Source organism: Chrysochloris asiatica, unplaced genomic scaffold (assembly GCF_000296735.1).
Source record: "Chrysochloris asiatica unplaced genomic scaffold, ChrAsi1.0 scaffold00004, whole genome shotgun sequence".
NCBI classification, from domain to species: Eukaryota; Metazoa; Chordata; class Mammalia; order Afrosoricida; family Chrysochloridae; genus Chrysochloris; species Chrysochloris asiatica.
Window position 1 is genome coordinate 6,457,161 of NW_006408522.1, and position 72,089 is coordinate 6,529,249.

At 43.8% G+C, this 72,089-nt stretch overlaps 1 protein-coding gene across 11 annotated transcripts; it reads right to left on the reverse strand.

Annotated features, from left to right (window-relative positions):
• Window positions 1-20,068: 20,068 nt before the first annotated feature.
• On the reverse strand, window positions 20,069-53,414 carry TPM1 (tropomyosin 1 (alpha)). 11 transcript variants are annotated; one of them, XM_006831564.1, is made up of 10 exons: window positions 53,091-53,301; window positions 52,171-52,296; window positions 51,855-51,980; window positions 35,845-35,978; window positions 33,267-33,384; window positions 31,515-31,585; window positions 30,660-30,735; window positions 30,175-30,237; window positions 29,548-29,617; window positions 20,072-20,954 (listed from the first exon to the last, which is right to left on the reverse strand). In XM_006831564.1, the coding sequence occupies exons 1-10, from the start codon at window positions 53,202-53,204 to the stop codon at window positions 20,872-20,874; spliced, it is 981 nt and encodes a 326-aa protein (XP_006831627.1). In that variant the 5' UTR covers window positions 53,205-53,301; the 3' UTR covers window positions 20,072-20,871. The 11 variants fall into 11 exon arrangements, with proteins under 11 accessions (XP_006831629.1, XP_006831628.1, XP_006831630.1 ...); XM_006831569.1 differs by lacking the exons at window positions 20,072-20,954; window positions 52,171-52,296 and adding exons at window positions 26,517-26,715; window positions 28,078-28,156 and having other exon boundaries at window positions 53,091-53,414; XM_006831568.1 differs by lacking the exons at window positions 20,072-20,954; window positions 30,660-30,735; window positions 52,171-52,296 and adding exons at window positions 26,517-26,715; window positions 28,029-28,156; window positions 31,181-31,256 and having other exon boundaries at window positions 53,091-53,414.
• Between the last annotated feature and the right edge of the window lie 18,675 nt (window positions 53,415-72,089).

A 72,089-nucleotide genomic window follows, 5' to 3' on the forward strand; every position in this document is an offset into this window, starting at 1 on the left:
AACTTCTGCCATCTGGTTGCCACCATCCTTGCCCTCCCTGCTCACTCCACACCCCCTGAGCACCCTGTCACGGGCAGCTCTCCAAGAGATGACATCATGTGTCCACGTCCCCTTTCCGACTGCTCCTTTCTCAAACAGAAGACTGCCAGGAATGCCTGCGTTTCCCAACCCCCTTGGATTCTGCAGAAGAACATTCTCTCCATCTCCTTACACAGGCATTTGCTGATGCATCCATCCCCTTGAGAGCTTCCTGGGCTGGAGCTGCTATTGGACACTTTCCAGAGTGGGGATCTCTCCATCTCTCTGGTCAAAGCATTTGCCTGCTTTGGGGCCTGTTTTCACTGCTGGAGAGTAATCAGATTAATCTGAATTCTGGCTTCACTTAACATTTAACCTGTTACTGGTCCTGCCTCAGGGCTCCTCTGGCCTTCAACCACACCAAGAGACAGAGTAGATCTCCATGGGGCAACTCCAGTGGGTCAAGTGGGATCCAGGTCTCCCAACTCCTAGCCTTGACTTTTCTATTACTGGGCTTTCTTCAGGGAAGAAATGTACTCCGTTGTGAATTTCCTTCAGCAATTAATTTGATTATTTAATCAGACACAGAGGGCAGGGCACAGATGGGGCAGCAGGACCAACTGCTGGCTCAGTACCCAAAGCCCTCATGCATGACTTTCGGAGGTCCAGGGAAAAAAAAAAAGTTTTTATTTCTTTTAAAATTAGAACTTAAACATAAACTTTCAGGCTGAAGAAAATGTTTTAGCATATAATATTAATATCTTCATTCTTCATACCAATACAGACATAAATATAATTGACAAAAACTTGTTTTAAATGGAGGAAGGGAGCCACAAAGACAAAAGTGCCTGAAGCCCACCCAAGTCCTAATGCAGCCCTGGTGGGCAGGGACCTCCCATTGAAGTTTACATAAGAGGATTCATTTAACAGGGTACTTATGCTGCTGCAGGGACAGAGCTGCCACTTCCTGGCCTTCAAGGGACCTCACCACCATGTGGACCATATGCACTAATTGAAAGTTTGGTTCTGTCATCATCGTCAGCAGGCATTGGGTCTAACTACCCAATTCTCTTAGGAAAATTCCCATAAGAGGAACTAGATATACAGAGTATATAGAAGCCAATAACCAGTTGCTGTTGAGTTGATCCTGACTCACATGGCGCCCCCATGTCCAGAGTAGAACTGAGCTCACTGGGGTTTTCAATGACTGTTTTTGTCAGGCCTTTCTTCCAAGGTAACTCTGGGTGGACTCGAACCTTCAACTTTTCTATTACCAACCAATGGCTTAACTATTTGTACCACCTGGGGACTGTAGCTGTTGCTTTTCTTTAAAAGGAAAATAGTGTAAAATGTAAGAGTCCTGCTTTAAGAAGGGCTCTTGATCTCAATCAACTCAGTGGGCATGGGTAGACTGCCCTACACTAAGCATTATGGGGGACAGGGAGAAATGAAGCCCAGTCCTCACTTTGAGGAAGGAGACAGTGCTTTCTGGTTGGGACACTTTATTTTCTCCTCAGTTACAGCTTAGCTACCCCACAACTCCCTGAAGGACAAGTCCCTGGTCTATCAGAAAGCCCTAAAGCCTAGCCTGGTTCCTCTCTAACACTGGCCTTCCCCTCTCTGCAGCCTATTAACATTCTCAGCAGATAGTAGCAAAACATAATGAGAAGAATATTGTCCCTGGGTTCCAATCCCAGCTCTACCACTTCTAGGCTCGGCTCCTTTTCTGAACCTCAGTGTTGCTGTCCTGGTGTGACGCTGCGGGTTAATGCACTAGACTGCAAAGTCAGTTTGATCCCCAAGGTCGGTGGTTCAAGCTCACCATCCACTTCTTGGAAACCCTTTATAGGGTTGCTATGGGTTGGAACTGATTCGACCACACTTAACAACTATAATGTTGTTGTCAATTAAATGGGGGTTATATTACCTATTCATGTAGTTGTTGTATTAAATAAGATATTCAAAGCCCATGGAATGCTACCCATGACAGTTTAGGGGTGGCAGTCTGAAAGTGGGGTCTAGGATACATGTCTTGAAGCTGTGTTTTCATAGCTTTCACATAATACAAAGAAAATATTAATAGCTTGTATCAAAGATAGGCATGTTCTTCAATTTCTCTTTCCCTTTTTTTCCTTGTGGTAAATATCTATGAAGGACAATTCAAAAAGTTTGTGGAAAATTCCATTATCTTTGGTTTCATTTTTCCAGAAACTTTTTTGAAGCACCCTTATATATAACAAAATATTTGCCAACTCAGCCATTTTGACAAGTCTAAGTCAGTGACATTGATTCTATTCACCACATGCTGCATAACCATCACAGTTCTTTTCTAAACCTTTCCTCCACCATTAACAGAAATTCTGTGCCTCCTTAAGAAACAACTTCCCTCTTGTCCTTCTCTTTGTCTGGCAAATGCTAATAAACTTTAGTCTCTATACGTTTGTCTATTTCATATAAGTGGAATCATATATTGTTTGTCCTTTTGTCACTGACTTATTTCAGTCAGCATAATGTTTTCAAAGTTCAGCTGGACTTCATTTATCATTATGGGCGAGTAGTATTCCATTGTATGTATGACCACATTTTGTGTATCCGTTCATCTGCTGATGGGCATTTCACTCTTACTTGTTACAAAAAAACTTGGTCCCTTCTACCCACAACCCCAGGAAGACAGTGCTGCACAGTAGGAAGTGCTCAGTGTCAGGGACCTTAGATTATAATGTGAACTCTGCTGCCTACTAACTTAACTGCAGGGTATTAGACAACTTACTTCAACAATTCGGTCTTCATAAAATTAGGCCTCCCTTCCACTTCTACTGTCTTTGATTTCACAATTCTGAGAAAATAAAAAATGCCTTCACATCAGGAAAAGACTAGGGATTCATTGCTTAGAATGTATCTCATGCCACATGAGGAGGTCTCCAAAAAGTCTGAAGAAAAATGGAATTAAAAGATATTATTTCCACAAACTTTTTGAGCCCTTTTCTTCCTGCCCTCCCCCCATTATCCTATGATTGTTGCTGTTGTTGTAGTTAAGTGCCATCGAGTCAGATCTGACCCATAGCGACCCTATACAGGGTTTCCGAGGAGCAACTGGTGAGCTTGAACCGCCAACTTTGCAGTTCAAACAGCTTTGCAGTCTGGCGCATTAACCCACAGCGCCACACCAGGACTCCATACTATGATTAAGGGAATGGAAAACTCCTCTGAAGATGACAGGGAGAGCAGGGCAGACAGAGTGAAAGCCTCCTGTCATCCACAAACTTCTCTCAGTTTGAATTCTGAAGGTGGACTCCAAGCTGCATCACTCACTAGCAGGCCCGAGGGGACCTAGAAGGAAGGTTCACATGCTGTTACTGGCTCCAAGAGAATTCTTCTACATTATTCCTGCTATAAGGGCCCTGGTGTGGCACTAAAGGATAATGCACAGGACCACAAGGTTGGTTTGAACTACAAGGTTGGTGGTTCAAATCTACCAGCTGCTTCTCAGAAACTCTATAGTGTAGTCATGTGTTGGAACCGACTCAATGGCACTTAACAACAACACTCCTGCTATGGTAGTCCAGGTGTGGCGCTCTAGGATAAGCACTGGACTGCCAACCCAAAGGTTGGTGCTTCAAACGCTCTAGCTACTCCCCAGAAACGTTATACACAGTCACTAGGAGTTGGAACCAATTCAACAGCACTAAACAACGACAACCTTGCTGTGACGTGGACTAATGTGAGATGCAGAGTAAGTTTCAAGGGTCATATAACTAGAGCAGCACAATCCCACTGGCAACTCTAGGGTATCCAGGATTTCAGTGATCCCAGGGAAATCACACTGTATCAGGCTTCATCAGAGTTCTCATCTGGGAGGTAACATCCTGACTTGGAAATCCCTGTGCTGACATCCCAGCCCAAGTATACGTCCCTTGAGATTGTCCAGCTGCGAAACCAGAAGTTTGGGAAGAGCGTTCAGATGAGGTTGCAGGGGGCCAAAATGAACAATCCATCACTGCTGACAAACTTGGGGGTGGTGTATATGGGGGTGATGGGAGAAAAGCCAGTTCTGGAATTCCTATCCTGGCCCCTTTCTCCCCCATCCTTCCAGTATGGAAACCATTTAGCTGCATCTGATGACTTCCCAGACATATTGCTGAGTGCCCAGAGTAAATCACTTCCTTCTCGACCCCTGGGAAAAGGTCTCTCTCTTGCTTGGATCATAATTCAAACAGTCGGCTTCTAATGAGCTGAGACTTTGAGATTAAGTATGAAGCCCCCCAGTGCCAACAGGCTTGAGTGTGGAGAATTATGAGCTGAGAAAGACAAGATAAAGAGGAGGGGGCCTCAGGGGCAATGAAGGCTCTGTTTCAGACAAACTTAATCCCCAAAGCTCAGAGAGAGAACATTTCTACTTCTCTAAACCTAAATAATTATTTTAAGTATAAATTTTAAATTATTTAAAATACAATTGTATTCACAAGATTTCTATTAACACCTAGGTAGCGTGGTTACGAATCGGGCTGCGAACCTTAAGGTCAGCGGTTCGAAACTACCAGCCGCTCCGCGGGAGAAAGATGAGGCTTTCTACTCCCGTAAAGATTTACACCCTCGGAAACCCTGTGCGGGGTCGCTATGGGTCGGAACCGACTCGACGGCACTTAACAACAACAACAACAAGTCTCCTAAAGTGACTTCCCCTTCCCCACTAAGATAATTTTATATCTAGTGATTAAAAAGTACTGGAGCAAACTAATGGGACAAGTATAAGAGTACAAACAGCTTCCCTTTAGAGTAGGGTCAACAAACTTGTTCTGTAAAGGGTCAGGATTTGTATGACCTTATGACCTCTGCTACAGTGATACATCTCTACTGTTTGTAGTCCCTTGGTGCTATCACAGGATCACATGATTGGTTGTGAAGTGAAAGCTTAGAGGTTTGAGTCCCCCCAAGGCATCTCAGAAGAAAAACATAGTGAACTTCCAAAAAAAACCCAACAGTCAGTCATTTCAGCATTTCAGTCATTGAAAACCCTATGGGACAGTTCTCCTCTGATACAGGGACTCCGTGAGTCAGAACAGAGTCAATGGTAACTGGTACTGTTAGTGGCCATTAGTTGTGCACAACACCAGTCATATACAATACATAAACAAATGGATGTGGCTGTGTTCCAATAAAACCTTATTTATCAACACTGAAATTTGAATCCCTTACAATTTTCACCTACAGCTATTCCTCACTTGTCAACTATCTCATTATATATTTAGGACAATAGTAAAAAACTTATCTGGCTATTTTGTACATTAACAACATTGTAAGGAGTCCTGGAGTGGCGCTGTAGGGTTAATGAGCCAGACTGCAAAGCTGTTTGAACTGTAAGGTTGGTGGTTCAAGCTCACCGGCTGCTCCTTGGAAACCCTATATATATAGGGTCACTATGGGTTGGAACTGACTCAACAGCACTTAGCAACAACCACAATCTGGCAATAACAAATGCTGGTGTGAGATGAGAGTAACAATGGTTGTGATGGTTAAGGTTATATGTTAACTCAGCTGGGCCAGGATTCTCAGCGATTTGACACTATATAATGCTATAATTTGGCAATTATATAATCGCTAGTCATCTTCCATTTTGTGATCTGATGTGGTCATCCTCCATTTTTTCCCCATAAAGGTGGTTTTTGTATAACAACCTGGTCTTTGGAAGCTAACCATGTCGATAAGTGAGGAGTAAAATAATAAGTTTTTTTTTTCTAACCATTAAAAAACAAATACTTTTCTTAGCTCTTAGGTTGTACAAAAAAAAAAACAGCGGGCTGAATTTGGCCCACAGGGTGTTTGCCCACCTGACCCTCCATAGCTACCCCACCCCTCACCCTGGCTTACAGGCAAATTTGCAAAGAAGGTAAAATTTTGCTTTTGTCTAATGCTGTCCTTTCCCTAGGGCACTGGTATTTTAAAATAAGTGGCTGAGGATAATGAGCATCAAATGAATAAATTCCCAAAATGGCATTTTAAGAAGAGCAAGGAATGTATTTTGAAGAAAGTCCCTCTTTCAACACCTTGTATACAACTACTGGGCTCCTGGTATGGTGCTGTAGGATAAGCACTGGACTGTGAGCCCCAAGGTCAGCAGTTTGACCCTACCAGCTGCTTCTTGGAAACCCTATACATGGTCACTATGACTGGAAGGTACTTAACAACAACAATAAACAACTACTAATTGTACCTTCAAGCAGAATGTATTTCACTTCTATCAAATTCAACAGACTCTTAACGGACCTCTATTAGGAGTCCTGGTGTGGTGCTGTGGGCTAATGCGTCAGACAGTAAATTTGCTTAAACTGCAAGGTCGGTGGTTCAAGCTCACCAGCTGCTCCCCGGAAACCCTATACAGGGTTGCTATGGGTCGGAACCGACTCAATGGCACTTAACAACAACAACATTAGTAGTTACGAATCAGGCTGCTAACACCAAGGTCAGCAGTTCGAAACTACCAGCTGTTTTGCAGGAGAAAGATGAGGCTTTCTGCTCCAGTAAAGATTTGCAGCCTCAGAACCCCTGTACAAGGTTACTTAACAACAATTATATTCCAGATGGAGTTCAGGTGTGGTGCTGTAGAATAAGCAAGTTCGTCGGTTCAAACTCACCAGCCACTCCACAGAAATCCTATCCTGTGTATTTCATCAAGTGATGTTCAACCTTTAGTGTTGTTGCGAGAAGTATTTGCAATGCATAAGTCATTGGTCTTGCAAAATTCTATCATGCAATCTTCAGCATCATTTCTATCACTAAAGTCATATTTTCCAGCTATGGATCCTTCCTGTTTATTTCCAACTTTCTCATTGCAAGCAACAGTAATTAACAATGCATCTGGATAGCATTCATCCATTCCCAGAAGACAGGGCCTATGTTTTTTCATCATCTTTGCACTTAATGCATTCCTGGAATATGATTGTTGTTATTTGCTATCAAGTGGGTTCCGACTCATAGGGAACTTGTATAGGGTTTCTGAGGCTGTACTTCTGTGCAGGAGCAGAATGCCTCATTTTTCTCCAGTAGAGCAGCTGGTGGGCTGGAACTACTGACCTTCTCATTGGTAGTCCAGTGCTTGTCATATATGGAACCACCTTGCTCCCTCCAGAATATAATGTTGTTATTGTTGTTAAGTGCTGTGAAGTTGGTTTAGACCCATAGTTACCTTGTATAGGGTTTGCAAAGAACAGCTGGTGAGCTTGAACCTCCAACCTTGCAGTTCAAACGACTTTGCAGTCTGACGCATTAACTCACAGCGCCACACCAGGACTCCTACATTGACAGGTGGTGGTGGCTGTGTGCCATGGAGTTGGTTCCGACTCATAGCGACCCTGTACAGGGTTTCTGAGGCTGTAAATCTTTACGGGAACAGAACACCTCATCTTTCTCCTGCAGAGCTGCTGGTAGTTTTGAACTGCTGACCTTGTGGTTTGCAGCCTGATTCATAACCACTATGCTACATTGACAAGTGTTGTTGTTGTTATGTGCCGTGGAGTCGGTTCCGATTCATAGTGACCCTGTACAAGGTTTATGAGGCTGTAAATCTTTACAGGAGCAGAAAGCCTCATTTTTCTCCTGTAGAACAGCTGGTAGTTTCAAACTGCTGACCTTGCGATTCACAGCCCGATTTGTAACTACCACACTACATTGACAGGTAGCTGTCAGTAATTCAAGTGGGGTTCAGAAGAGGATGTGGAACTAGGATATCATTACTGATGTCAGATGGATCTTGACTGGAAGCAGAGAACACCAGAAAGATGTTTACGTATGTTTTATTGATTATGAAAAGGCATTCGACTTTGTGGAATATAACACTATGTGAAGAATGGGCATTCCAGAACACTTGATTGTGCTCATTAAGACCTGTACATAAACCAAGAGACAGTTGTTCAGACTAAACAAGGGGATACTGAATGGCTTAAAATCAGGAAAGGTGTGTACCAGAGTTGTATCCTTTCACCATATTCATCAATCTGTATGCTGAGCAAATAATTTGAGAATCTGGGTTCTATGAAGAAGAACATGGCATCAGGACTGTAGGAAGGCTCATTAAAAACCTGTGATATGCAGGTGACACACCTTGCCTGTTGGAAACAAAAAGGCCCTGAAATACTTAGTGATGAAGATGAAAGACCACAGCCTTCGCTATGGATTGCACCTCAATGTAAAGAAAGCAACAATCCTCACAACTGGACCAATAGACAACATTAGGATCAATGGAGAAAAGATGGACATTGTATAAGACTACATTTTGCTTGGATCCACAATCAACACTCGTGGAAGTGGCAGTCAAGAAATCAAAAGATGTAATAATGCATCAGGCAAATCTGCTATAAAAGATCTCTTTAAAGTGTTAAAAAGCAAAGTTGTCAGTTTGAGGACTGACCATAGCCCCTGTATTTTCAATCACCTCATATGCATGTGAAAGTTGGACAATGAATAAGGAAAACCATAAAAGAATCAATGCACTTAAATTATGGTATTGAAGAATATTGAAAGTTATCCTGGGCTGCCAGAAGAACAAACAAATCTGTTTTGGAAGACGTACAGCCATTCTCCTTAGAAGTGAGACTTGGTCTCTAGTTCTTTGGACATGTCAGAACCAGGCCCTGGAGAGGAACGTTTTGAGTCGACTTAACTGGGCCAGGATTCTCAGCGTTTAGCAGTTTGAGATGTAATTATCCCCATGACCGTTTGATTGTTGTTATGTGCTGTGGAGTTGGTTCCGACTCTTAGTGACCCTGTATAGGGCTTCCAAGGTTACAAATCTTTACGGCAGCAGAAAGCCTCATCTTTCTCCCGCAGACCATCTGGTAGTTTCAAACTGCTGACTTTAAGATTAGCAGCCCGATTTGTAACTGCTACACTACCAGAGCTCCTTATCTCCATGATTAGATCTAATCTAATGTAATCAAAGCCATGATGAGGTCTGCTACCAGCAGCCAATCAATTGAAAGAAAGCTTCCTAGGGTGTGGCCTGCTTCCAATGTAGTAGATATTCAGGGAAAGCTTGCTTGCTTTCTGCTAGGTCTGGATCTTGTATTTGACTCTGGTTCTTAGCATGTGAGTCTCTGACCTGCCCTATTACCTGCTGTTGCTGGGATTCATCAGAAGTTTGCCTTCTTACTTGCTAGACATGCCCATCTGTCTACTTGTCTGCTGGCTGGACCTGCCTTGCCTGCTGTCTGACCTACCAATCTTGGTTCATCTGACCCAGAATTGGGACCCTCCTATCTCTATAACTGTGTGATCCATTTCCTTGACATCACCTTCTCATTGTGAGGATGGCACAGGACCAGGCAGTGTTTCGTTTTATGTGTATAGGGTCACTGAGTCAGAACTGAATTGAATATGGTCTTGGCCATATTTTACTTTATTATCTTTAACCACAATGCTAAGTAAGAGGCAGGCTGCTTTGCTGACCTATCCCAGTAGGATACATCAGCCTCCCACCCATATTTCAAGCCATTCTTGAGACTGAGGGCGACTCCAACCAGCTAGTTGGAGAAATTGGCAATGGCATCATCCATCTAGAAGATCAGCTGTGTGTGCTAATGCCATGGAGGTATGTGGGCTGAAAGCGTGTGTGAGTCACTGCACCAAGGATTGTGGAGTGCCTGCTATTCCCCTTCCTGGGCTCTGAGTCAAGAATGTAATTGAAGCTCTAGAACAATAGAGTGTGAAAGGAAAGATATTCCCTGGTGTCAGATACCCTGGCCAACCAGACCCAAAGCGCAGAGCAGATGCTTGACTTCTGTTCCTAGTGCTGGCTGGGTCCCTGAGCCCTGTCCCATATTCCAAAGTCTCTCCAGGCAAAAGCCAGAGCTAATTTAGAAGCTGAAGCTCATGCAGACCTGGCCTGATTGAAGCAGCCTGCTTCACCCTGCCGACCATCTAAAGATACAGAAGCCCAATAGAGGAAACCCTGAAGCGGCACCTAAAAGGCTAAGGCTTTCACCAGAGGAGGACAACGATACTGGTATTGTTGGAAGTCAACTTGCAAGTGTCCTAGGTAACCTTCCAGTGTCTGAGAATAAGATCAACAACCAGATGAGCTAGGTTTTCATAGTGTCATTGAGAAGCCCCAGGAAAACAGAGCAGCAGAGGCAAACCCTGTCATGCCCTGGGGGAGATGGGAGTTGGCCACTGTCTTCTAAAAGCCCCTGGGGAAGGCTCCATGGAAAGTTGGTGGTGGTTGGTCATGTAGGGACTCCATCACCCTTCCTCTTACCACCAGAGAGGGGCTGTTCTTAGTATTCACCAACGTTGGGTTTAGTTCTGACAGGTCATGAAACTTTGCCTGCCTATGATTTCAGCGGTAAGATCCACCTGGGCTATTAGGTTAACTGGCCTTCAACAATCCCAATGAGTCATCCTGAGAAAATTAGGCTAACTGGCCCTCAACCATCCCAATGAGTCATCCTGAAAAAATGAACATCCGAGACAGCCTGAAGGGAGAAAAGACCGCACAATACGGCAGCGTCATGGGTGAGTATGGAAGAGCAGAGGGGCAGCTTGTTCTTGGAAGTCTGGGAAGGTGGCTTCAAGGGCTGGTGGCATGGATTTAAGTAATTACACTTGTGTGTTTAGATAATGACGTAGTTGTCCATCATTGAGGACATTTGTCAGGACATTGTCAGGCACTATCATAATTAATCATGCTCTGAACTTTAGGATGCAGGTACTGCTATTGCGACCCTCATTTTGCAGGCAGGGAGATAATCACTGAGAAGTTAATAGCTTATTCAAAGTCACACAGTACAGTACGGTATGTGGCAGAGGTGGGTTTCAAATTCTGACCTTACTTAAGAGCTTGGAATTTGAAGCACTATCCTACAGTACCTCTTCAGCAGGGCCATTTCCGGTTCCTTTATCTTGGCTTCCTCCCCCCCATCACTGTTCAGTACTGGTTAATGAAGTCTCCCCAAAGCAGAGACAGTTAATAGCCTTGGGCAGGGGGCCTCTGAGCTCACAGACCCGTTATTCACTTTTATCAACTCTGTGTTTAGACAAGGGGTACAGGAAAGGATGGAGGGGCTGTGTCCAGATGCATCTCTTTAAGTTTGTGCACTTTGTGGTGGGGGTGTTGAGTAGAGATAATGTGTGGAGTTAGATTTCTTAACGTTGTCTTCCCTAACCACAGTTTGCTTTTATGTTAAGATTTTCAAGCCTGGGAGTTAGAAAAGGTTGTCCAGTTCTGGTTGAAGCAGGAATCATGACATAGTTTAAACACAGTTTAACAAGAAGTTTCGAGTTTGTCTGCACTTAAATACCTTCTAAAAACTGTATGCTTTCATTTTTCCTATGAGTCAGTCAGAAGATAGCCAAACTGCAAAGATTCTCCTATCCAGCCCCAGTTAAGAGAGCAAGTTAAAAACTACCCAAATGATTAAAAAAAAATAATAATAAAATATATAGAATAACAAGTTACGCAACATGAACCAGATAGACGATCATATACAGGCATACCACAATAACATGATAGCCCTACCTGGGACAATTCTCGTGACACTATTTCTCCAACAGTAGGTGCTTACGTTGTGTCTCTGTGTCAGTTTTTCAAACATTTTCATAATGCTATTTGATATTTAACAGGTGACAGTATAGTATCAACATAATCTTTATATACACTGAGAAACAGAAATAATTCGCTGGGTGACTCACTTTCTTGTGGAGGTCTGGACTAGAACCCCCTTAATGGTATCATGAGTAACATACAAAGGTGCTTATGCAAACAAGTTTGAATAAATTTTTGAATAAAATACCTTATACATACTCATAGGTAAAATCCGTGGAAAATATTTTTGGTTTATTTAGTTTAGTGGTGGTGGGATTATAGTTACGGGTGACCTTTTTCTTTTCTAGATTTTTTTCATGTTTTTTATGATAATTTGTGACAATTCATATGTGTACAACTACACAGTAGCTTTTACCTTTTCTATGTTGTTTCTAAGTACTGTTGAGTCGGTTCTGACCCATAGCGACCCTGTATAGGGTTTCCGAGGATTGGCTGGTGAGTTTCAACTGCCAACCTTGTAGTTCAAACTGACCTTGCAGTCCAGAGCATTAACCCGCAGCGCCACACTATTTATCTTGTAAACCTGTATCAAATTATGGCAAACAGCTTTTCATTTGAACTTGTAAATTGCTTCAAAAATTTACAAGTTCCTTTTAGTATATAATATACATCTCTTGCTGCTGTTATACAAATTAGAATGACTTCTCCAGGTTCCAGTCTTTTTCATCCACATGTAATGATTCCATGGTTAGCAGTGACACTTTATCTGTCTTGGGCGGGGACCCAAACTTGGAAAGCAAAAGAGGATCCCAAGCTTGGAGACCTCATATGAATGAATATAGGTGTGAAACCTGATTCTCTCCCATACACTGCTCTCTTTTACATCTCTTCTGGAAGGCTGGAAAAGGATGATCTGGAGACCCCAATAGCGCCTAACCACTAGGGAGGCTTGGACTTGGCTGAAGTTTCTGAAGTCAGGCAACCCCAGCAGAACAAGTCATTACCTTTTCTAAGAACTATAAGAAACAACACTTGGGGACTGTTTCCAGGGGCAAAGTATTTTACCAGAAATCAAGCCGTTCCCTTAGACCTCCCTATGGAGGAGAAAGCTAATTTGATAGTTTCTAAGAGTTTAGGTAATTATTTATATGTACTCTTTGCTCGAAAGACTAAGAGATAGTACAGGATAAAAGCAATGGAAGACCCCAAATTAAAAACAAACAAACAAAACATTAAAGGGCATAAAACACGAAATGGGAGGGGATAGGAATTTCTTCTGGAAGTCTGGCTACAATAAAAAAAACTTGGTGGCCAGAGTAAATAGAAAAAAACCGAAGCATTTATAAACTGGCAGTGCTCCTGTTTCTAAGATTTGAGGAGTGAACTGCCTGAGACTGGAGTGTCCCTGAAAAAAAACGAGAGAGCATGATGCCTGGTTTTCATGATTTCTTTCTTGTAACACTTACTCTCAATTTACTGTGAAATCATATCCTATCTTGCATTATTATTTGATGTGGGCACTGCAGGAAAATGCGCTGGACTGCAAGTTCAGTTTGAGTTGCAAGGTCGGCGGTTCAAATCCACCAGCTGCTCCTCAGAAACCTTATACAGGGTCGCTATGGGTTGGAACTGATTTGACAGCACTTAACAACATTATACATATATTTGGTTGCTTCCTCTAATTGCAGACACCTTGAGGACAAGAAGTCTATTTTATACTTCTCTATTGTCTCATTGTAACTACAGCCCAGAGTTTTTAGAATACATTGTAAATAATTCTGAAATGGAAATGGAATGAAGTCTCAGTTCCTTAGTCTAAACGGTGTCGCTGTGAGTTGGAACCGACTTGACAACACCACCACCACTGCTAGCAGTTTGTAAGGACTGACAGGCCCCAGGTTATGAATGTCTGGCTTACTGACAACTCAGACTTGTCCGTAGTTGTTGTTGTCGAGTGTCATCGAGTCGTTTCCAACTCCTGGTGATCCGGTATAGAGTTTCTCAAGGCTGCAGGGCCGAAAGTATCATCTTTCTCCTGCAGAGTGGCTGGTAGACTTGAACTGCCTACCCTGTGGTTTACAGTCTACCGCTTATCTTACAGAGCCACTGTGCTCCCCACTTGACCTTTAATGCTATGTAAATTTGCCTTACTTTCAAATGATTGACTCATAGTGACCTCATAGGACAGTAGAACTGCTCAGGAAGTGTCCAAGTTTGTAAATCTTCACAGAAACACGCCGCCTCCTCTCACTCTCATGGAACAGCTGGTGAGTTCAAACCACCCACCTTTGAGTTCAAACCACCCACCTTTGAGTTCGCAGCTGAGTGCTTAACTACTATGCCACCAAGGTTCCTGAATCAAACCCCTACTTGCAACAAATGCTTCATTACAATTACTTTCACTTGCCATACATGCAGCTTTTAATCACTGAACAGGTTTTGAGCCTTTTCTTGCACTAAATTAAAGCTAAGTAAGAACTATATGCACCTGTTCTGATTAACCAACAAATTCCACCCTAAGATTTAAAGACCCAGAGTTGGGATGGGACCTGGTTCATAACCTAGGACTGCCTTCATAAGAACTAGGAAGTGAACAGTTTGGCGAGGACTTCAGAGATGAGAAGCACTTTCTTGACTACAGCACATTTTCTTTACATTTATTACACTTCTACTCTAAGGCAATTTATTCTGCATTTGTCCTTTGAATTTATTGGGAAGGCACTGCAGACAGCTCTGGAGTGTTCTGGAAGGGAGTACTTTATGTGAACATGACAGGAAAACCAGTCATGGGAATGGCAGTTTTCGAACTGAATAAGCCAGCAATTAATCATTTCCAGGCTAGATTTCCGAGAGAGCGTGAGGCTAGCCATCCCAGTGCAGCCAGCAGCCCCATTCAAAACAAGAACTCTATTGTCTGGCTGCTGGTTCATATTTCTACTACCACACTATTTACCGGACACGATGTTTGTTCCTTTTGACAGGGCTCACTTCAGAAAATGGGGTTCCTTATGACTTCCTGATGCACATAGTTACTTGGCAATTGTTTGACTGTGCAACATGGTTTTTTCACAGAGAAAGTAGGTTTGGGGTAGGGGTGGGGATGCAGCATGTATGTGCTCATTATCTCAAGGCCTCAGGGCTATATAATTACATGGCACATACTTGAGAGTTTAATATTTGGCTTATGAGCCTAAGCAACAAGAGTTCTACTAGAAGGGCAATATTGCAAATTCTTTTCTGAGTATCTTCAGAGATGTAAATAGACACTCCATCATTTATTAAGTGTAGCTGCCTTCCAGCCCCCATGCAGCATCCACCAAGATGAGGTGGACCTTTGGGAGAGAGAGCAGAGAATCATCCCTCACCACATACACAAAGGGATTTTTCTTCCAAAAAAAACCCCAAACAAACCACAAAAACACAAAAAAAACTTTCCAGTCATGTACGTTCCTCTCAAAGTTCCACAGTGGTCCTTCTGTGTGACTGCACTGCCTTCGTTTACAGCATTGATAGAACTATCCTCTCAGCTGTTAACTGACAAGTTAGAGGTTTGAGTCCACCCACAAATACCTCAGAAGAAAGGCCTGGAAATCTACGTCTGAAAAATCAGTCACTGAAAGACCCACAGAGCACAGTTCTATTCTGATCCACACGGGCTTACCATGAGTCAGAACGGACTCAGTGGTTTTCAAGCCTTGAGCAGTATTCTGTATTCTGTCTGCTTCCACTGAGCTGCAAATCTGACTGCAGTTTGAGACTGGAAGGATAAAAATTTAATTTTCAAGGGCTAATCCTTTTGCTTAAAAATGAAATTTGAATCTATTACTTTCTTCACCTCTAGAATTGTTACTTGAGCGCCTTTTGTTTCTGGGCCATCTGTCCCAACCTATTTTGAATGTCTTTTTGTGTAGGGTTGTGTGCACTGCCATGTTCTTCACGGGAATGGTACTGGGGACTTTATCTCATGACAAAACAGTTACTTTCAGTTTCTCTAAAGACCCAACGGTGATGTGTGCCATCCATAGATTTTGGCTCATAATGACCCTATGTGACAAGAGCAGAACTCCTCCCAGAGGGTTTTCTAGGCTGTAATCTTCCACGGGCCATAAATTTCTAAGAGGGTGAGTGGGTTTGAACCGTTAACTTTCAGTTAGCAGCTGAACACTTAATTGTTATAGCACCAGGACTCCTTAAAGACTCAAAACGGAAGGAAAAAACACTGTGGTTGAAGATCAGAAAAAAGACTGGAGGAGGTACGAGGGTGGGAGGGACAGATAGGGATACTCATTTGGTTCTCTCAGCCTTGCGAGGAAGCACGCAGCACATGAAAAGGTGAGATGCCCACCTTTAAAAAAAATACATATTTTTTTAAGAATAAATTTGTGACTCACTCAGAATACCACGCGAATCCACTAGTATAGAGTCGATTCTGATTCATAGCGACCCTCTAGGGTAGAGCAGAACTGTCCCTTAGGATTTCTGAGGCTGTAAGTCTCTATGGGAGTAGGCAGCCTTACCTTCTCCCATGGATGGACTGGTGGGTTTGAACCACCGACCCTAAGGTTAACAGTCCAACACATCATGCTAAAAGATAAAAGAAATGGCTGCTCAAAGGGTAAAATCAACCCTGGGTCACTCAGTGAGTGGTGGAGCAGGATGCAAACTTGGTGTCTCTGACCGGTCCCCACACTGTGCTCATTGCCTGCTCTCCGCTGAATGACTGAGCAAGTCACTTCATCTTGCCAGGTTCTGTTCTCCTTGGAGATCATATGAAGGTTCCTTCCAGCTCTGAATCAGCATTTAGGTTTGGAGCACTGGCCTTGGCAGGCCCTGATAAGGCCTTGACACTCTCTTCAGTCTCCATGGCTTTGGTAACAAATGGAAAGAAAACTCTCACAAGCAGCTGGAGCCAGCCTTATCCTCTGGATCAATGCCCATTACTCAAAAATTTGGCATAAGTTACAATTCAAATGAGTGAACCCTTAGCACAGTTTCATTCATCATCGGACACACAAAATTTATGACATCTGTTTTAGGAATGCAACTTTGAAAATTCTCAGTGTCAAAAAGTATACATAATGGAAGGTATACTTCTTGTCCTGCCTGACATTCTAATTTCTTTCCAAACCAGTCTCCAGATCTGGAAATGATGTCTCCCTGAATGCTCCTGTGTTTTTTGTTTTGATTGGAGAGTTCAAAAAATTTTTTTCCACTCTGTATATGCATCTGACTGTAGATTAAAAAAAACTGTATCTACAAATAGTGTTGACAAGTTTTTAAAAAGTGGTTAACATTGACTCAAATCTTTGTACAAGTAAAAAAGTTATTTTTTTCCTGGAGAGAAAAAAAAAGACAAGTTAAAAAATACTCTACTCTGAAGGATACATACACAAGAATTATGTTTTGTTTCTACTAGTGGTATCTCTAAGAGCAATAAGGGGAATGTTCTCTCTGATAGCAGTCCCAAATGTTCAGAGTATATCCATAAAGCACCTTTCTTTTTTCCTTTACAACACATTGTACAACTCTCATCAACAATTTAAACATCTTTGGAAGATGCTTCTCTTTTTACCCAGCACCCTATTCTCTGTAGGTAGAGCTCCACGTTCTATTCTGCACAAAGTCATTATGAACCATGGGGCCTCCTAAGCTTCAGCAATGGAATTTAGAGTATGAATCCTGAATTCTTGCACTCTACAACATGGTTTTCTACAGGGTGGCCATATTGGCCCCCAGCCTTAGTTTTTCTACATAAAGTGCCCTAATCTCCCTACCCTTAACCCACATGGTGGCCTGTTCACAGAGATTAACACACCCAACCAGACCTAAGATGTATGGCACTTTTCTCTCTCACACTCATTGGAAAGATGAGGTAGTAATTCTGTGAACTGGCATGACGTTTCAAAATTCATCTCACGTGACTCTAGAATCCACGATCATACCAGCTGTAAGTAGTAGATTCATCCTACATCATCCCAGGCTCCTTTTCTCCCAACTGTTACCTGTTGCCCCATGTGTTTCTACCTCTTATGTTTATAGACACTTTTCTTTTGCTGTAAAATGTTTGAAATATGTGGAAGAATAATCTAAATAGGGCTATGGAGTCAGACAGGCCTGGGTTAGAAGCCCAACTCCACTATTTATGAGCTCTGGAACTATGAGCAAATATGCTCCTCCTGCCTTTGTCTCTGTATTTCTGAGTCAGCAAAATGTGGACTGGTGTTAGGTCTAAATGAAATCACATAGGTGTGGGGCCTCTGACAAATTCTGGTACGTACAATTAACAGCATCTAAGAATACTATGAATAACTATCAGTATCCTTCTAGCAATGTTAGTGATGTCTACGTTTGACTATGTATATTATACGTCCTCTCTGGTGGTGGTGGGGTGTCTTTGGAGAACATGTGGCAAATCCAGTGACCGCAGTACTACACACACAAAACCAACCCAGAGTGACTCTATATAGTTTCTGAGACTGTAAATCTTTACTGGGAGCTGGTAGCCTCCTCTTTCTTCCGCTCCACAGCTGGGTTTGAATCACTAACCTTGCAGTTAGCCTATTGACATTGATTTAGTATACTCTAGGCTGTCTGACATGGAGGTACTGGGCATAAATTATACACATACTCTTCACAGGAACCCTGTTGGGAGATAGGCGCTATTCTCATCCTGTTACAGATTTAAGGAAACTCAGATTTGGGAACTTTACAGGATTTTCCGAGATTAGACCACACCACCAGTTTGTTGTTGAACCAGTTCTTACTCACAGCGACCCCATGGGTGTCAAAGAACTGTCCCATAAGGTTTTTCATGGGTGGTTTTTCATAAGTATAGATCCACCAGTCTTTCTAACAAGGTGCCTCTGAATGGACTCAGATTCAACCTCTTAGCCAGCAGTTACATTAACTGTTTGCACCACCCAGGGGGGCTGTTAGGTGTTGTCAGTTCTGTGACCCTATGTGCAACAGAACGAAACAATGCCCTGTCCTGTGCCACACTCAGAATCATTGCTTATGCCCATGGCTACAGCTGTGTTGTCAGTCCATCTCCTTGAGGAATTCTTTTCCAACGTTAGGCCCCTAGTAAAGGACAGGGTTATGATTTCAAGCAAGGTTTAGTATGTAAAAGGACTTGGTTTAGGAAAGGCATCTTGAGGCAAAGGCATTCTGTTTCCGTATCTAAGGACCAAGAAGGATGAGCCTAGGGGTGGTGAAGATGTGGAAAGATTAACTCAGCATTTCATTGCTTGAAAAAGGGGAGAGGCTTTTTAGAAGTGGGCTCTGGAAGGCAGGCTTGCAGACTTCTATTCAGCATTTTTGTCTTAAACCATCTCTCCTTCCACTGAGAATAAACACTTGACTTTAGAACATGGAAGAGCAGAGCTAGTTAATACTTTTGAATGAAAATACTGGATCTGTATCCAAATGAGTTCTCATTTGTTTGTTCCTATTTTACTGTGTTGGCTTTTCATGAGAACACTGTTTTTTTAACCCCCAGCCACACAAGTTAAGCCAAATATGGATATTGTTTGTAATCTATTTTTACCCATAAAGTCAAGAGCAAGAGAAATGATCCATGATAGCTTGTTTCCAAGAAAATAAATAAGTATTGGAACTTAGGATCCATACAAGCTGGAAAGCAAAAAATATCACCAAGACTTTGGAGTAGAAGCATGGTGCTGGGGGTAGCAGTGCTGGCAATAGCAGATTTGGAGGTGGTGGTTAAGTACCATTGAGTTGGTTCCAACTCAAAGTGACCCTGTATAGGGTTTCTGAGGAGCTGCTTGTGGGTTTAAACTGCTGGCCCTAGTGCTTAGAGTCACACCAGAACTCCCAGATTTAGTGTATTAACCCCAATTTATTGATGCACCTACATACTTGGCTAAAACTTGAGGAAAAACCCTAAATCCAGTAAAACTTGTGGTACTGGTGTTAGGTGTCCATTACTGACTCAGAGTAACTCCATGTAACAGAGCAGAACTGCCCCACGGGGTTATCTAGGCTGTAACTTTTATAGAAACAGGTGACCAGGGCTTTTTCCTGCAGGGCCAGTGGGTGGGCGTGAATTGCTAACCTTTCAGTTCACAGCAGAGTTTAACCTTTGTACCTTTGTTGTTAGGTGCCATCAAGTTGGTTCTGACTCAGTGACCCTATGTAGGTTTTCTGAGGAGCGGCTGGTGAATTTGAACTGCCTACTAAGAGGTTCAAACCGACCTTGCAGTCCAATGCTTTATCCCACAGGATCATATCAGGAAAAGATCTTCCTGTTTGGGTAGACGCAGACAAATAATAGGGAAACCAACTGGTGAAAGGGTCTTTCCTGCTTGGTTGTAACTTTGTCAGGTCAGTACGGTGCTACTGTTAGTGTTTCTGAGGAGTGATACTAAAAACTTGGGTTTCCCCTGGACCGGGGGATGTTTTTCTGTTTTAAGAAACCATTTGCGGGAGACGGCAGGGCAATCACGCGATCCAAAGTTCACAAAGTAAAACCATACAAATGACAGGACCACCAAATTTAGAAAATGTCCCACAAGGTGCATTTTATTCCATTTCATTATACAATGTTTACATATAGTTATAACTCTTAAGAAAAATGTAGTTTTTTCTTCACCAATCATATGTAGTGCCTAAATCTTTCACTTTAACATGGAGAATTGAAAAGAGTGGAACTCCACATTGAATGCTAACCTAGCAATTGTAATGCAAGTGTGCCAAATTAGAAACAAACGGAAAATCTTACAGAGAGCAGCGTGGCTTACAAACCCTCGGCTTTAGTGAATTCAGGCATATGGGATCTACAATCTCATCTCGCAGTAAAACCCAAGACAAAATAAATTAGTGTTGGACAGAGTTCTAAATTGTACAATATTGAACAAAGGACCACTCGGGGGGGACCTTTTGTTGAAAGTAGCACCAATCCACACCTGATTGTGTTTCCAACATTAATCTTCCTGCTGACAATACCATTGGCACTTTGGAAATCTTTCTGTTTCAGTGAGGATTCCTAGACTGGCTACACTTAATGTGTTGCTAGACTCTCTACAAAGTGTGGCAACATCAACCTGGGAAATGGCACGTTGAAATCATTGGTGCCCTGACATGGGCCTGCCCTGTTGTGTGTGCGTGTTCTCCCCACCCCCCTGATCTATCTGGCATTTCGCGGACAGTTTTGTGACAGTGGCAAAGGTAAATTAAAAAAAAAAAAATGCATGTAAGGGGTTTCATGGCAAGCAAGTGTTTAAAAACGAAACGAAAACAAAACAAAACAAAAACAACGAAAAACAAAATGAAAGCATGTGGTCACGGCTAGGAGGTTTTCACATGTTGTTTAACTCCAGTAAAGTCTGATCCAGCATCTGATGCATACTAAGGTTTTCTTCTTTGGCATGAGCCACTTTCTCTGTGGTGGGATTAGAAAATTCAAGTCATGAATAGCCGAGCTTGGACACAATGGTGGGTTGTACATTTAGGCAAACATCAATCACAAACACCGGATGAGATGATTACAACTAGGCATGCTCATAGGACATGACTCATTTCCAGACAAGGATCTCAGAAGGGGCAGACGTCTTTGACCCAACAGAACCCCAGACACGGCGGGTTCTCCCAGTGCGTCAGGTGTACCGTCACCAGCAGTCCGCTCTGAGAAACAAATGCAGGCGGCCCTTGGTGCAGGTTCATTGATCGGGTGTCGTGGGAACTGTGAGAGGCTTGCAGCGTTGTTATACAAAGCCGGCACGTTAATAATGGCAGGCATTTCTAAATTATAGGCAGTTCAAGGTTCTAGGAGTTGTGTTGTAACACAACCTCACAGAAAACAAGGATGCCATGGATAGGGTATCTGGTAACTTTTCAAATGACTTATTTCTGTTGCTTATTAAAAAAAAAAAAGATATGAACATGTTGCATGCACACTTCATTAGGACATTCTCTTAAAAGTCTTATAGTGTTTGATTTATTATCACTATGACATTTTCAACCAGATCCCAACAACACTGTTAGACTGAACAAAGCATACCTTTCAGACAACCAGTGAGTCCTGACAGGAGCGCCTTTCAAAGCTATTTTGCCCAAACATCAGTACATTTTATCATATTTCAAACAGGATTCCAGATATTGAGAAGCTAGGAATATGAATATGTGATAGGAATATATATATATAACACACACTCTCTCTCTGCTTTGGCTTTCTACTGTAAAGCAGGTCTCAGTTCTCTGAGAAACAGAAAACATTTTTGGGTCTCATTATGTGCCAGTTCAAATAAGAGGACCTGTTTTTGCAAAGAGGAGTACTGAACGGATTGCTATAAATATGAGGGCACTGCAAAAAGTTTGGGGAAGAATTCCATTATCTTTCATTTCCATTTCCCCAAGAACATTTTCAAGCCCTCTGGTATGTAACTGTATACGTAATGTATGTACTGTAGTATATAAAGCTGAATTGAGTTACTCCAGATAGCTAGAGGACTACGCAGGCAAAGTCAGCCTTTCAGCTGATTCCATTCATTTACAGTACTGCTTTCAGCCTTATGAGCTGAAGGTATGGCAGTCTTTGATTTCCTGCAAATGGGTTCCAACCCTAGACTTCAGCCCAGGTTCTTTCACCCTTAAATTTAATCCTCATTCAGGGCCAGCTTTAGTTCGTTAGTTAGACGGCGGTTTTGCTCAAGTTGCTGGTAGAGTTGATCTGTATAGGTCAGCAAGCAGGTAAGCAGAAAAGAGGAGGCAGAAGGAAGAGAGGTTAGTTAGACTTGTGAGAAGGAGTGGACGGAAAAACAGAGAAGACAGACTCCTCAGGCAGGGTGGCAACTGGTCACTGGTGAGTTTATTCTTACCCCATGGTCATCTGTCCTGTGTCCAGGGAGGGTGGGCAGTAGAAGGCCTAGCGGACTTAACAAGGGTCCTCTTAGTTGGCAGGGGAGAAAAAGGGACCAGTTGGACAGGAGAGGGAGTGAAGGTACTTCTTTATTTGCCCAGAGAAGTACAAGGGGACTGCGCCGAATGCAGTTTCTGGCAACCATCTTGACACTGAGCCCAGCCTGTCATCCATCCCCTCTTGCTAGAACTCAATGGAAACCGTATGGTACAAGTTCAACCCTCCATTTCTGGCCACCTCTTCCCCGAACCCCCTGCATCTTTACTCACAGGGATAAGCCTTCCATTCAGGTAGTACCAAGAGGGGCCTACTCCCACTGCATGAACTTGTTTGAAATGCTGAAGTAGCCTCAATAGAATATACTTGTTAAGTATCATTAAAAAAACAAAACAAAATGAGGAAGTGAAATGTCAGTTGGTTCTACATCAGAAAACAAAGACATTTCAGGTAAATCTAGAAGCAACTGACTTCACTGCTTTCCCTAAAAGATGCTGTGTGCCATCTTCCTGTTTGCAGAATGAATTGTGTGCTTCCGTCACTGGAATTACTAAGTAGGTGGGATGCTCTGGTTCTGAGCCTCTGATTTCTGAAAAAGCCCCTATTAAGTACAGGCATGCCAACAAGGTGGTGGGGAAAAAGTGGCAAATGTCTATGAGATGCTGGTTTCAAAATTTAACTTTTAAGGCAGGATATCTTGACTCAACCTTCAACTGTAACCAATTGTCCTTTGAATTAAAAAAAATAAAATAGCAACAAAACCCAAACCAAAAGAAAACCCAAAAGTTCCACCAAACCGAGTTTGACTTGAATTCGGGAGAACAGGAAAGAAGACGTTTCAACAAAAACCAGTCTATGGGAGGGCTGCCAGGCACCCTGAACTCCATCTGTGTGCTTATGATGTGTCCTGGTTACTGCACATCCCCTGGGGAGTGAAAAGTGTGGGCTTTCTTTCAACAGGAGAAAGCAGAGGACCTAAGCTCCTTGGTCTTCCCCAGCCACCAGGATACAAGTACAAATCCTGAACTCTCGTCCAACTGTGACATACAGTGTGCTGTACACCCTGTACAGGGTCGCTATGGGTCGGAACCGACTCGACGGCACTTAACACCACCCAACTAAGGCAGCAAAGCAAGCACACATCTCCAAACGAATTCAGAATCTCTCTCCTAATCTTTTAAGAAGAACAACTCATGCTTCCTTACAAGGTGGAGGTGTAGAAACTGAGCAAAATCTTGAACGTGTGTGGGGAGAATCGTGTGATAGGAATTTTATACACCGACATGTAATCTGTTTACATGGCAAGTAAGCAAGCCATCCACAGCAAGAATGAGTCTTTTTCTGACATCCTCAGAATCACAGAAGCCAGGCACCCACCATGAAAAGCTTTGGCTCATGTTCGGGGCAACAGTGTGACCTGGATCCAGAAACTCTATGTGATGATCTTCAGAAAGCTGGCAATCCTATTCTTGGGGAAACTGTCCAGTCTCTAGCCCCTAGAGACTCTTGGGAAGTTGGTCCATTCTCTTTCTTTTTCTTCGGTAATGGGATATGAGAAATATGCTGAGTTCATTATGTTTTCTAGCGTGGTTGTGTCTAGTCCCCTTTATTTTTGTATATTTTCAGAATCTTCAAAACTCTAAACAAATATCTACTCCTCCAGGAATTTCCCGTTCAGAATTACTCTCATCCCTGTTGGCACCACTTGAACACTATCTCTTCAGACTGGCTTCCCTTGCCTGTCTTCCCACAAGGTAGTTCGCTGCAGGCAAAGCATACTCATGGCTCATCTCTGTGGCACCTTTCCACCACCCACCACCTTCTACAGTGATATCTATGTCACATGCTTGGGGGCTACAAAATGTAAATCCCACTAGTACACCCACACATTGCTGGGAGCTACTCCTGGGCAGGTAGGCTGTCTCAGTTTGCTGAGCCAATGTTTGGCCAAGCTGGAATGGAAGAGCTCTAGAGAAACTCTAGAGAATCCAGAGGGTCTCCATGAATTCAGCTTCTATGGCAGTTGCCCTTCCCCTAGCCTGCTCTGTTTTAGCTGCCATGGAGCTGATATGTCTGGGCAACCTGAGGACAGATCAGGCACATCTATCCATTTGGAAGTACTTTTCCCTTCTGTTCTTGTCTCCTAGACCCTGGCGTCTAATACTCAGACTGTGCTTCTCGTTTAGTCCGAGATTCTTTAAGCAGCTGCAACTCTGGCCTGGCCCTCTGAACTAGAAGCTCGGGCTCTAATAACTTCTAGGTAATATCAAATTTTATTCCCTTGTCCACCCACACATTCTTGGGCTACGCCAGATCTGCCTTCCCAATCCATTCACTTCCCATATATCTCCTTGTAGACTTACTGAATGTGTGAAAGTCTCAGGAAGGGTTTCCAAAAAACAAATGTTTTCTAGAATTATGTGAACATGTGCTCAACAGAACTTGCAGACTTGTCACTTTGTCTGTGACAGGAAGCTGAATTACTTAGAGAAGGACACACTCTCATCAACTCTGAATTTAAAAAAAGAACAAGGCAGGGACCATGGTCCAAAGCAGGTACAAAGAATACCATGAAAAGTACAGAGATGCTTATTCCTCTTGAGGAAGACACTGTCCATAATCTAAATTAAAAAATATATATATACTCCTATATGTTGTTGTTATTAAATAACACTGCGTCAGTCTGACTCAGAGCAACCCTGCATAGGGTTTTCGAGGAGCAGCTGGTGACCTTTGAAATGCCAACCTTATAGTTCAAATCAAACTTGCAGTCGAGTGTTTAACCTACAATGCCACACCAGGACTCCATCACTGTGTCACTACTAAAATACTTTAATTCACAGCCTTCTTATCAACATTATTTTTCTCTCTGCTCTTAAGTCTTTGTAGAGTAATAGACACAATTTTTTAGAGTCTGTCCAAATTTATTTGAGCATCATGGTATATAGCAACCTTCTTGGATTAATAAGAACTGTATTTTTTCACATGTAACAGGGATAGGAAACTAACGCATGAGGGGCTGTGCAATTCTGGAAAAAAAAACCAACTGTATAAAGCATGCACTATTTGGATAAAAATACAGCAGCCACAAAACAAAGATGACCCACACTGAAAACACAGGGAAAATATAGCCAGATTGTTGAGGACAGAGAAATACTGGGAATTAAACAGAAGTCATGTCATTTTAAAGTTCTAATTTTGCAATGTGTGCTTTGGGCAAAAGAAAAAAAAAAATCACTTAATTGATACTTGTGAAGTAAAATACAGAAGCCCAGACAAAATGAACTATTCTGAACAATTTCAAGCATCTACTTTTCAGGAAAAACAGAACAAAAGAAAACAAATCCAACAGACTCAACTTTAATGGGTACACTTTAAAAGTTCCCACAAATGCTGAAAACACCTATCCCACATTACATCTGTGCAGCCTCGCCTAAAGAATGCGGGGCACTCCGGTGTACAGTGATGTTTAGATACCCAGTACCATTTTCACCATCAAAATGAAGGTGCTTGAGTAATTGAATGGACTTTTATTAAACTTTTACTCATTTGACTATTTGAATCTGAGTTCCTGTTGACCTTTCTCAATAAATAAGTTCTTACCAATGTGGGATTGCTCTGAAGGTCATGGTGACCCTTTTATTAGTTAGCCATGTTCTCTGATGGCTACACAAGGTCATCTAAAAATCAACAGATGGGTCCCCACACCGCAAACGGAACCTCTGGCAATAGGGAAGACGCCTCAAGCCAGTTTTCTGACCGCAACGTCTCCTATGCAATGGTACTTAAACTATCAGAACCACAGAATCCCTAAAACCCCAATGTCTGAGTCCACTCTAATTTTGGAGACCAGAACTCTGAGAGGAGGCTGGAGCACATGCATATTTCTTAAAAGTTCCACCAAGAAATACTGCTTTAGAAATTCTCGACTTAGTACTTTTGAGATTTATGTTCAATAAGAGAAAAAAAAATTTTAAGCAGCCGCCAAAAATAAACCCTTTATATGCGTGAAGCAGATTTGTAGCTTTATTCAGTGTTGAAATGAAACTTGTCAATAAATAAGGAGTAAAAAGAATAGCAAACAGAAACAGCTTACGCACAGTGTTTATTTTACACTGAAATGAAGAGCATCTGTGTAAGAGATGGCACCTTGTGGTCTGGCCCTAAGGCAAGATGCTAAAAGCAAGGACCAGGGTCAGCTGGAGAAGAGACAAACTGCAGAGCTCAGAGAGGTGGAACACCCAGCTTGATGAAGGAGTCTTGGGAGAAGTGAAGCAAAGAAACTTATCTGTGAGAAAATAAAAGGTGGGAGACAAAGAAAACAGTGGCACAATAGAAACAAGAAAAAAAAGAAAGAAAACCAAATGGAGAGCAACACTTGACACACAGGTGAGAAGCAGGCATGCAAATAGCATCACAGGCTGCACCTGGGGGCAGGTGTCTACCTCAACCCACTCTGCACCTGGGACCATTATAGGTTCCCTGGGGTTCAGGTTCATTCTAGGATGACGCATGAGCAGAATTTTAAAACACATTTTAAGCAGAACCCACTTTTCGAATGCTTAATCATATCTGATGCTCGGTTGTTTTCCCATAGCCTTGCCTATTTCTGCCTATTTTGAGGTGATCCATCCATCCCTTATCTACAAATGAGGTAAGAAATGGTGGGCGTGTTCTCGTTTCCCTGGCGACCATCAGGTCTCTAAGGAGACTTTTTTTCTCTCTCCCTTTTTGAGGGTGGAGATTCTACAAGTGGTAAAGCAGCAGGTACAAGCTACACTTGTCAGAATAAGGGAGTGAGACCCATGGACCAGGAAAAGGGATTTCCAGCTTCAGTGGAACTCAGCTTGACACTGTTAAGAGGACTAACCGTCCTAAGAGGGTAACATTCCAGGTTAGAATTTAAAGAAGCAGTAAGCTCAAAGTTATGTGTGGTTAGTAGTAATATGCCAACTAGGTGTGCATGGAAATAGGACTACTCCAACTGTCACTGCCCCACAGCTGCAGAACCTGGGGCGTTAACTCCACAATTCAGACTGTATAATCTTCTGTTTTATTTCCCATTTCTTTGACAAGGTTGGTGGTTACCAGGGGGCTCATTTCTCTCTAGAATTTTCGTTAAGTAAGGGAGAGATGCTGTTCACAGCCCCATACTCTAGGTGGTCTGAGATCATTCCAACTGCTTTCCACATAGAGTCTCAGTAGCCAGAAGACTTAGGGTTTTCATAAATTTAGATTTTGTTTACAGAAATGATCATGTTGTAGTTAATGAATCTCTGGAAACCAATTTTGACATTTCTTGGGACGCTACTACACAGTTGTGCGATCTTCAAATTTTATTAGAGCCCAGGTTAATTTCCTAAGGTGGATAGTGAGTGCTCCAGGTCATTGCTGGGCGGGGGGAAAAAGTTAGCTCAGAGATTACAAAATTGACAGATTCTGAATGGAAAACGGTAAAGGGCAGATTTAATCTGCTTGGTCTTTCTCTGAAAGGAATGAGAAACCCCGCCCACTATGCAAGTTTATGCAAAAGAGAACGAACAGAAGAGTATATAGCTTGACACTACAGAGGCAAAGCAGGAGCAGTGGTGGGTTTCCAGCGTGAGCATGAGGGCATGGGTGTGAGCAGGTGGGGTGGATGGACATTTACATGGAAGTCATATCGTTGAGAGCGTGGTCCAGCTCCTCGCTGATGGCTTTGTACTTCAGTTTCTGAGCGTACAGCTCGTCTATGACCAGGAAGTGGAAGGCAGAGATGCAAGGACATGGAGAATGACCGAGAGATGGAGGGAGTGAGAGCGGCATGGAGACCACCCCGACACAGCAGCAAGAAAAGGGCAATGCATGAAGGAATCGGTGCCGCAGCAGGTGGCCAATGCAGGAGGCGTGCGTTTTTGTTTTTAAAATGAATTGAAACAAAAACAAAGAGAACAAAACCCATTAGAAGATAAAATGAGAAAATCTCCATATGAAAATCATAATAAATATGGTCGACGTATCAGTCATGTTACACTCTAAACAAAACCACAGAAGGCTGTCTCCTCCTCATGGCGGGGTAATGGAACATCTTTTTTTTACCGAGCCCTATTTTCATTACACTGGAGTCGTCAGCCACCTGCTGCTATAAACAGTGGAAAAAATATAGCCATAGGCAGTGTTTTGGAATAACAATTTTGACTCCAGTCTGTAATCTAAGCTCACTGGACTCCACCTTCAAACCACCAAGTTCCTGTACGATCTAGACTGACCACTGGGATACTGATTTCCTAGTGTCATTGAAACTACTCCTTGTGGACTTGTCAACTCAGCTACCCCATTACTGGCCCAAGAGTAAAGCAAGGTGAGCCACTTTTCTTGGCACTGTGGGAGCAAGTTTTCATTTTCATTTGGCCAATGATGAAGGTTTCATAGTGTGCTGCTGACTGGCAGACGGTTTTGTACACCTTTGTCATTTGCTCTTCTGCACTCCCTTGGTTATAGTCTATCTGCACCCCTCTCTCGCCCATGCTGCCCATGATGTGTCTGTTACATGTATCTTTTCTTTCTTTTTCACAGCTGACCCTCCACAAGCCTCAGAGCTCAATATGGAGGATTATCTGGGACTGAGTCTTACCAAAATAAAACCAAAACAGCTTAAGGGTGAAGGACATAAATAAAATCTGAAAGCACAATGCCCTCCTGGTCACCTCCTCCCTTAGGACACAGAGCATCAGTTCTTAGCCCTTAGCTGAGATCATTCACGACTCTTAATTGGGAACTGAAAAAAAAGACCGTCTAAAAACAAGTTCACACCATTCAGACATTTAGGAGAAACCCTCTCACCTACAATCTTGTTCACAATGAAAGGTGAGCCTGCCACACAGTGGAAAATAAAGCTGGGTGACACCTGCCATTATAAAAAGAGATGTGCCCCGTCTGGAGGCTGATCAGTCACCTGGTGAACAGAGGACTCACGTCTGAGAGTTTAAGAGTCACAGTGAGAGAACTCCCGAGGACAGGCAGGAAGAGTGTGCAAGAGCAAAGAAGTGCATCAAGATGGAGGCACGTGGAGGATAAAACCTGTCAGGCCTATCCATATCCAACCTTAGGGTAAAATTAAAAATAAAACTTAAGAACTTACCTTCTAAGTCATCAATGCTTTTCTCCAACTTAGTTACTGACCTCTCTGCAAACTCAGCCCGAGTCTCGGCCTGTAATGATTCAGTTTATTTAAGTGAAAACTGGGATGCTGTCAATTTCCTGTAGCTACAAGTATAGGGGGAGTCCCTGGGTTGTACAAAGGTTTAGGATGCTTGGCTTCCAACTGAAGGGTTGGAGGTTCAAGTCCAACCAGCAGTGCCTTGGAAGAAAGACCTGGCAAACTACTTCTTAAAAACAAAACAAAACAAAAACCCACCAGCCATTAAAAACCCTAGGGAGCATAGCTCTTCTCTGACACACATGGGGTTGTCAGAAGTCAGAATCAACTTGAGAATAACTGGTTTGGAATTTTCTTTTTCTTCTTGTTAAAAAAAATTTTTTTATTTACAAGTATAGGGAAAACTAGAGAATGAAAATCAAGTATAATACCCAAAAAAGGAGTCTGCAAGAGAGAAGCAAATAGCACTGGACATCAACTCTAAGATGACCTTTGACGATTCTTCCCTTGGACCAACTCCACTTTAACATGAAAAGCCCTGACTACCTGTGTAAAACCACCTTGTTTAAAATGCAGTCGACTTCATCTCCCAAAGACTCTTAATATTACCTCTTTCAGCTTGTCAGAAAGGACCTTGATCTCTTCCTCATACTTGTCTTCCTTCTGCGAGTACTGTAATTAGAAAGAACATTCCAGATGTCAGGCTGCTGCTCATGCCACACTCACTTCTTCTCATATAAAGAAAGCGCCAGCCACCAGATGTTACAGATCTCTTAGGAGGTAACAGAACCTCTGATATTAAATGACTCGCTACAATACATTCTGTTTCCTTGCCTATTGTTTTACATGGGAGACGAACATGATAATGTATCCACATTTGGCATTTGGTCTAAATTAAATTGTTACAGATGACTCACATGCCCAGTATAAAATACATTGTCTATTAAAAAAAAGAGGAGAAAATCAGGAAATTGCCTCAAAAGTTTGCCATTTACCGAAACGCCTACTAGACTGTTGCTTTCATCAGCAGAGCCTCAGAAGACTGACTTTTGAAAGATGCCTTTTTTTGTCCCCACACCACACTCCTGGCCTACCTTCTCAGCCTGAGCCTCCAGTGACTTCAAGTTGTTCGTCACAGTTTTCAATTCTTCTTCAAGCTCGGCACATTTGCTAATGTTTTCGATCAGAGGCAGAAAGGGTGGGAGACAAGCCAAAGGAAGGAGGAGAGAAAAAGGAGAGGGGTGGGAAAAAATGAAAATTGAGTCCTAGAGACGAAGGGCTGCTTTAAAGTAGCCAAATCACCGGGTATGGACATGCTCAGTCTCACATGGATACTGTCCCCCAGCCTTGCAACAGTAGAGAGGCAGGGTGACGGAATCCAGCAACTTTGAAGTGTGATCATTTGGCTTCTTTTGCGGCTGCACCAAAGAGCATTTATGAAGGGAAAAACAAAGGAGCATAAAAGGACCAAAAGGAAGCACTTAAAGCAAGATATAAGAGAGCAGAGGGTGTAGTGAAGGCGCAGTCGTTACACCAAACGAACTAGCAGATACTGGAAGCTGAAAGGCATCTGGGTTGCAGTTAAACCTAAAAACCACAGGTGAGCCATCAGTACCTTATCCTCTGCAGCCATTAATGCTTTCAAGGTCTGATCCATTATTCTTAATTGTTCTTCCAGCTGTCGGACTTGGCTGTTAGTGGACATAGGAAACGCACAAGGCCATTCACAAAATCAGTGTGCAGGTAAGGCATGCAGTGATACATGCATCCACACACAGACATCCCACACAAGTCCTCTAGGTTCTGTACTCGTGGCTCATCGGAGTCAAATGAGCACATAAGGAGCCCAGTCGGAAACAGGTAAATGCGCAGCTGCCAGAAGGTCATGCTGTTTAGTTCACTGCTTTGCAGCACCCCACACGCAGCCTCCTGGCGCCGGGCCCGCTTACCCTTCTGAGAGCTCAGCCCGCTCTTCTGCACGCTCCAGGTCACTTTCAATGATGACCAGCTTACGGGCCACCTGCAGCAGGAAAGACACAGGCCAGGGGGCTTGTAAGCTTTGGGAGTGGTGGTGTGAGGTAGGGCAGCTCCTACGGGTTCTTGTCTATACCCAAAAGGCTTCTCTTGGCCACAGAATGGAGGGAGGAGACACCTCACCCCATCAGGAGTTGCCAATAGAAAGGAAATGAGATGCTTCCACTCGCTAAGATTCAGAATGGTCAGTTATGACTGGACAGTCTCGATTTTAAGTCTGACTGACCCAGGTCAAGTCTGCATAATTACATAGCAGCCAGACCAGAGATACAAAAGCCACAACCTCCAAAACAGCAGCATGATGAGACATGGTGCACGGTAAGTTGAAGAGGTGGGTACAGCTGAGAAGCCACTGAAACTAATCCTAAGAAAAACTTCATCACTTCAGAGCTCTGCACACCAACCCCCGTTTTGTGGAGGAGGTTAAGGATGCTGACAGACTGCTAAGAGAAGCTAACGTGAGACAGGTTGATGAGATGACTAATGAAGTCAGCTTTCTCTTCTGTGGAAGGAAGAACCTGAGAAAAGGAATGCTTCTCTGAGGCAGTTCAGAATGAGTGGGCAGACTGTAATCTGGAGTTGATGATGATGATAATGAAGGGTCAATGCTGTCTCAGAATAGTCATGACTTGATATAGTAAGGCAAAAACAAAAGCCTTTAACTAAAGTCGCATTGGCCTAACGCTTAAATGAAAGTAGCCAATGCAGCTGGTATGGACATGCTCAATCCAAAGGAAGCTGTTCTGATAACAACATGACCAGGAGCTGATTCACCTATCAATCTGTGTTGATAATGCGATTGGAGGCCAAGATGGCCAAACTTCATCTCTCATACTTCAGACATATTGTCAGGAGGGACCAGTCGCTAGAGAAGGATATCATGTTTGGTAAGGTGGAGGGTCAGAGAAAAAGAGGAAGACCCCCAACGAGATGGACTGGCCAAGTGGCAGCATCGATGAACTCAAGCGTGGCAACAGTAGTGAGGTTGGCCCAGGATCGGGCAGTGTTTTGTTCTGCTGTGCATAAGGTCGCTATGGGTCGATACCAACTTGATGGCACCTAACAATAACCACCACCACCACCCTTGAGAGCCCTGGTGGCTCTGTGGGTTGGGTATTGGGCTAGGAACCATGAGGTCAATGGTTCAAACCCAGCAGCCACTCAGGAGAAAGATGAGATTGTCTGCTCTTGTAAAGATTTACAGCCTTGGAAACTGTGAGTCGGAAAGGAACCGACTTGATGACCATGGATGTACCACCCTTGAGGGAGAGAGGAGGACAGAGAGAAAATGCTCTGCATGAATCTATCCAGCAGCTACATGGGCAGGCCTGCTGTTCAGTGGCTCAGACATTGTGAGGTGACACGAGAACCTCTTTCCACCACATACCAGAGTCTCAACATTCCCTTCTTCTGGCCAAAGGTCTTTTGTCCTGCATCTTTGGGGGAACTAAAAGCTGTATCTTCACCAGTGCTATTGGCTGACTTCATGGTTAAGCCTGCGATTTCTTAGCAGGATCTAATAAAAACTGTTTCCCAGAGGTAAAGAACGCTGCTTCCCCAAACCACCCATCTTTGCCATGGAAGCAGATCACTCCCATGGGGAATGCAAGGCGGTGCCCAAGGTCACTGCTCTGCTGTCCACGAGGTGCTGGGCCCCGGGAACTGACCTCCTCATACTTGCGGTCGGCATCTTCAGCAATGTGCTTGGCCTCTTTAAGTTGGATCTCCTGAATTTCCATTTTCTCCTCATCCTTTTGGGCTCGACTCTCAATGACTTTCATGCCTCTGAAAAGAAAGACAAGCTAGAAAACCCCAAGACTCAGATAGAACTCCAGAGACTCCTGTGGTACTGCTGTGGTATGCAAGGCTCTGCGGAACTGGCAGACCAGAATAGAGCACAGAGTTACTTTTATTTTCCAAATCATGAAGCAAGACTCTCCAGAGCTAAAGGCAGAAAAAAGACACACACTTCTCTCTGTTCATTGTGAATGGAATTTCAGTTTGGGTGTTGGTGAAACTGTCCAGGCATCTAATGTCAACGAAAGGTAACATGTTAGGATCCCGTCTGCCTCTAGGAGGCATGGAAATTAGAAAAGCCAACATGCTGTGCTTGCTAAATAAATACTATGATTTCTTCCCTTTCCTGGTAGGAAGCTTCAGCTTGAAAATGGACTAGAGTCAGAATAAAAGCAAACTGATTTTCAGATAGCTCTTTTCTTTTAACCACAAAAATATTACAGCAAACCACATGAAACTGCTGATATCTGACCACATCATAGCTATAAAAACGGCAATTTCCTATGGTTCAACCTAACATTTTAGGTCAGGAACTTTAAATTTTGCCTTTAATCGGACTCTCATCATGTGGGTGTTGAGAGACAGAATTAACAGTATAGTATCTTCTATGTATTTTCAAGTCTTCCTACATTGGCGTTATCGCTTCAGATAATACTAACCAACCTATGATATCATTATGGATTTATGGAATACCAAATCATGCTAAAATGGGACTTTTTTGTTTGTTTTTTTTTACCAAAATGTAATCAGCTACTGTTAAGTGCCATCAAGCTGATTCCAATTATTAGTGACCCTGTATAGGGTTTCTGAGGAGCAGCTGGTGGGTTTGAACCACCAACGTTGTGGTTAGCAATCCAGTGCTTAGTCAGGATCAAAATGTATGTAGACAGTAAAATAAATCACCATTTTGATGGAGCACTAGAATATATGTTAGGAGATTTGAGTTCCAGCCTTGGCTGGGCCACAAATTTGCTATGAGATGTCAGTCTCTGAGCCCTGGTTTCTCATTTGCAAAAGCAGAGAATGATTTCTGAATTCCTTTTTACTCTGAAAGTCTGACATTAACAGACTGTCTTTTAGGTTCACTAACAATTAATACATTTTTCAGGAAGGAGTCAGCCAGAAAACCACTGTTGAATACATACTGTCACCTTAAAGAATTCCAAAACTCTGGGTTAAAGAACAATGAACAGCAGTGAATCGTGACCTAATGATTTTCACCAGCAGGCTTCTCTAATCCTATGGGAGCAGGGAGCAGATGAAAAAGCGGTTGACTGCAATCACCTGCCTTGGTCATAGCACAGAGACACACGTCAGTGTTCTGAATTCTATGTCTTTCCTTGAGTAGCAGATGCCCCTCTAGTGTCAAGGAGACTTTCTTGGAATGTGTCTATGCAATATGGCGCATTCATTCATTAATGTGAACAGTTCAGTATCAGAGAGAATGCCTTTTAGAGTACAAACGTTGTGCTGGTCTGTCTAAACCAAGGTCTTCCATAAGAACCACAGAGCTGAATCTTGAAGCAGCAAGTCAGTGCAGCCAGGCTAAGTGGGGTGTGTTCTAACTGCATGCATGTGTGTGTGCACGTCTCACCTGGCGTAAGTATAAAACAACGTGCTCTGGTGGTCCATCCTGCTGTTTTCCTTGTACTTTTTGTTCCACCTATTTGTTAGGCTATTCAACAACTGGCAGCCAGAGTTCATTTGTCTAGGCCTTAGCCTGGATGGTATATTTTATAATAAAGATTGCTGTTGTTTTTGTTAAGTTTTGTCAAGTTGGGGCTGACTCAGTGAGACCCTGTATAGGGTGGGTTTCCAAAGAGCAGCTGGTGAGCTTGAACTGCCGACCTTGTGGTTCAAAGTGACTTGGTAGTCTAACACATTAACCCACAGTGCCACACATACAATAAAGAGTACGTACATATAATAGGGGGTTTCTGGAAAAATTCCATTTTTCCACAAACTAAGCAGCCCCCCCCGCCACCCCGCCACCCTCACACACACACACACACACGAAGGGGCTTCAAACAGCTCATGGAAAAATTCCTTATTTCTTAATTCCATTTTCCCATGAACTTTCTGAAGTCCCCTTATGAGTGTTGTGTGTAGCTTTTTAAATGCAGAACTCCTCTGTGGTCAGTAGGACTGAGAAAACCAACATGCATCCCTGGGATTTCTTGTTTATAGGTTCTTCTTCCTTACTGGATGGTGAGCTCTGTGGGGGTAGGAAAGGAACCCTTCTCTTTTTGTAACCTTGTAGTTTAGGAAAAGTGCTTCACACACACATCCCATTAATGTGAAACTAATGAAGTCTATACCTGAAGTCAACGGAGGAAATGACCCAACCACAGGACTGGAATTCTTATAACCCAAAGACCCGAAAAGCCCTCCTCTTCCATCAGAAGAAAGGCCTATGCTAACAAGATGGACTGGACAACACGTCCTCACCTCTCACTCTCATCTGCAGCCTTCTCGGCTTCCTCCAGCTTCTGCAAGGCTGTTGCCAGACGCTCCTGGGCACGATCCAACTCTTCCTCAACCAGCTGGATGCGTCTGTTCAGAGAAGCTACATCGGCTTCAGCCTAGGTAGAGAGTGAGAGGCATTTCAGACTTGGAGAGAAAGTGAGGGTGGCGCATTTAGGAAGTGCCTGAGACGAAAACATTGATTTCAGACAGGAAGCCTGTGTCTTGGAGTTCTAAGTGCATGGCAAAATCTTGTCAACTTTGGTGTTTTCAGACATTCACACACTGATTTGTGGAGTGCATGTCCATATAGGTCTATTCACAAACCCATAATTCTCATTGGGCAGATTGTTGTTGTCGTTAAGTGCCGACAAGTCGATTCTGACCCATAGCAACCCTGTATGGGGTTTCCAAGGAGCAGCTGGTGAGCTTGAACCGCCGACCTTGCAGTTCAAACAGCTTTGCAGTCTGGCACATTAACCCACAGCACCACACCATTGGGCAGATAGACCATGTGAATTAGTCAATGCTCTCTCACTTGGATCCTTTCTTCTAGATTTCAGTATACTGACTTTACCTGTTAAAAGAGAGCTTCATTACCATCAGAGTGGCCTGAGGTGTGGACAGAGACCACAAGACTTACACTGGGCTCAGCCACACAATGCAGTACAGCCAGAAATGGGACTCAGAAGGGTTGTTCTTCTTTCTCCTAGTCACCTTTTCAAAGGAGCCTTACAAAAGAACTAAGACATTTTAAAATTCAGTGGTTCTAGAATACATTAACATATAGAGACACAATAAAATCTACTAACATTTTCCTGATTTTTCTTCCCCAGTAACTCCTTTAGAATAACTGGTCACATGGGAACAGGACCAAGACAAATTGCCCAAGTGTGTTTGATATAAAACCCAGTGTAATCTCTGATAACAAACAGGTCATGATTGCTACAAGTAGCAAACTCCTAAGGAGAAAACCAATACAGATATAATTTTCAAATTTAGTATCCATATCTGAAATAAGATGATTCCTACTTGGGGAAGTTATAATGATCTACTACTGTAAATGCTTGTTTCTATGAGCCTCAGAGCACTTGATAGATTTTGACAGTCCATTATACAACTTTTGGATTGGCGGTCATCTAAATTTAATTATATTGTTGTTGCTAGTGCTAATGAGTCAGTTCTGACTCGTAGCAACCCTGTATAGTCTTTCCAAGGAGCAATTGGTGAGCTTGAACCGCTGAGCTTGCGGTTCAAACCGATTTTGCAGCCCAATGAACCCACAGTGCCACACCAGGACTCCAAATATTATGTACAGAAGTGGAAAAATGGAATTTACTAATCAGCTACCATCTCCTTATCTTCTTCATCCACTTTGCGTTTATGTTTACCAAGGAACACTTTCCAGATACTTGGAAGTTTTCTATATATCACACTACATTCCTAGGGACGCAAGTGCGTTTTCTATTTACATTCCTGTATTCTTGACTAAAGGAGCTCTGGTAGTGTAGTGGTTACGAATCGGGCTGCGAACTGCTCCGCGGGAGAAAGATGAGGCTTTCTACTCCCGTAAAGATTTACACCCTCGGAAACCCTGTACAGGGTCGCTATGGGTCCGAACCGACTCGAAGGCACTTAACAACAACAACATTCTTGACTAAACTGCAAGCATCCTAAAGAACCAGAGTTTCCTGAACAGAATACAAGCTCAGAAAATGTCTGCTGAATCAAGTGAGTAAAAAAGTACACCAAAAACAACTTTCTTGGCTTATGGACCCCAGGTACACAGTTTGAAAGGCTACATGAAGCCAGAGACTTCAATTACGTAGTTATGTCCTTGAATCAAAGGACTATGAGAACATTCATTTGTAACACTTTGAATGCAAGTTTTATCTGGGGAAGAGAAGGGATCAGGACATTCCCAACTGTGCTGTGGGACTTTATAGAAACATCTATTTTATCTTGAAAAAAGGTAACATTGTTAGTATTTGCTGGAGGGGGAAGGGCACAGGAGGAAATGGTGAAATGAAATGAATCTGAGGAGAATTGACTGCTATGCTGGCCCACAAAATTATCATTATCTGTGCATAGCTAGTAACTGGGCCCAGCTAGGTCTGACTGGCAGGTAACGGTTTTTATGTCTGTTTTTGAAAAGCTGTGAAGGCCATAGGGCAAGCAAATTTAGATGTAGGGAATGATTTTTAAAAAATCACTAGTTCTGGGTTCTTTTTTTTGTTGTTATTTTTAAAGAAAACTGGGGTCTGATATTGTCACTTTTCTGTATTTTCTATTTCCAGTAAAATTCTAATTCTTATAAAGATTGTAAGAATTAGACATTCTTATAAGGAAAAATAAGTTGCCCCCCCCCCAAAAAAAAACAAAAACAGAAAAAACCCACATTCTATAGTGTGTCTAGGTCAGACACTCAAAATCATTTTTCTTTTGTCTTATTTTGTTACAATACGGAGACAATAGTAACTGGTATCATGACTAACTGTGACTGTCACAAAAGGTTTTGTAACAAAAATGGGGGAGTAGTTAATCTTACAGTCCAGAAACAAAGGACCCTAGGACCATCAAGGGAGAAGAGCACAAGAGGAATGTGGGACCTTATCCAGAGAAGCAGCAACGCCAGAGATGGAGGCAGAGGTGGGGACATGGAGAGAAGGAGCAACTGAGGACTCTAGATTCATGGAAAGAGAGGGACTGAGAGCTGGTGGTCAGGAGGCAGACTTGCAGAATGTGCCCTTTGGTGATGTAAATTATTATATAAGCCTGAGTGTTTAAAAAAAAAAAAAGTTAAAATAAATAGAGATAAATACTGTTAATTGATGGTACATGGAGGGGATTATAATCAGTATAATGAAACAAGGTGTATGGTTTTGTTCAATGTAAAACTGATATCTGCCCTGTAAACTTTTACTCAATTCACAATAAAAACTAAAAAAAAAGATATGGAGGCAATTATCTTTCTTACATGTGCTGTGGCCAGTCAAGAAATGTCAACACTTTCTAACCACTTCTGTAGCCACCAAGTTCTCTGGCTCCCTAGTCTCCTTTAGATATGGGCACAAATGTTGAGGACTTTGTCCTCACAGTAAGAGGACTGTTTACGCCTCGTGAACCCTTTAGATGAAAGTCTGGTCTCCCTCTTTCCAGCTAGCCACACAGCCGGGGCCAGGGCAACCTGAGAGTAGGGAGACAGCACCCCAAGTTCATTCCTGTCTCTGCACAGGAGCTCTCCGTACCTGAAAAGCCTCCCCACCTGTACCTTTCATTGCTCCCCATTCTAACCCGTCTTTCCATTAGCTCTTGACTCTGTGTTCAGCAGAATGCACTTTTATAAATGTAAGAGACCCTTTCCCACAAATGTCAGACTTTGTGACTTTATGAGTTGTGTCCTACTGGAGCACAAGTCAAGAGAGCACCCTAGCACTGATTCCAAATGGCGATGTTCCCAGGATTTGGGACACAAAAGCAGGACTGGGGCAGCTGGCCCTTCCTGAGGAGCCACTACAAGTCCTTGGAACAGGAAGGAGCCCTAGGCTTCCCTCACATCAGCAGTTCCTACAACTGAGTGGGCATCAGAATCAGCTAGATGTTTATTAAAAAGGCAAATGCTCAGGCCTGCCCATCCCTGGAGATTTCGATTCAGGAGGTCTGAGGGGAACACTGGAATCTGTACTATAAATAAGCAACCCAGTGCCCCTGGCCTCCGGCCGCAAGAGAAGCTGGCAACTCCCGTGGGACCCATTTATCTAGCTCTTTCTTCAAAGGGAAAAAGAAGAGGGAGGGGTCTTGGACCCAGAATGCTGAAGTCTACTCAGCACATAGTCATCAGTGGGAGACAGGATGAAAATCCAAGTCTCCTCTCCTGGCTTCAATGTGCTGGCCTGCTGCTTCATGTTTTATCGGGCTCTTGGGATTGGTGCATCTGACTCCTGGACTCTTTACATCTTCTGACATCAGAGTAGGACATTCTCTATTACCCTCCTTTCCAAACTCTGGGGCAGACCCTCACACCAGATCAAGGAGAATGACTATAGTCTTTGAATTTCATCCACTAAACAAGTCATTGCCATCCTGACGGAAATAAGGCAGGGTATACAATTTAAAACGCCATCAAATCACACTAACGGGTAACAGGTAGATCACAGAAGGACAGAGAACATTGGCCAATGCCTGCTGCTCCAGGAGTATCAGAGCAGATGGAAATAGATGCTTGTATGTTAAAATTGGGGTTTGAGACTCGTGTCTGGGGCAGCCCCCCTCCACCCTGGGAAGACCCTGGATTCATGCTCCTCAGACCCAGCAAACTTGTCGTATGGCAATTATTTGACTTCCTCGAATTCACCATACATTTATTTCCATAATTTAATTTTTAAAGGGTGTTTCTTTTTCTTTCTTATTTTTAGCCACCCCCTACCCCCACCCAGGATTCATTATGCTTGCTGATCAAAAGGTCCACACCTCCTACCTTCACTAGCGTCATTTTCCCATGTTTACTCTGAGTTCTGAGGCCTCTCTGCTATGCCCTAAAGTCCCTGTCAAGGAGCTCTGGTAGCACAGTGGTTACAAATCAGGCTACTAACGTCAAGGTCAGCAGTTCGAAACTACCATCCATTCCGTGGGAGGAAGATGAAGCTTTCTGCTCCCATGAAGATTTACAGCCTCGGAAACCCTGTGTAGGGTCACTATGAATTGGAACGGACTCCATGTACTTAACAACAACAACAAAGTCCCTGTCATCACAGCACCTGGGCTGTCCTAAGTACCTGCTATTGTCTTGGTTAGTAAAGCTTAAGCATATGACCACCTGTGATTTGAAACCAGATATAAACACCAAGGCATTTGGGGAAGGTCAAGACCCCAGATGCAAACTATTTCTAGGCATGCAAATCACCCTCCATGCACTGGGTTAGCTTTCGACTAATAACGGCCTGTGTGTTGGTGCTGCCAGCTAAGTCTTTTAGTTCAGAAGGCTTGTTTTAGGTCAAAAGTGCTATTGTGTCCCAGCATGTAATGAGCTACTCAGAAAAGAGACTGCTGGGTCGTAAAGACTGCCAATGTCTTCCTGCAGGTCTGCTGTTAAACTACCACCCAGGGCTCTGCACTTTGGGAGTTACCTTAGAGGCTCACACCTTACAGCTCAAGGCTCCCAGCAGGCCTTGATTTACTATGCTTCACATTACTGCACTTTGCAGCTCCTGCATTTAAGAACAAATGGCAGGTCTGTGGGAACACTGCATCAGCAAGTGTCCTGGTATCCTTTGCCCCAGCAGTGTGTACGTGCTCACTTTGTGTCTCTAGGTCCCATTCTGGTCATTCTCACACCTCAAACTTTCTCATAATGCTACCACACACTTACTGCTGTTAAGTGCTGTCAAGTTGGTTTAGACTCATAGAGGCCTTGTATAGGATTTCCAAAGACAGGCTGCTGGGGTTGAATCACCTATAGAACTACACCAGTACTTAACAGACGATTCAAAAGCAAAACAAACAAACAAAACTACTGCCATTGAGTTGATTCCGACTCACAGTTAATCCTACAGGACACAGCAGAATTGTTCCAGAGGGTTCCAAGACTGTAAATCTTGACGGGAGTCCTAGTGTGGCGCTGTGGGTTAATGTGGTAGACTGCAAGGTCAGTGGTTCAAGCTCACCAGCTGCTCCTCAGACACCCTATACAGGGCTGCTATGTGTCAGAAACGACTCAACACCATTTAACAACAACAACAACAACAACAACAAATCTTTACAGGAGGAGACAGCTTCATTTTTTTCCCATGGAGCGACTGTTGGGTTTGAACTGCTGACCCTGTGGTTAGCAGCCCAATGCTTAACTTGCTGTGCCACCAAGGCTCCTAATAATCTATTATTGTTATCAGGTGCCGACTAGTTAGTTTAAGTCCATGGCAATCCTACAAACCAGAGAATGAAACACTACCTGGCCCTCAAATACAAGCTCTTATATGCAGTGTTGTTGTGGTTGTTAAGTGCTGTCGAGTAGATTCCGACCCATAGCGACCCTGTATAAGTTTCCAAGGAGCAACTGGTGAGCTTGAACCGCCAACCTTGCAGTTCAAATGACTTTGCAATTTGACACATCAGCCCACAGTACCACACCAGGACTCCGCAATGGGAAAGTCATGTGACTTGCTTTATTGAACTCACAACATCTCTGAGGTGTGTCTGTATTAGCTAACTACCGAAAACCCAAGCATGATGCCTTCCTCAATATAGCAAATTGTTACTCCATATCGCATCTGAAAACACCAAAAAATCTCACCAAGCTTAGGTTTTTATGAAAGCCAGATGCTTTAGCCAACATAAATGAAAGAAATTAAAAATAGCAATGTCTTTTACTTTAAAAAAAAAAAAAAGTATTCCAGTTAAGACTGTTAAGAAAGAATGGTAAGAGAAGAATATGATATCCTAAACAATTAATTCTCTGGAATATGTTTTCCAAGTCTTGCCTAGCAGAGTGGAGTGTGTGGATTGATTCAAGGTTGGGCTGGTCTAGTTCATGCAAACTTCTTATACTGAAAGGGTTTCACCCAACTTGCTGTGTAAGACCAAGGACTACAGCCAAGCTATACTTCTGTCCTTATATGGTAAGGAAAGGAGAAAAAACCCACTGATGACATTAAGGGGCACTCCCATGAATAACAGATAAACACAACCTTCTCTATCTGAGCCAAAGCCTGTTATTTATGAGGCATACTTGTGTAATGAGGGAGACTGGACATGAACAGGGCATTGTAATGGCTCGGCCTTGCCTACATCTGAAAGCAGAAATGGAGAGCATACATTCCAGTTACAGGCGCCTGGGAGTGCCAACGCAAGCACAGAATGCACTCCCAGTTCCCGGTCCCACAAACACAGACTATCTCTCCTCTAAAGGGGGAAAGGGCTGGGACGCTGTGCAGATTGGTTCCTTCCCATGATTTAATAGAAAGTCAACAACAATTGCACCGGTTACAACTTTAATTCTCCTTGTTTAATGGGCCCAGGATTGGGCAGTGTTTCATTCTGCTGTACATAATAAGGTCACTATGAGTCGGTACCGACTCGAAGGCACCTAACAACAACAACAATGGGAATTATCCAGAAAGGAGCTCTGCTAGTGTAGTGGTTACGAGTCAGGATGCTAACCTCGAGATCAGCAGTTCAAAATTACCAACCATTCCACAGGAAAAAGATGAGGCGGCTTTCTGCTCCTATAAAGATTTATAGCCTCAGAAGCTCTATACAGGCTCGCTATGAGTCGGAACAGATTCCATGGCACACAACCACCACCACCATCCAGAAAGGAAGGGGCCCTGGTGGCGCAGTGGGTTATGCATTGGTCTGCTAACCACAAAGTCAGTGGTTCAAACCCACCAGTTGCTTCATGGGAGAACAATGAGGCTGTCTGCTCCCATAAAGATTTATAGTCTCAGAAACACTAAGGAGCAATTCTACTCTGCCCTTAGGGTAGCTATAGGCTCACTATGAGTTGGGATGGACTCAATGGCAGTGAGTCAGTGGGTAGGACGCGGAAAGGAAGGAGGCCTGGTGGCGTAACGGTGCTCAGCTGCTAACCAATAGGTGGGTGGCTCTTTGCCTTGCTTTAGCGGTGGTCTGGAACTGAGCCTGCAATATTTCTGAGGTATGTCTATACTAGCCAACTACTGAAAACCAGGCATGACGTCCTTCCCAATAGAGCAAACAATTACTCCAAATCACACCTGAAAACACAACACAAAAACCCATCAACGACTCCCAGACAAAAAGACCTTGCAATCTGCTCCTATATAGAAAACCGGATGGGATCAATTCTACCTGGGCCTGTGGGATCATTATGAGTTGGAACTGACCGGATGGTACCTAACAATAAATCTAGATTGGTTCCTTCTTGCTACATTTTTTTTTTTTTCTTTTTTTTAATGACAAAAACTAAACAGAATCCTAGTGGGTCATAAGACCTCGAATCAGCCATTACACCATGCAAAGTAGCCTCATTCCAATCTTCTGAAGGGCCCACAAGCCTTGGAAAAACAAAGAAGAAATAAGGGGTAGCTACTTTGTTGAAGGTAAGTGCTGGCTTAACAGGTTTATTAACTTCAGTCTGAACATTTGAGAATCTGTCTGAATTTAAGGGCAACTCTCTAATCAACTTTTTTTTTTTTTTTTCTGCAGTGGCTCCCAAGTTTGTCACTTAACCTTTATCTCTGCTGTCAAGAGAAACTGTTACTACTTACTCCTAAGCTTAACTCACAACTTAAGCTAAAGTCTGAAAATTACCCCAAGAAACAACCTTAAGTTGTTGTTGTTAAGTGTATCGAGTTGGTTCAGACTCATAGCAACCCTGCATGGGGTTTCTGAGGAGCAGCTGGTGGATTTTAAATTAGCCACCTTTAAATTCTAGTAGCTCTGGCAGCGTAGTGTTTACGAATCGAGCTGCTAACCTCAAGGTCAGCAGTTCAAAACTACCAGCTGTTCCATGGGAGAAAAATGAGGCTTTCTGCTCCCGTAAATATTTACCACCTCGGAAACCCCACACAGGGTCGCTATGAGTCAGAACCAACTCTACGGCACATAACAACAACAACCAAATTCCAGTTTCAGAAGCTAGGTACAACTCTGTTCAGTGGCTTGACTCTAAAGAGTCCGTCCAAAATTGTTGTAGTATTACAAAGTTCTGTAATCTGTCATCCAAACAGACTGCTTTCAAAGTTACTTTAAAAAAAGAAAGAAAAAGAAACTATTTCAACCACTTTTAACTATAAAGTTTTGAAGAGAATGGAAGCATTGTCTTTAGCCAACTGGCACAGGAAGGATAAGGTTATAAAAATGATACATACAATTCAAGGTGAGTGTAAAAGTAACAATGTACATTTCATAAAATGCATCTTCTGGACTTTAACATCAATCATGGTGCCAGGAGTCAATAAAAGGAGCTCCTGTATAAAATCACAAGGCGCCTTAAGGGCGCAGTGGGTTAAGTGTTGGGCTGCTAACTGCAAGGTTGGTGGTTCAAACCACCAGTCCCCCTCTGAGGGAGAAAGATGAGGTTTTCTGTTCCCATAAAGATTCTGAGTCTCAGAAACCCTAAGGAGCAGTTGATGTGAGTTGGAATCGGTGGTGGGTTTGGTGTTCTTAGTAAGGTGAGGGGAGTTTTCTTAACCATCAAACACATTTTTACAGTCTGCCCACTTCCTCTCTCCATTCAAGTTCCAAAGAGAAAATGTGCTGATTAAAAAGTATCTGCACGGTATATTTGAAGATGAAGGCACACTGAGCAGGCCATTTTTGGCACTCTTTACTAGGAGCTGATGCAGCGCATTTTTTTTTTTTAAAGCAGCTAACACACACAGAATTGAATCTGCTATGCCAGGTGTCACTTACAACTTCTTTAAACCTCACACAGGTAGGTGCTATTACTATCCACATTTTAACAGAGGCACAGAGAGGTTAAGTAACTTGCCCAACATCTCACAGCTAGTCAGCAGTGCAACCAAGATTTAAAATTTGGCAGTCAGGGTGCAGAGTTCTTGTTCTTATCCATCATGGTCTTTCAGTTCTCATGGTTCAAGGGCAGCTACTAAGCAGTCAGCAAGAGAGTCAGAATTAATGCATGACTTAGCCAGCTCCGGAGACACCCATGAGATCTTGTCCTCAAGAGCAAATGTGGAAAATTACCTTCTGCCTATCCTTATTCTTGTCTGTACAGTCTAAAATGTCCCCTAGCTAAGCCTTTCTTTAGAGAGGACCTCTGAGCGTCTTTGTATTTCATGCAAAACAGGTCTTTGAGTTTCTGTGGGCAGTCGTATTGCCATAACAAACATGATTTAAACAGAACAATTTACTAAACTCAAAACAGCCCTGTGTATTAAGCACAGCTGGACACCATATTATCGCTTGTCATAAAATTCTCAAGGTGTTTGACTATCCAGATTTAAAACACACAAACTCAAAATAAATAACAAATACCTAAACTGTCTCTGAAATCCTGTTCTGAACGTTATTTTCCTTAGGAGAAAGGAAGGAAACCAGGTATTGCATTCAACAAGGGGAGGGAGACGCCCGCAAAATAATGCAGCCAATAATTGCTGACGCTCAGCCAACTTTTTTTCCCAAGACTCTGTAACAAAGGAATATTTATCTGTATGAAAGAACCTGGGAGGGGGTTAAGATTAAGAGAGAGAAAGGTAAAAGGCCTACATGCTATAAACATTCTTCCATCCAACCTGGCTCTGTCGATGTCTCTACCAACACCAGGGGATGACATTCTAACAGCCCCAAGGCCCCAAACTCCAGCAGGTTCTCACAGATGACTGGCCACCGCCCCTTCCCACGCTCAGAGTAAATATTACCAGCAGCGCAAAGTGCACATCCCGAGGGACATCGGGGCGAGGGGGCAAGGCTGCACGCCACCACTCCAGAAAGAGTCCTTTCCTGGGAAAACGCTATTTCCAGAATCTTCTCCACACCACCCCTGCTTCCCCGCATAGCTTTTACTTTAGACCAGAAAAATGGGAAGAAAGGGCAGAGGGCCCCTCCCCAGATCCCGACGCCAGCTGGCCCAGGTGTGCCAGGTGCGCCTCGGAGAAATATGGCAGGGGCAGGTGGGCTCCTGGCAGGGCCTGCTGGAGGTGGTGGAGTCGATCGGGAAGGGGGTACTTCCGAGTGGGTGGTGGGTGGGTCCCTTACGGTCTCCCTCAGCTTCCTCTCCTGGTCCAGCTCGCGCTGCAAGCTGCCCGCGCGCTCCTCAGCGGTGTCCGCTTGCTCCTGCAGGCTCCGGATCTTCCTCCGCACCGCCTCCAGGGAGCTGCTCCCCGCCATCGCGCAGGGCGGCGGCGGGTAGGCAGGAGGGTTGCGGTGGGAGAGGCCGGACGCTGTGATCCAGGCCGCCGCCGCCGCTGCTCCCTGCAGTCTGTCCGCCCCGCCCAGGCAGCTCTGCGCGACCGCGGCGCCCCCTCCGGCCCAGGCTCAGCCCGGAAGTCGCGGCCTCAAGGATTCTGCAGACGAACCGCAGGCGGGTGCGCGAGCGCCGGGGCGGGTTCTATCTGACGGGCGGGGCGCGCGTCAAGGACCCCGGGAATTTGCAAAACGCCGGAGGCACTGCGCATGCTCGGAGCTGCGGATAGTTGGGAGACCAACTGGAGCACCTGATGGGATGGGCCCTGCCTGGAGCTAGGTTACCGAAAAAGAAATTTCACTTGGACTCCCCTTGTCCTTCCGCAGTCTTTCCTTGCTCCAAAGCCCTAGCAACGCACAACCTAGTTAACGGACTTGGCTGTTAAGGACGCTGGCGCCGCCTGCTGGCCGCCCGCACGCTCCTCTCTGGAGCCTGGGATTCCCTATGCCGGCGGGAGGGGAAAAGGGGGGAGCAAGAAGAGAGAGAAAAGCAAAGAGAGGAATTTGGGGGGCGAATGTACTCTAAAGGGACTGTTCCTCGTATGTAAAGAATCCCCAAAACACAAGAGCCTAACCCCAGCAACCCCTGCCTTCCTAGCTCACTAGGTGAAGATCACGACTCTGTGAATGGACTAAAAGGTTACAAGCTTGGTTTCGCACCTAAATGTGGGTGGTTCTAGTCTGAAAGTGAGCGGTTTGAATTTACCTAGAGCACCTCAGAAGAAAGGCCCTTCCAACAGATCCCAGGAATTGAAGGCCCTATGAAATGCAGTTCTACTCTTTAACACATGGGGTTGCCATGCGCCTGAATCAAATCAGAAACTGGTTTGTATTTTGGTTTTGGTGTTCCGAGTGGAGCTGTGTGATCTCAAGCAAGCCAGTCTCGGTGGGCTCACTTTCATTTCATAAGAGAACAGATTCGATGATCAAAAGTCCCTTCTAGTTACAACCTCTGGTTTTAGATCGGTTTCTCAGACTTTGTGGAGTCCCATGGATCCTGGGCTAACCGATGATGCTTTTTAAAGGCACCCCATGGAAAGCCGCTGAATCGTTGGAGCGAGCCTCTGGATGATAATCCTCAGTGGACACCATCTCGGGGACTCTCCTCTGGAGACTTGCCCCTTAGGCTGCATTTCTAAATGCCTTCTTAGTCTCAGGGCTTTCTTTCCTCCACTTCCTCACGGGAAGCCCTTAAAGTCAGTTCTGGATGGGTTCCAATGTAGGGAAAATGAAGCAAAAACATACCTGACAGCCCTGTCTTCCTCTAAAGGTGGAACAAGGCACCTCTGCTTTTTTCCTGACTCGTCTTCTTTGGCCTACTCACCTCCCAGGCAGCGACTCTCACAAACCCCAGCAAGAGCTCTCACATCCAGTAGGTGGAGCTTCTTGCTTTGTTTCTATACAGTTCATCAGGCCAGGGCCACAGGTCCTTCCCTAATCCTAACTTGAACAGACTGTGGTCCTCCAACATTGAGGGTGGGTGGAATGAGTGTCTGGGGTCCTCCCAAGGAGACAGGGAAGCTGTTGGACACATCTGAATGTTCTAAGTCAGCCAACTAGTAACCTGCTTTTCAAATCTCAGGAGCAGGTCAGTTTCAGGTGAGTTCATTTTCATGCTGATGTCATTATTCAAGAGTGTAGGACAGCAGTTCTCGGCCTTGGCTACACACTGGAATCACCTGGATATTTTAAAATACTGATGATGCCTGGGTCCCACCCCCAGAGTCTGGTTTCATGGGTCTGTAAAAGTTCTGGTTGCAAAGTCAGCTTAAACGGCAAGGTCGGCAGTTCAAGCTTTCCAGCCACTCCTCGGAAACCCTATACAGGATCTCTATGGGGTAGAACCGACTCGATGGCACTTAACAACAACAACAAGAGTCCTTGTGTGTTACTGCGGGTTAATGTGCTGGACTACAAGATGGGCTTGAACTGCAAGGTTGGCAGTTCAAGCTCACCGGCCACTCCTCGGAAACCCTATACATAGTTGCTATGAGTTGGAACTGAGTTGGAACTGACTCAATGGTATTTAACAACAGCAAAGTACAGCTTATAACATGGGTTTGTAAAACTCCCTCAGTGATTCTACTCAGATAAGATTGAGAATCACTAGTTTAGAAAGTGAAGACCTATAGGGGGGTCTAAGGGCTTAGAGGTTGCATATATCCCATGCATTATTGGGGATATAGCTCTGGTAGTGTAGTGGTTACGAATTGGGCTGCGAACCTCAAGATTGGCAGTTCGAAACTTCCAGCTGTTGCACAGGAGAAAGATGAGGCATTCTGCTCCTGTAAAGATTTACAGCCTTAGAAACCCTATACAGGGTTGCTATGAGTTGGAACCCACTCCACGGCACATAACAACAACAACAACAGGATCAGCACTGGACTGGGAACCACAAGGTCGGTAGTTCAAACCCACCAGCTACCCCTCAGAAACCCTATACAGAGTCACTATGAGTCGGTACCTAAGCAACCGTACTTAACAACAACGTACTTATAGGGGAAAGGGTTGAGAATCCGAGATGCAAAGGATTCCTCAATCCCCATTAGACTACTTATGTGGAACAACAACAACAAAAAATGAAAAGTAAATCTATCAGGTCCACTGCCAGCTGAGTTACAACCTTTTAGGCTAAGAAGAGTAAGAACAGCCTGGTGATGTACTCCTGAAAAATCAGCCAAGGAAAACCCTATAGATCATAGCGGTACAATCTCATGCATGGGGTCACCACGAATCTAGGCAACTCAGTGAGAGCGAACACAAAAAACACAGGCTAGGAAGAGCCCACTTCTGGAATAGCAGTTACTGAATCTATTTTAAAATTAGTAGATGACAAAATTTGTAAAAAAAAAAAAAATTAAAATAAATACTATATATATGTTTTTACAATGTTGATTATCGACAGTTAAATACCCTAATCCCAAAGGTAATCTGATTCTCCCTCCTTCAGGAAGCTGACCTCTCTCCAACCCTTCCCCTTTCTCTAGTGACATCTGTCTCTTCCTCCTAGAGTCTGGACTATTTTTACTTTTCAGAAATCACTCTAAACATAGTATTTATCTACAAACTTCTTCAACATTCCTACAGTTCCAAAGAACCAAAAGTGTCTTGAAGGGAAAGAGCATCAATATACTACTCAAAAAGTATCCATTTAGGGACAGTTTTCCAGAGGGGTATAAAAACACATAAACCACACTCCCAAGTTAAGACTCTCCCCACCCCCACCAAGCTGGCTTTAAATATCCTCTTTCCTACTTCTGCCCCGCCCCATTCCAACACTCCCTAAAACAAGACTTTTCAATAAAGACAGGAGAGCACTACATAGTTACTATAATTATTATCCTTTTTCCATAAGAATTACAGTAGCATTTTTCTCCTTCTCTTGCCTTCAGTCTCACTGGGTTATTTTCAAATTCTCTGCATTCTTTTCCTTATAAGGAATATCTCTCCTTGATCTATCAGCAGCTCTTTAAAAAAAAAAAAAAAAAAAAACCCAACGAAATAAACGTCCTGCTGGAGAATTTGGGGGAGACATATACCCCCCATTTAGCTGCATACAAAGCAGACATCTGATCTACATTATATAAAACAGGCACAGAATGAGATGTGTTTTTTTGGTTCTTTTTTCAAAGCCAGGTAGCTTAGAACTTAAAATGTTTTGCTAAATCAGTGCTTCCTCAAGCCCCTTCTTCCAGAAACCCTGATTCTAGGAACCTGAACGTTTCTTTTTGTCAAATTCTGAATGTCTTATAGCTGGAGTTCTCATTTACAAAGCACACCCAAAGATTCATTTCAAACCTTTCATGCCACAAAACAACCTTTACTTGATTTCAAGACCCCAGCCCCTCTGGTAATTTGCATTTTACTCTCATACAAAAATTTTGGGTCTTTGCATTTCGTGGATCAACTTCTGGACATAGCTTTCCCCGATGCTCATAAATTCTTGGAATTGTTAGCAACTTCCCAAGGAATTCTTTCCTAATTGAGCCTCTAGGCTTAATTGGCTTCTAGAATGGAAGCCAGTAAAGGGGTATGAAAAGAAGTCTGTCATTTGGAGCTCTAATGCTTCACTTGATTTTAAGTGACAGAGACAAGCGCTTCAGTTCAAAAGATTCCAGAAGGAACTGGACAAAGTGCTTGCCTGAACTTAAGCTATGTGTGCATCACCCCTGAAACTATGTGGTGGTTGTCACAGGGCTGACAGGTGGGGGTGGGGCAAGCAGGAGGGGCAGGGGGATAGCTAGCTCACTATACCATATAAAGCACTGGGCTATATATAACTCCCAGCTTTCTGGATCTAGTGGCCTCAAACTGCAGACCCAAGCAAGTATCATCTTTCCAGTTAGATCTGACTTGCTGGATTAAGGCTTCCTTAGTGGAATAGGCCCTGGTGGAACAGTGGTTAAGTGCTTGGCTGTGAAAACGTTCCAGCCCACCAGCTAATGCAAGGGGGGGGGGGGGGCGGAAATGGGCAGTCTACTTCTATAAAGATGATACAGCCTTGGAAACCCTATGGGGCAGTTCTCCTCTGTCCTATAGAGGCATTGTAAGAGTCCACTGGAGGGTCATGGGTTAGATTTTGGGGGGGTTAGTGAGATAGGAGACCTCTATCTATGGGCTCCGAAACCAAGCTCAGCCTTCTAAGCAAAAGAACTAGCATACAGGACTTCAGAGTCCCAGCCCTCCCAAACCAAGTCTTCCCACCCACCAAAAGTATGGGGAAACCAGGTATTCTCCGTTTGCACAAACCTTGGTGAAAACCCCAGGGGTTTTCTGCCATCAGGGAGGCAAAGTTCACCTCCAGACTCCAATTTTAGCTGCTCAGATTCTCCCAACGTTTCCACCCACCCACCTCCATTCCCAGGTGGGGAAAGAAGAAGGAGAAAAAAAGAGACAGGAATGGATGGAATATAAACGAATGTGTGCAGTAGCCAGCAATCGGAGGCAGCATCCATGCTCTGGGCCATGGCAGGGATGCGTGCAGGTGTCCAGCAGGAAGAGGCGAGCCTCCTCCATTGCTCTCTAGCCTCTGCAGTGACCCCAAATGGTCACAAGGGCAGGAGGTGAGGGAGGCAGTGTGTTCGTGCACTTACGTCGGTGGCCTTTTTGTCCGCCAGCTCCAACTTCTCCTGGGCATCTTTGAGAGCCTCGGAATATTTGTCCAGTTCATCTTCAGTGCCCTTGAGTTTCTTTTGCAGTGACACCAACTCATCTTCCAGCTGGGAGTTGGCCGTAGGGGAAGGGGAGGGGGGGTGCAGCAGGCAGTGTGATCCCGCAGGGGAGGGGTGTGGGTGCACAGAACCAGAAGGACAGGGACAGCAGCGGGAGAGAGAAAGGGAGAGACAGGGGAAGAGAGAGAGAGACAGAGTTAGCCAGTCGTGCGCCGCGCCGTGCCGCGCGCCCCGGTACCTTGGCGGCGGCCTCGTCGGCGGCCAGGAGGCTGTCCTCCGCCTTGTGTAGCTCCTCCAGCACCCGGTCCCGCTCGTCCTCCGACACCCGCAGCAGCTTCTCCTTGGCTGCGATGTCCTCCTCCAGCTGGGGGGCAGCAGCGGGCGGGCGCGGGCGGCCGGCACGGACCGGGTGTTAGACACACACACAACACACGGGCGCCAGGTTGGCTGGGGTCCCACGGCCTTACGGCGCCACTGAGTTGGGGTTTAAGGGCTCCTAAGTAACCTCTTTTCGTCCCCTGATGGAGCCGCACACTGACCCACCCAGCACCCCCACCTCCCTAGGACGAGATGCCCGCGGATATCTCAGCGGACTCAAGTCTACAACCTATGGGCGCACAAAAGCGCCCGTCTCCCTGTCTCGGGACTGTATCCTCCATTTCGTCCCATCTTTGTTCTTTGGGAAGACTTCGCGAACCCCTCCTGTCTACCCCCCTCAAATCTCCCTATCAGTTCAAGGCCCTCTTGTCCTCAGTCAGAAGTCCTGAAGACCTTCTAACACTTTGGGGTCTAGATCCCCCTTCCACCCCTCCCACCCTTTCTTCAAACGCCCACGCACCGGTCACCTCTTCCCCCCAATCCAAAAGAGACCCCCAATCCTGAGATTCAATTGCATCTAGGACTAGAAGTGACTCTGCAGGAGATGGAAACCAGAGAAGGGAAAATAAGTTTCCTTAGAAGAGACTGAAAAGTTAGAATTAGGCCGAGACTTGATCTTGCCCTTTCCCTTCCCAGACGAGCGCTCCTGATCTCCCCAGGGAGAAAGGGTGTCCCCACATCCTGAAGGAGTGGGGGTCGGTAAGAAGGTGGTGCCAGGCCCGGGGACTGGGGCTCCGAAGAACCGGGTCCTTGGAGCGTGGGCAGCGGGGAGGTGCAGACCTGCTTGCTCCTGTCCTCCGCTGCCTTCTTATCCGCCTCCGCCTGTTCAGCTCGATCCAAGGCGTTCTCCTTGTCAAGCTTCAGCATCTGCATCTTCTTCTTGATGGCGTCCATGGTGGCGGTGGCGAGGGTCCCCTGGGCTGCGGCAGGAGAGGGGGCGCGGCGCGGGCGCGGAGCGGCGAGGCGAACGCGCGGTCTGGCGGCTGAGGCAGAGTGCGAGCGCGGAGCTGCGAGCAGCTCCCAGATATGTACTTTCCCAAGGGGGCGACCGCATTCCTCAAGACAGCCAATACTTTTTTGGAAAAGCTTCTTTTCTCCGGCCCCCTCTCCTCCCTCCGCCCCTGCCCCCTCCCCTCTCCTCCCGCGGGGGCCGCTCGCCCATTCGCTGCCGCCTGCCGGCCTCCCAGTTGACGGTGGATATGACTATATATGGGGACCCGAGCCGCCAAGGCGGCGACCGGGCGAGGCCGCCCAGTTTCCAAACCTGCGCGCCAGGGTGAAGGCTCCGGAGTCTTGCTGGGGCCGGCCCGGGGCAAGGTGCTCACCACTGCCCTCTGCCCTCCGCGCCCCATCTTCCCAAGGCCGGCGCCCAGCAGTTAGGGTCCCTAGGCAGGCCTGCCCTGAGCTACGGGAGGCCGAGGAAGCGAGCTAGACAGTGGGTGCGCGTCGCCTCCCCAGCCTCAGTTCCCAAGTGAACGACATAAGGTTCTCGGAGACCCCAGCAGTCTCAGCACCCCGCGCCCAGGCCTGTGCGCTCCAGGCACCCGCCCAGCGCTGCCCTGGCAACTCTCAGCCCGCCAGGTGTCTTCCAGTGAGCTGAAGGTCTGGAAACTCCACGGGAGCAGAGACAGGAAGAGCTGGGAAGAAGGCTGGGGAGACGTTGCTGAGACTCCTCAGTGCGCGTCAGAAACCCAGAGCGACACAATAATAGCTCTAGGAACCTGACTAATTTGTGCCCTTCTGCCTGAGAGGAGAGAAAATCAAATACTTTAGGGGCACAGGACCAAGTTGGCTTAGCGCACGCTCTCTGTCTGTCTGTCTCTCTCAGTATGCTGTTTCTACAAAGGATATAGTGTGGTGTGAAGATGGTAGTGGGAGTTGAAGGGGAACGCTGAGTTTCCACACAGGCTGTGTGGTCTTTGGTCTCTATCACCTTGACAACTAACTCTTCATCTTTAAATCCTGAGGGTAGAAGACCTTTGACACCTCTTCGGATCTAACTTTTTTTTTTTTTTTTTTTTTTTACCATTTTTCTTGCACTGCTTTTAAGGAGTCAGCCTCTTCCCAGGCTCACGAGTCAGGTTGCCAAAAACGTGGGATCAATGTCATCCCAGCTAAGTCATCATATCCACTGTCTTAACTCTCAGGAACTAGGCCCAGCTCTGCTGCAGGCAGAAGGACCTCCCCTTTTCCTCATTATTTTTAAACTCCTCCCAGCCTGCTCTTTTCCAGTTTGGGTTGGCATAAGGGAAGGTTGAAGGGAAGAAAAGGGGGGGCTCCACAAGGCCCTGCCTGAGACCTGGCTGAGGCAGAGTTGGTGAGGGTCTTGTTAACAGTCCTCACAGAATAATTCACAACCTGTACTACAAGGCTACTGAATATTCCCCAGACGGTATCTGGGCAGATTAGGCAGGCCAAACAACTTGTAAATCCTTAGGAGAAAGATCAAATTCCCCTCTGGGATTTTATCAGGTTTCTCCACTAACCCAACTGCCCAGGAGGAAACAAATACCCTGACTTAATGGTCAGAGCATTAGATCTGTGAGCATAGGGGCTGCGTGTCCCAGAAATTCATCAAGGCCCTGGAGTCACCATGTATCAACTCAACCAGTAGAAGCGCTGGCAGTTGTCAAGGCCTGTGGTCAGTACACAGTCAGGCAGACCAGGAGGGAGCTGACTCACCAGTCTGGAGCTCAGTAAAGAGGGCAAAAGCAGGAACTCTGGAGTTAGACTCTGAAATCCAAACCTGGTCTGCCTACCTCCTACCTCCTTCAAATGTGGCTTGCATTGCAGCATCTCTCTAAATCTCAGTTCCGTAAATTGGGGTTATAAATTATTCTCTCTTAGGTTTGTTATAAGGATAAAAATGAGAGGTAAAAGACAGTTTGTCTAGCACATGGAAAATGCTAATAAATGTAGCTGCTTAAGTGGCTTGGGCAAATCATTGTTTTCTTCTCTGAACCTCAGTTTTCTCATCTGTAAAAATAAGGCATTGGAACTAGAGAAACACATTGAGGGACCACATATTACTGGGGTTTTTTTCCATCGTGCTTAATATAGGTGAGGAACTCATAAATTTGTTCTTAAATGAACCAGTACTATGGACGATTCATTGGGCATGTTGTTATTGAGCATCTGCTGTATAGCATGCAGGCACTGAGCTGTGCAAACTAAAGTGAGTGAGACATCGCTTTGCCCTCTAGTTGTTCAGCTTGAGCTGGACCATAAGAACTCAGAGGAGATTGAGATAGAAATTATGAGGTTGGAACAAATAGAAAAAGTCTCTCTGAAAGGATGGTACCTTTCAAACTAATTTCAGAGGATGAATATGACTTATACAGAGAAAAGGGGGATCCCATGGTACAGGGAGAGAAAAGAGAATCGAGGAAAGAAAGGGAATGTTGGATGGTGTTTGGGTAACAGGTTGAGTTGAGTGTAAACTGGGGCATGAGACTGGAAAGGTACATTGGACCATATGGTGAAGGACTTTGAATTCCAGGCTCAGATGTTCAGACCTTATTGTGTGGTTTGAAGACATCCTTTTCTTTTCTCTCCACTTCTTCTCCCTGCCCCATTCATCTAGGCCTATATTCAGAAGTCAAAGCTTTTGGTGTCTACATGTGGAAATGAAACTGCATAGAGCAGTTTAAAAAATTCCTTGGTATCACACCATTAATCATCAGACTGATGGGTTAACATGGCAGGACCCTGGTTTCAATCATTTCCATTTGTCACACCTGCTGAGATTGTTGTTGTTGTTGTTAAGTGCCTCCGAGCCAGTTCTGACTCACAGCGACCCTATATAGGGTTTCCAAGGCTTTAAATCTTCAAAGGAGCAGAAAGCCTCATCTTTCTCCTGCAGAGCTGCTGGTGGGCTCGAACCGCAGACATTGTAGCTTGCGGTCCAGCGCTGATCATATGGAGCCATCATGCTCCCATGTTGAGAGTATGTCCTATGAATAGCCAGACAGAACCAGACCATATCCAGCTTTATGACCATACCACCTTCCGGTCACTAATCGTCTAGTTGCAGCCCAGTCAGTTCCAACACTTGACAACTCATGAGTTGCAGAGTAGATTTGTGCTCCAAAGGATTTTCAAGGCTGTGACTTTCTGGAAGCATATTGCCAGACTTTTCTTCCAAGGTATCTCTGTATGAACTCAAACTGCCAACCTTTTAGTTAGTTGTTGTTGTTAAGTGCCGTTAAATTGGTTCCAACTTATAGCAGCCCTGTATAGCATTTTTGAGGAGTGGCTGGTGAGTTTGAACTGCTAACCATGTGGTTCAAACTAACACTGCAGTCCAGTGCTTTATCCTACACCACCACCTTAAGGATTAAGACAAGCAAAACATCATGACCCTATTGTAAATTCCTTTTGTACTAAGTGCACCTAATAGTCCATGGACACTCATTCACTGTGTTGGGGGGTCTGTAGGGGGTTGGGCTGAACAATGATGTGTTACAGTGTGTCTCCAGCTGCTGGGACATGATGCAGGGCAGAGCCATAGGGTAACCAGGACAGCCTGTCAGGCAAAGATGAGGTGGACCACTCAGCATCTCTGTCACTGCAATGTGAAGTAAGGCACATGGCAAATATCAGTCAGTTGATGGTAGGTGCAGAAACAAGAAGGGTTTGCACTGTTGGGCTGGAGAGATCACATGTGAGGATTGTTAAGGATAGTCATACATATTTGGACTCTCTCCAGCCAGGTTCTTAGTAGGTTGCCCATTCCCACCCAATTCAATAAGGTGTGGCCATCTGACCTGCTTTGATCAAAAAGCACAAGCAGATATGATTGATGGTGGACATTTGAAGAGTTAACTTGCACCTTGTCTCATTCACTTTTCAATGTGGTGGCTGCTCTATCATCCTGTGTTCCCAGCTGACTATGTCACACAGGCCTCCCCGGCTCTAAGAATCCAAGATTGAGATATAAACCTTTGTAATTTTAGGCCACTGAGACCTGGGGGTTGAGGCAAAACTAGCTTCTCTGAACACAAACATAACACAACAGGACATGCATCATCTAAGTTATGAGGATGCAGAGAAGTCTGGTTATAGAAAAAGAAGAATGGAGCAGATGTGTCAAGATAAACAGAAACACCATTGAGGGAAAAAGACTGGGAGAATATGACCAATTTTTAGTTCCAGGGTCCTTATAATAACCCCCTATATTTCTTGAGGCTACTTGAGAGAGTGTTTGTTCCTAGACAATAAGAAAGCTGACCAAATCATAGTGATATGGAAGCCTACACAATATCTGTCTTAGACTGAGTTTTCTCGAGGAACAGAACCAGTTATTGTTAGGTGCCATCCAGTTGGCTTCGACTCATAGTGACCCTGTATAGCGTTTCTGAGGCTGTAAATCTTTGTGGGAGCAGAAAACCTCATCTTTCTCCCATGGTTCAAATGGTTGACCTTGTGGCTTGCAGTACAGCACTTATCCTGCAAAGTCACCACACTTCTATATATGTTTATACGGACTCTTGGGGTGGCGATGTAGGAGCAGCACTGGACTGTGACCCACAAGGTTGGCAGTTCAAACCTGCCAACAGCACTTACATACACACACACACACATATATATATACACACATATATACACACACACAAGGTGCTGCGGGTTAATGGGTTAATGTGCTGGACTGCAAGGTCGGTTTGAACCGCAAGGTTGGTGGTTCAAGTTCACAGCCACTCCTTGGAAACCCTATACAGAGTTACTATGAGTTGAAACGGACTTGAAGGCACTTAACAATAACAACACATATATACACAATTATTATGTATATACTTTTATATGTATACATATATTTTAAAAATTATTATTATTATTTTATTTAAGGAAATGGCTTTTGTGATTACACGTGTCTGGCAAGTTCAAAATCTTTAGATTTGATAACAGGCTGGGGATTCCAGAAAGTTTGTGTCCTCATATCTGTAGTCAGGCAGTGGGAAGAGTGAAGAGTTAGAGAGTTCTGGTAAAATATCTGCATATAGTCCGGAGGCAGAACACACCACAGGGAAAAACTCCCTTTTTGCTATGAAGGCTTCCAACTGATTGGATGAGGGTCCTCCACATTACACAGGACAATCTGCTTTACTTAAGGTCTTCTGATTGAATCACATGTAACTACAGTGAGGCCTGTTAGAGCTAGAACCCAATACTTGGGACTTCCTTGTTTTTCTGGGTCTCATAAGTTTTCCACCTTTGACAGGGTACAATTTTACCACTGCTCTACCACTATTGGTGGAAAATATTTGCATTTTCCTTTTCTGGCAGATTCTGACGGTATGTAGATTCCACCTTTCACAGGTTCTACTGTTTTTACAACATTTTTTTTTTTTTTTTTTTTACCAAACTGGGCACCATAATCTCTTCAAGCTGACACATAAAATGCATCATCATAACGTGCTCAGCCCAGAGTTTCTGTGTGAACACCAAGAAAGTACCCAGTATTTCCTGATGTCTCTCATGCTTGGCATTCAGTTAGAGTTCTCAATAAATGTTTGTTGAATGTATGTTGATTGGATATTATTAGCAATATAAGTAAGAGAATAGGAGAAACAGTAGCTGGGAAGAAAGAGTAACAAAACTAGGCTCAAAAGTCCTTATTCAAAATAAAAACAGTGGGCTCTTATTTTATCTGAGGAATGAAATAAACATTGTGACAAAGTAGGACAAATATCCCACAAGCACTTACTGAACACCTCTGCATTCAGGGCATTTAGGGTTTATGGGAGAAAGGCAAGTGGCTAAGACCTGGGTCTTTTTCTCTAGGAAAAGTGTGTATGTGTGATGCGGGGTATTCAATGTGCATTTCCCGCTGTGTTATTACCACTGTCCCAAATGTTGCCTGAGGCCCCCATGATTAGGAGGTTCACACATCTCAGGTTTCCCAAGAAAGCTTCCCCCCTGCAATGCCCGAAAGAGGCACCTCTACTTGGAGTCCTGGTATGGTGCTGTAGGATGGACACTAGACTGCAAGATTGGTTTGAACCCTGGAAAACTACACAGGGTCACTGGAAGTCACAACCAACTCAACAGCACTTAACAACAACAACATCTTGTTATACTACATTTCCCAATACTTGGTTAGAAAATAGCTTACAAATGTGACACCTTTGACAGGAACATTCTCCTGGGTATGTACATCGGGGTTTGTTTAATTAATTCATAAAGAAAAGCCTCATTACTTGATAGTCACACCTTGTTTAACAACAATAGCTCTACCTGGGATGAGATTCCCCCAGAGTCAACAGGACTGATTCAAGCAAGCCAGGGAGAGTAAAGAATCTAGAATTAAATGGAGAGACAACTGCTTCTTCTATTGGGTTCTGGAATGCCCCATGTTCTGTTCTGTTCTGTGGGGCTTGTTGTCCTACAGAACAAGACAAACCATGATGCTTTTCTCATCCACAAGTTTCTTTCCCAAGAGTTATGTGAGGTTACCATCAAGGACTCATGGAAAATATACTGTGTCCAGGGAGTGTTTGGAGCTCTGAGGAAGGTCCTTTGACCCTGGCAGCTAAATTTCTCACCTTCCTTCCTTAGTATCACAAAACTAGTGTGTTGAGAGACTCCAGAGTACATGATCTATCTGAAGGATTTGCTCAGGCAGAATGGTTCCCCCAGTACAATGATCCTGCTTTACATCTTATAATTTATCTTCCTTTTTTTTTTTTGAATTTTTATTGTGAATTAACTGAAAGTTTACAGACAACCATCAGCTTTACAGTCAACAAATCATCCACTTTGTTTCATCTCAATGATTACAGTCCCCTCCATATAACCTACTTCCTCCCCGTGGTTCCCCAGGTACATCTTATATTCTATCTTTTCAGCAGCAGCGACTATGCCTAAGTTCAACCAAGTTAGTTTTGTAGTGAAACTTAGCTGTCTCAGGAAAGACAGTATTCCCTCATGTATGTAGCACTAAGGAGCACTGGGAAGTTTATTTTCTCACTTGATCTTCACAACCTCTTACGACAGCGTGAGTGTTATTATTCCCACCCTATAGTTTAGAAGGAGTCCTGATGTGGCGCTGTGGGTTAATGCACTGGTTCAAACTCACCAACTGCACCTCAGAAACCTTATATAGGGTCACTCTGGGTTGGAACTGACTCGATGGCACTTAATAACAACATCATTTAGAAACAACCACTAGTCTGTCAGTTTGCTGTACAGTGGTAGCTTGCCTGATGCTGGAAGCTACATGCCACTGGCATTTCAAAGGCCAGCAGAGTCTCCCATGGTAGGCAGGTTTCAGTAGAGCTTCCAGAGTCAGAAAGACTAGGAAGAAAGGCCTGGTGATCTATTTCTGAACATTAGCCAAAGAAAATTTTATGGATCCCAATAGGATACTGTCCATCATAGTGCTGGAAAATGAGTCCCTTAGGTTGAAAGGCATTAAAAAAAACTCCACAGTGGTACCAGCAATGGACTCAAACACAACAATCTACTATCAGAGAGGTGGAACGGGACTGGGCAATGTTTATTCTGTTATATGGAAGGTTGTCATGCTAGAGCTGGCTCAATGACAACCAACAAAAGAGCTGTCAGTGGTTCAAGATCACCCAGCTGGGAGGCAGAAGTGCGAGAACAGGACCTCAGATGTTCCTACTCCCAGCACCAGTGCTTTCTAAAATACTTTATGTCCATACTTTATTTTGTAATTAAAAGCAGCCCATTATTTGGTAAAAACCAAGAGAAAAAGGAGAAATAAGTATTTTATACATATTAATTGGTATGGTTTAATCATACCCATGAGGTATGTCTTAGTCCACATGAGCCAATTCAGTTATCCACTTAAACTCACCTACACACTCTTCGCTGATGGGAGAATTTAGTGAGAAGTGTTGTTGGGCCAAGGAAACCTTTCCTTACTCTTGTATTTATGGAGCAAGATAGGGTAATAAGGACATCTTCATGAAGATAGAAAGGCAGGTATATTAATTTCTTTTTCAGTAGCTTTCAGGGGGAGTTTAAGGTAGCCATTAGAAAATCTGTGCTTGCTTCTCTCATAATCCTTGGCAAAGGATGAATGAACCACCAGGTTAATCCAGGCTAGTATTTGGGGGCGAGAGGAGGAAGACAAAATACTTGGTCAACATAGTATTTAGTGTCTTCTCAAGTCAAGTACTGTAAGAAATGAAAGTATGCACAGCCTTTGCAGTTCACAGACTTGAGTCTCCGGGGTCATATCCAAGCTTAGGAATGGTTTTAATCATTTCCCAGCAAACCCTGGGCTCTTTTTATACTGAATGCCACCTGTTCATTTTTATATTTCATTCTTGCTTCTCAAGTTTCCACTGATGTCCTTAACAGGAACATATGTGAAAGTGACCTCAGCAGTCTCCCAAATGGTAAGTAGAGCTCCACCCTTACTTGCAGACAGTGAAGCTTGGTACAGAAGAGTCCGTAGAGGTGGACAATCTGGGACTTCCAGCTCTAACGGACATCTACTGACGACTCTTCTCAGGCTCTAGGAGGGTTGACGTATTAGGTAAATTCAAAACTGGGTTTCTAAAGCTTTGTTCCTGTACCTCTGTACAGCAGCTTGATTTTCAGGAGAGATTATTTGGCTTGGTGGTCTATGAGTTTTGATCCTGTTTTTGTTAGGTGCCGTGCAGTCAGTTCCAACTCATAGCTACCCTATGCACAACAGAATGCCATCCTCACAATTATTATGTCTGAGCCCACTCTTGCTGCTAATGTGTCAATCCATCTCATTGGGGGAGGGGTCTTCCTCTTTTTCACTGAGCCTCCACTTCTCCAAGCATGATGTCTTTCTCTAGGGATTGGTACCTCCTGACAATGCATCCAAAGTACATGAGGCAAAGTCTCCCAGTCCTGCCTTCTAAGGAGCATTTTGGCTGTACTTCTTCCAACACAGATTTGTTTGTTCTTCTGGTAGTCCATGGTACTTCCAATATTCTTTGTCAAGACCAAATTCAAATGCATGAATTCTTTTATGGTCTTACTTATTGTCCAAATTTCACATGCATATGAGGCCATTGAAAATGCAGGGCTTGGATCAGATACACCTTAGTCCTCAAATTGACATCTTTGCTCTTGAACACCTCAAAGAGGTTTTTTGCAGAATTTGCCTAAGGCAACAAGTCATTTTGATCCTTGTTGTTGTTGTTGAGTGCCATCGAGTGGATTCCAACCTATAGCGACCCTGTATAGGGCTTCCAAGGAGCAGCTGGTGAGTTTGAACGCTGACCTTGCAGTTCAAATGGCTTTGCAGTCTGGTGCATTAACCCACAGCGCCACACCAGGACTCCTAGGTTACTGGAAATAGGCAGTGGACTTCCTTTGTTGTTTAAGTTTTTACTGTGAATTGAGTGATAGTTTACATGAGAAAACATCAGCTTTACATTCATCCTATTGTATTTCGTTTCATTACAATGATTACAATTCCCTCCATGCATTGTCATTCAATAACATTTGCTTCCAATCACTCTGTTTCGTTGTTGTGGTTGTTGTTGTTTTGGATGTACACCGAAGCACTCAGGAATATATAACCATTCAAACAACCAAAGATTATACCCTGCATGCCAGCCCCCTGGCTGCCAGCACACAGCCCCTCTCCCTCCTTCAGTCCAGAGTCCCCAACTGCTCTGTCTCTCCACATCATTGTCTCTGCCTCCATCTCTGGTGTCACTGCTTCTCTGGATAGGGCCCTACACTCCACTCTTCTCCCTTGATGGTCCCAGGGTCCTCCACTCCTGGACTGCAAGAACAACCACTTCCCCTCCTTTTGTTACAAAATGTCTACCTTTACATTTGCAACATTCATAATCAGTCGTGATAGCAGTTATTCCCTATTGAACCACAAGAGTCTTATCCCCATCTCCTTTCACCAGTCCCATCTAGGTAGGTTAGAAAGTGGACTTCCTTTTAATTATCCTTTGTTGCCTGAGTTATTCTCCACAGGATAGGGTATTACTACTGGGGTCCTGAGTTTTCTTTAAGAGAACCTGTTTACTCTGGGCTTAGTGGAAATTACAATTCCTCAGTAGAAACGCTTCTTTGGGTTTAGTTTAGCCAGAGGACCGTTTCTACCTCAGTAACTTCAGTGCGAAAAAGAGGAAGATCCTCAGTGGCATGGATTGACACAGTGGACTCAAGTGTAACAATACTTATGAGGCTGGCACAGGACCGGACAGTGTTTCCTCTGTCGCTCACTGTGAGTTGGAATCCACTTGACATCACCTAAAACAACAGCAACAGCTTCAATGGAGAAGGGAGTTAGACTTTTCTTACTACTTGAGGCTGAGGAAACTGTTCTTTTCCTGAGGTCCTGCTACTCAAGGAGGGAGTTTGGAGCTGTCGGCAGAGTTCCAGAAGAGGCTGGGTATTTTTAGCATAGCCTTCTTCACTTCCCAACACCTGTCATGGTCTGTAACCCAAGGGGCTACTTAAATACCAGTGAGATGACTGAGGACAAGGCAGCCTGAGCTAATGTCCTAAAATATCACCCACGGGAGACTTGTCTTGTGGGAGCTATTTCACTTCTAGCTCTTCTCTGCTCCTCATTCCTCCATGAATGGTGGGGCTGTTTCAGACCCTGGATGGATGAATGCTACCCACCATGGGGGGAGAGGTTAGAGAAAACCAATAGGTCTGTCTGCCATGATGCCAACCAGCTACAGCTGGTTGATTTTCCACTTGGCTCCCAACTTTAATCTCTCCCTCTACCAGTCATGACAGATGGAGTTAGCAAAAGAGTTATCTTCATATCTTTTCTTGAAGCAGAATCTTCTTTGGATATTCATGGAAATATGTGAAGAAAGAGACAAAATCCAGCTAATGTTTTAGATTCCAGTAATGATAATGGTAATGCCAACCTCTTTCTCAGAGGAGATATAACCCATTGAACTGATTATCCCTGAAAGATGGCACAAGCTGGACATAGAAATATGTTCTCAAGAAGCTCAGATTTGTTTGTAAGGGACAGATGCATCATGGGTCATGAAGGATATTGAGAATGTCTTAGGATGTCACTAATCCTGGAGTTTGACCTCAGCCCATACCTTCCACAGCATTCCACAGTGCCCCTGTCAGACATGCAATACTGGGTTGACTGATTCTAAGGTTGACCCAATATGGAAGTTCCTAAAGGTTTCTCTGATTAGTCTGTTGTTGTTGTTATGTGCAATGGAGTTGGGTCCGACTCATAGTGACCCTGTACAGGGTTTCCAAGGCTGTACATCTTTACAGGAGCAGAAAGCCTCATCTTTCTTCCATGGAACAGCTGGTAGTTTCGAACTGCTGACCTTAAGGTTCGCAGCCCAATTCGTAACCACTACGATCTACATTCTCCCAAATACCAAGCCCTGGTATTGAAATCAAGAGCTTATTTTAAAAGTGAACCAGGACTTAAATATTGAAGTGGGTTTTGCTCCCTTTAAAGTGATCAATTCTCATTTAATTGAGTGAGATGCAAGATGCAAAACAAAATCCTTATCATCAAATTGATTCTCATTCATGGGGAATCCACATGCTACCAAGTAGAGCAGCACCATAGGATTTTCTTAGCTGTGATCTTTATGGGAGCAGGTCACCAGACCTTTCTGTGGTGGTGCCACTGGGCGGCTTCCTTTAAGTTAGCAGCTGGTTGCAAACTGCTTGCACCACCCATTCCCCTTAAATCATACATTGTTGTTGTTGTTGTTAAGTGCTATCAAGTTGGTCCTGACTCATAGTGACCCTGTATTGGGTTTCTGAGGAGCTGCTTGTGAGTTCAAACCACTCACCTTGTGATTCAACCTGACCTTGTGGCCCAGTATGCATTAATATAGTATGGTGCTGTAGGATAAGCACTGAACCACAAGGCCAGTTTGAACCACAAGATCGGCAGTTCAAACTCATCAGCCATTCCTCCAAAACACGAAACAGGGTTGCTATGAGTTGGAATAGACTTGACAGCACTTAATAACAACATCTGTAATACGATCACACATGTTATTGTGGTAATGTTGTTGTTGTTCAGTGCCGTCAAGTTGGTTCTGACTCACAGCAACCCAATATAAGGTTTCGGAGGCTTTAAATCTTCAAGGGAGCAGAAAGCCTCATCTTTCTCCTGCTCAAAGCTCAAACCTTGTCGTTTATAGTCCAGTGCTTTAACGTATGGAGCCACCATGCTCCCATTATTATGATATAGACATGATGAATGATATGAGGATAAATCAAGGACTATTACTACAAAATCATAGAAACCTTTATTAAACAAAAATTTCATAGGGGGCAAAGTTATAAAAATACTTCTTAGACATAACCAAACACCTTGTGGGAATGAGTCCCTGGACCTGGGGATTCAGGACCATGGTCTCAGGGGACACCAATGTCAAGTGGCATAATATAATCTACAAAGAGGATGTTCTACATCCTACTTTGGTGACTAGCAACTGGGGTCTTAAAAGACCATGAACAGTCACGTCAGGTACAACTAGTTATCTCTTCAGAGCAAAGAAGAGTGAAGAAGTCTGAAAATTCATGGAAACAATTAGTCCAAAGGGTTCATGGACCACATGAACATCCATCTCCACGACTCTCAGACCAGAAAAACTAGATGGTGCCTGGCTACCATTATGAACTGCTCTGAAAGAGATCACATTAGAAAGTACTGGATAGAGTGAAAGAAAATGTGGAACAAAATGCAAAATCATTAAAAAAAGAAAAAAATGTAAAAGACCAGGCTTACTGGTTGGATGGAGACTGGTGACCTTAGTCATCATTTAGGTCTGGAAATTGACCAACATTTATGGCTTAATTTTCAGTCAGACAATAGACAGCTCTACAAGAGGGAAGATAACACTAGAAGCTATGTACATCTTAGAATAATCAACCATTTGAGATCAAAGGGGCAATATTTACCCAAGAATAAAGGTCAAAAGGTTAGGAAAGAAAGAGGAATGGAAACAGGAAACACAGGGAGGAAGGAGGATAAGTGATATTACATTGTGGGGACTATAATCAATGATCTGAAGCAAAATGTGTATGAATTTTGGAATAGAAAATTGATCTGCTCTGGAAACCTCCACCCAATTCACAACAACAAGTTTAAGAAAAATGTGAAACTATTGTTTGTCAACATTGTCCATCTAGATCTATACAAGTCTGAAGGTGGTGTTTCCATCTCTCTAACCCTTCCCTGGGACTCCTGGGTGGCGCTGTGGGTTAATGCACTGGACTGCAAGGTCAGTTTGAACTGCAAGGTCACGGTTCAAGCTCACCTGCTGCTTCTTGGAAACCCCGATCACTATGAGTTGGAATTGACTTGAAGGCACTTAACAACAACAGCCCTTCCCTGAAGAATTCTGTGCTCTTTGATTTACATCATATCAAAATGGCAATTTTGTCATCCTTGAGGGATTGTGTTCCTTTTCAATGTTTGGAGCAAGGTCAGGCCTGTAGGGTGGGTGGAGGATGGTTTCCTAACAAAATTGTCACAGGACAACCTCTGTTACCCATGATGAATGAGCAGGTACATTGTTGTGATGGGGAAATTCCTCGGTCAAATTTTTTGGCCCTTTTCTCATTAACACAATTTTCTATTTCCTTAAAACTTCTCCCTAATAAGTCCCCATGATTATTCTGTGTCCTTTGAGAAACTATATCAAGATTACCCCTTGGGAATCCCCCAAACCAGTCAACATAACCTTCTGAGCTGATCTCTCTGTCTTGAATTTAAATGGCCCAGCTGATCTCCTCAGAGGCCATTGTTTTGATTGGATTTTTTTTTTTTTTTTTTAACGACACCCTGAGACTGAGATAAGCATATTACAGAGAGAATTTGTCTGTAGCCAGCCACTGATTGCAGAGACAAATTTAAGCCTGCTTTGTTTGGAATTAACTCATACATATATGAACTGGAAGTCTAGTACTTTGGATTTACCCTTGTGTACATAAATGATTTGGAAAGTTGCACATCAAGCTGATAAGAGTTAATTTCTCTGTGAAGGTGAGAGAGGGTCTAGACGAGGGAATGGTAGTCAAAAGACTGTTTTGCCACATCTTTAGGGTTTAATTTTTATAAGTAGAATACAGTTATGAATTAGATAATCAAAGTTCTGATAATCTCTTACTTCCCTTTTATTATTATTTAAACATATATTCTTGAGTATATTGCAGAAAAGTCTGGAGGATTTATAATTGCCTCTCTTTTAGAGGAAGGGAATTCCACTTTGTCGTTTATGTTAGTCAAAGGAGCACAGCTATTAAACATTAATTAAAACACAAAGTGGTCGATCTCCTTCAAGGCATCTTTAAGTACCTAATATCTATCAGGCAGAACACTGGGAATCAGAAATTGTTAAATGAGCAACTCAGGATTGCGGCCAACCATGAGGCCCTTTCTTTCCAAGTCACAGCTGTGGCAAACTCAAGTTCCAAATTGCCCTCTGGAACTGCTGTTAGTGTTAGTTTATAAGCCACCCAATAAAATTAGTTTCATTACTTTACCATCTTGTGTTTGGACCAAAAGCAACACACACCCAGCTTGATCACTGATCAAACTTGCCACACCTGGTGTCTGAAGACTGATGAATGTTCCCCAAACTCCAACCTACCTTTAAAGGAGAAAGATTTCCTTCAGTAGGCAGTCAAAACAATGATGTACAGAGTTTAAAGAAAAAGACGCTCCAAACGTAGATTTCAAAAATGCTTTTGGGTAAACAAACACCAAAATGCTAATGGTAGTCTTTTTGGATAATAGTGGTTAATTTCAAATTTTCCAGAAATAATGTTTTGTACGTTCTAAAGTTTCTAGAAAGATCAGGTTTTACTTTTATAATAATAATATATCAATAAATGTTTATGAAAAACTTTAACCACCTACAACAGTGCTCTCTATATAAATTTAAAGTCTCCTAAAGACACAGTATTGAAAGAGGCCTTGCGTGTAGCTCTGAACTCCTTGTGAGGTTATTCTTCATATTCTGGCAGGCTACTATTTCACAATCATAGGCTATTTGTGTACTTGTCTTAACACCTCTTCTAGATGGAATACTCCTTGAGCATTGCTCCTCACTAACCAGCCCCCAGTGTAAGACTTCCCCAGAATAATAATGCAAATAATAATGACAGCAGATACACATGATGCTTACTGTGTGCCAAACACTGTTCTACTAAGTGCTTTAGAAAAACCAACTCTTCTAACTTTCATGGGGCAGTGATGGGTGGTCCTGTGGTAGAACTCTTGTCTTTCATGTAGGACACATGTTGTAATTCCCAGAATGCACCTCACGTGCAGCTACCAATTGTCTGTCAGCAGAAGTGTGTGTGTTGCTGAACAAGTTTTAGCGGAGCTTTCAGACTAAGATGGATCAGGAAGAAAGGCCTCGTGGTTTATTTCTGAAAATCAGCCAACTAGAACTCCAGAAATTACAGTGGTCTAATCTGCAACTGATCCTGGGGATGGTTCAGGACCCAGTGTGTAGTCATTGTGCATTAGGGGCTGACTCCATGGCAACCAGCAACAACAACAATAAAGCTTAGGTGACAACTCATGAGGCAGGAACTTTTATTTCACAGATAAAAGAAACTGAGATTATGTAACTTGTCAAAGTTCACCCAATTGGTGTGTGGGAAAGATAGGAGTAGAACCCAATATTGATAGGCACCAAAGCATGTTTTGTTTTGTTTTTTAAACTTTTTATTGTGAATTGGGTGAAGATTTACAGAGCAGTTTTCCATTCAACAATTCATACAATTGTGTTTCATGCTATGGATTGCAATCCTCTATTTCTCATTTACATTTCCCCTTGTATCCTAACCCTTCCTGTCTCCTGAACTTTGTCTTGGGGCAAATGCTGTCCTTTTGATCTCAAATGACTGGTAATTCTAAGGTGTGTGTACCTCATTGGTGTTACTGTTCCCCTGATAGACTTGCCTATTGTTTTGCTGAAAATTGAGCCAAGTGCATTTCTAGACCAGAAGGGTAACTAAGGACCCTTGCCTTGGAGGGTCCACCAGTCTCTATTGGACCAGTAAGCCTGTCTTTTTATGATCCTGAATTCTGTTCCACTTTTTTCTCCCGCTCTATCCAGGACCTTCTAATGTAACCCCTTTCAGAGTGGTTGGTAGTGGTAGCTGGGCATCATCTAATTCTGGTCTCAGGGTCATGGACGCTGATGTCTGCTTGCTCCATTAGCCTGATGGACTAACTGTTTCCACACATCTTGGATTTTCCTCCCTTTTCTTTGCTCCGGAAAGAGCAAATAGTTGTGCCTTAGATTTCTGATCAAAAATTTTGAAGACTCCAGTTTCTACTCACCAAAATAGGATATAGAGCCTTTTCTTTATGAACTATTTTGTGTCATTTGGCCTTGATGTCTCCCAAGACAATGGTCCTGGGGTCCCAGGTCCAGTGACTCAGAATTCATGATCTTAACCATTAGACTATATCAACTCTCACAAATGCTTGATGGGATCAGACAGTATCACAGGTCTAGTGTGTGTATTTAAAGCAATAGCAGTATCTTGTAGTTACACATCTATCGTTAATAGGGTTAGGAAAGGCAGCAACAAGTATCTTCTCAGCTCAGAGAAGAGAGAAGTAGATTGCCTTGTGTCTTCACCTCCATGCATTCTCCCTCAGCTTTGAAGTCTGAGCGAGGATGCTGACTTCAAGGCTGGCAATGATGCATTTCCCCAAGGGGTGTAGTCAGTAGGAAGCCATTATGCATGTCCTCTCTCCTGTGGAATCAACTTGGTTTGTGACTTCTCAGTCATCAGTTACCTTTCTCCAACGCATGAGTGCATGTGGTTGGACTCTGGCTTCCTGGGTTCCTTGGTTACAGGGAGCACTATGTGGGCTTGCTCCTCGGGGTGCTCATTTCTTCTTGGTGCTCGCTAAGCTGGTATGCCCTGGAGTCCTAGTGTCAACAGAGACACAGAAGATCTGAGAAGCTACAGCCTTGTCACTGAGCATGTCTGATCAGTACCTGTTCAACCCAACACCAAGTGGTCCCATTCAGAGGTCAACACAAGGTTCTAGATTGCCTTGTTTGGCGTAAAATGTGTTCTTGGGCTTTGGAGTCTGAATTGAGATGATGGCCCCTTAATCTTTCCCAACTTCAGTTTCTCCTTTAGTAATAAAAATTGGGGTCCTTGTGGCATAGTAGGCTGCATGTTGGACTGCCAACTGCAAGGTCAGCAGTTAGAATCCGCTAGCTGCTCCTACGGAGAAAGATGAGGAGTTCTGCTCCTGTAAAAGTTTGAAACCAACTTAACAACATGCAATAATAAGAATACTTACCTCATAAAGTTGTTAGGAGTTCTGGTGTGATGCTGTGGGTTTAAATTACAAGGTCAGCCATCCAAGCTCACCAGCCTTTTCTTTGTGAACTAACTATACAGGGTATGTATAGGTCAGAACCAACTCAACAGCACTTAACAACAATAACAACAACAAAGTTGTTAGGATTAAGTGTGATAACAAACCTACAGTGTCTGTCACTTCCCTTCCAACAATCATATGTGTTAAAATGATCAGCAAATTATCTCCTATGTGTCTTGCTGTCAGGCATGTCTTTAGTATAAGCCAATGAGTAAGGAAACTGACTATTTTCTGTCTTATATTTCACAGTGGAGTCGTGGTGTGGCACTGTGGGTTCATGCGTTGGACTGCAAAGTTGGAGGTTCAAGTTTACCAGCCACTCCTTGGAAACCCTATGCAGGGTTGCTATGGGTTGGAACTGACTCGATGGCATACAACAACAACAACAATTTCACAGTAGAGTGCCAACTACTGTACTCGTAGCATTTTGTAGACTTAGAAAGTACCATTTTAAGAGCATGGGCTTTAGAATTAGACAAATCTAATTTTGTTTTTTATTAAGCCAATCACTAAACCTTTTTGAAACTTAGTTTTCTTATCTGAAAAATGGGAACAGTAACAATACCCACTTCACTGAGTTGCTACAATAATTGAATTGTACGTTAACTGTAGTGTCTGCCATGTAAAAAGTGTTCAATAAAATCTTACTTTGACACTGATTACAAAATTATCCAAAGGTCCAAGCCATATGCATACACACATATGTGTTATGCATATATATAAAACATTAGCCCAAACACCTTATTCTCATACCACTTGGGATTGACAGTTTGGCAGAAATCGACCAGAGCTCGATTTCATTTCACCCCAACCTTTTCTTAGAACACCAGTTGTCCTTTGGTGATTTGGGCCTTGATTCCTATTTCCTTTAGGTTATTTTAATCAGCTATCATTTGCATAAAAATCCTAGGAAAGGGGACTTGAAGTCCTGCTCAGAACTTTATCATATGGTCTGGGGGCAAGGCAAACCCTGGCCCCTGTTTTGTTAGACTTTTTAATCACCGTGTAACGTACATACAGAGATGTGCATATAGCACACTCCCTAAACTCACTGGATGTTCACAAACTTAATACACCCAGATCAGAATCAGAACATTCCCAGCACCCCAAGACCCCTCATGCCCTTAGGACCCTTCCACAAAATATCCTCACTGTCTTGATTGCTGAAGGAGCTCTGGTTGTGCAGTGGTAACAAATCAGGCTGCAAACCACAAGGTCAGCAGTTTGAAACTACCAACTGTTTCATGGGAGAAAGATGAGTCTTTCTGCTCTGGTAAAGATTTACAGCCTTAGAGACCCTATATAGGGTCCCTATGGGTCAGAACCAGCTCCACAGCACACCACCACCACCACCATCCTGACTGCTGAAACTATAGATTTGTATTTTCCTAGCTTCTGGTTTTGAGCAACTAAGGAGCTCTTTGTTTCTC

Bases quoted from the DNA above. Each gene is read 5' to 3' on its own strand.
- TPM1 (XM_006831564.1), bottom strand. From the start codon at position 53,204: ATGGACGCCATCAAGAAGAAGATGCAGATGCTGAAGCTTGACAAGGAG. The intron at 33,385-35,844 runs GTGAGGACGTGT...CTTTCTTTTCAG, and splicing joins GCTGCAGATGAGAGTGAGAG to AGGCATGAAAGTCATTGAGA. The intron at 30,736-31,514 runs GTAAGCGGGCCC...CGAAAACATTAG, and splicing joins CGGGCTGAGCTCTCAGAAGG to CAAATGTGCCGAGCTTGAAG.